At 28.0% G+C, this 72,089-nt stretch overlaps 6 protein-coding genes and 1 long non-coding RNA gene across 15 annotated transcripts; 3 read left to right on the forward strand and 4 right to left on the reverse strand.

The window, feature by feature from the left end:
- Window positions 1-712: 712 nt before the first annotated feature.
- On the reverse strand, window positions 713-8,513 carry LOC132930954 (uncharacterized). 2 transcript variants are annotated; one of them, XR_009662306.1, is made up of 6 exons: window positions 8,389-8,513; window positions 7,796-8,060; window positions 7,535-7,719; window positions 7,025-7,463; window positions 1,344-1,462; window positions 713-1,286 (listed from the first exon to the last, which is right to left on the reverse strand). It is a non-coding gene; the product is annotated as an uncharacterized LOC132930954 (long non-coding RNA). The 2 variants fall into 2 exon arrangements; XR_009662305.1 differs by having other exon boundaries at window positions 7,796-8,513.
- Window positions 8,514-9,134: 621 nt separating this feature from the next.
- On the forward strand, window positions 9,135-29,369 carry LOC132930865 (RING finger protein nhl-1). 5 transcript variants are annotated; one of them, XM_060996957.1, is made up of 14 exons: window positions 9,135-9,298; window positions 20,495-20,670; window positions 20,774-21,052; window positions 21,129-22,355; window positions 22,423-22,588; window positions 22,674-22,907; window positions 24,925-25,192; window positions 25,260-25,330; window positions 26,056-26,304; window positions 26,797-26,969; window positions 27,041-27,181; window positions 27,248-27,388; window positions 28,083-28,300; window positions 28,964-29,369. In XM_060996957.1, the coding sequence occupies exons 2-14, from the start codon at window positions 20,536-20,538 to the stop codon at window positions 29,175-29,177; spliced, it is 3,516 nt and encodes a 1,171-aa protein (XP_060852940.1). In that variant the 5' UTR covers window positions 9,135-9,298; window positions 20,495-20,535; the 3' UTR covers window positions 29,178-29,369. The 5 variants fall into 5 exon arrangements, with proteins under 5 accessions (XP_060852940.1, XP_060852941.1, XP_060852936.1 ...); XM_060996958.1 differs by having other exon boundaries at window positions 26,059-26,304; XM_060996953.1 differs by having other exon boundaries at window positions 9,136-9,298; window positions 25,260-25,648.
- Window positions 29,370-30,513: 1,144 nt separating this feature from the next.
- Window positions 30,514-42,871, reverse strand: LOC132930866 (peroxisomal membrane protein PEX14-like). 2 transcript variants are annotated; one of them, XM_060996960.1, is made up of 8 exons: window positions 42,681-42,871; window positions 32,118-32,272; window positions 31,966-32,022; window positions 31,849-31,896; window positions 31,617-31,778; window positions 31,399-31,539; window positions 31,129-31,340; window positions 30,514-31,055 (listed from the first exon to the last, which is right to left on the reverse strand). In XM_060996960.1, exons 3-8 carry the CDS (start codon window positions 32,020-32,022, stop codon window positions 30,713-30,715), a joined length of 963 nt encoding a protein of 320 aa, XP_060852943.1. In that variant the 5' UTR covers window positions 32,118-32,272; window positions 42,681-42,871; the 3' UTR covers window positions 30,514-30,712. The 2 variants fall into 2 exon arrangements, with proteins under 2 accessions (XP_060852943.1, XP_060852942.1); XM_060996959.1 differs by having other exon boundaries at window positions 32,120-32,272; window positions 42,676-42,870.
- Window positions 33,804-37,463, forward strand: LOC132930867 (testis-specific serine/threonine-protein kinase 3-like). Its single transcript, XM_060996961.1, has 4 exons — window positions 33,804-34,614; window positions 36,157-36,364; window positions 36,808-36,989; window positions 37,222-37,463. The coding sequence occupies exons 1-4, from the start codon at window positions 33,998-34,000 to the stop codon at window positions 37,316-37,318; spliced, it is 1,104 nt and encodes a 367-aa protein (XP_060852944.1). The 5' UTR covers window positions 33,804-33,997; the 3' UTR covers window positions 37,319-37,463.
- A 364-nt stretch (window positions 42,872-43,235) lies between the features above and the next one.
- Window positions 43,236-53,378, forward strand: LOC132930269 (uncharacterized). Of its 2 annotated transcripts, XM_060996044.1 has the most exons (9): window positions 43,236-43,682; window positions 48,900-48,953; window positions 49,022-49,254; window positions 49,870-50,075; window positions 50,141-50,261; window positions 50,318-50,626; window positions 50,692-50,834; window positions 51,305-51,519; window positions 52,588-52,770. In XM_060996044.1, the coding sequence occupies exons 2-9, from the start codon at window positions 48,905-48,907 to the stop codon at window positions 52,626-52,628; spliced, it is 1,317 nt and encodes a 438-aa protein (XP_060852027.1). In that variant the 5' UTR covers window positions 43,236-43,682; window positions 48,900-48,904; the 3' UTR covers window positions 52,629-52,770. The 2 variants fall into 2 exon arrangements, with proteins under 2 accessions (XP_060852027.1, XP_060852026.1); XM_060996043.1 differs by lacking the exon at window positions 51,305-51,519 and having other exon boundaries at window positions 43,298-43,682; window positions 52,588-53,378.
- Window positions 44,453-46,413, reverse strand: LOC132929570 (succinate-semialdehyde dehydrogenase, mitochondrial). 2 transcript variants are annotated; one of them, XM_060995013.1, is made up of 2 exons: window positions 46,249-46,413; window positions 44,453-46,140 (listed from the first exon to the last, which is right to left on the reverse strand). In XM_060995013.1, the coding sequence occupies exon 2, from the start codon at window positions 46,107-46,109 to the stop codon at window positions 44,637-44,639; it is 1,473 nt and encodes a 490-aa protein (XP_060850996.1). In that variant the 5' UTR covers window positions 46,110-46,140; window positions 46,249-46,413; the 3' UTR covers window positions 44,453-44,636. The 2 variants fall into 2 exon arrangements, with proteins under 2 accessions (XP_060850996.1, XP_060850995.1); XM_060995012.1 differs by having other exon boundaries at window positions 44,453-46,413.
- A 747-nt stretch (window positions 53,379-54,125) lies between the features above and the next one.
- LOC132929984 (integral membrane protein 2B-like) lies at window positions 54,126-56,048 on the reverse strand. Its single transcript, XM_060995643.1, has one exon. It carries the CDS (start codon window positions 55,779-55,781, stop codon window positions 54,957-54,959), a length of 825 nt encoding a protein of 274 aa, XP_060851626.1. The 5' UTR covers window positions 55,782-56,048; the 3' UTR covers window positions 54,126-54,956.
- Between the last annotated feature and the right edge of the window lie 16,041 nt (window positions 56,049-72,089).

Genomic DNA, 72,089 nt, shown 5'->3' on the forward strand with positions numbered 1-72,089 from the left:
CAGTTACATTATATTTGTAGCGATATTCAAGTACGTTTTTGCATGGCATGCCGAGCTATAATCATTTGTCTTTATGATTTGGTAATAAAGATATGGCTGATAGCCATTGACGTCAGAACGACCGTACAGATAAAATAATAAAATAATATGATGAACATCTGAGATAAGAATAAAAATGATGTGTGGAAAAAACGAATATAAAATCAAATAAAATGCATGTACGAATAAACATCGCTATGTCATAAACCTATGAAAAATAGATAAATTAGATTTAGCCATGTACAATGCTGCACGCGAAAACATAAGAATTCGTCGAATCAAATTAAACCACATAAAATCACTAACTACTGCGAATAGAAGAATTTAGAACAAAAAGAAAAACTTTTCTAGGATAATAATCTCTATGACTATAAAAGAATATCGAACAATTATAATATACTAAAATTATAAGATCGTTACCGTAGTTGAGTATGTGCACGAAGATTAGAGTTAAATAATCTTATCAAAATAATAAATTAATATAAAATGAATTGAAATAAATCAATGAATACCGTTTTTTGAAGTGGTTTTCGTCAATTGTATAAAACCGCGTTATTTTTGTTTCTCAGCATAACATCTTGGTATATAATATATTTAATGACTTAAAATGTGACGTGTAAATATTAATAACGTGTGATTAAAATCATAGAAGTATTCAACTGTTTAATCCGACTACATACATGATTTTTTGTATTATTCATAATTAATTTTTTTATTATTATTGATCAGAAAAACATCGGTCCCTCGGGCTATTGCTAGGTACATAAACATAATGCAATTCCTATAAGATTGGGTTTTTTTTATATAATTCGTACATACCAATTTATTTAAACTTATATACGTTGCACAGATTTTGGTTGAATTAAATCGAATTGTACACTTTTATTTTGAGAAAATTAATTTTATTTATATTTGAATGGAAATCCAGTCCAGACAGCAGTACTGGTGGTGACTTGTCTGACCTGTTGTGGAATGTTTCTTTTCTGTATCCTCGTATATTTTCGGCATTCGGTGGTGTGTTTCACCATGTTATTTACTCCAAATGGTTCACGTATAGGTATAGTTCGTTTATTACCATAAGGTAGTTGTTTTTTAGGAATGTATGTTCTATTCGTAGTAGACGGTTCATTGTAAATTCATCATTTTTTATTAGAACTGGGCTATACCACATACTTCACGAATTGCTTTTTATCGCATCTATTTTGATATTTGATTTTTTTTTCAGTTTTTTTTTCCATTTGTTGTAACTATAATTGAGTATATTTTGTAAATTTCTGTTTGTTATCTAGTTTATTTATATTTACAGTTTAATAGTAGAGTACCGGAAGAGCAGTCGAGAAGCCCACATTAGACGCTGTATGATAGAATTTTTCATTGCCGTATTATAACCTTGGCCTTTATACCATACTAATTTTCATTTTGACTAGAAAATATAAAAATTATTATTATTTATCATTTTTCTATCTATACTTAAAATATAATTTATTATTATTACCGCTGCTTAGTTTTTAAATGAATTATTTTCTTGATGTAAAAAAAGACAATATTTATTTATATAAACCTACTTGGCTACTTGGTACTACCATAATGTATTCATCAAATTTAATAATACGTATACAATGTATATTAAAGTTGTATATCTAATAAATTGTAAAAGTTGATATATTTGACCGATAGAGATTAAAAGACTCCTATGACGTTAAAATAAAATGTCATACAGACCCAATAAGGTTCTTTAGGTTCGTGTCCCAATACTTTAGTAAATATAGTTGTTATACCAAATTGAAAACGTCGAAAACATTTCTACAGATTCTTTACGTGTTACAAAATATAAAATTAAACACACTTTTCAGTGTAATAAAAATATCATTACTTACTGCATATTTTTTTATTTATAGGGTTTTAAAAAAAAATACACATCAAGTATAAAATATATATACATATTATTCTTTTTTTTTAAAGTTTAATATTATAAAATATTTTGATAATTTTCATGAAATTATAGGATACCCACTAAATAATATAATTAATAGAGACATTTAGTTGTTTGTCATTTTTTTTATACAAAAATAGAAATATTTTATTATTATTATTTAAATTAAATGAACAATTTTGAATTGATAATTTATAATAAGAAAAATTAATTAAGTCATTATCTACAACATATAATTTACATATTATATTATTATATATAGTATAGAAATACCTAATAATATTATTAAATACTTTTATATTTTAAATGTATAAAAAGAAGTCTGAAGAAGATGGTTTTATTATGAGTATTATTAATATTTTTTTTATTTTTTTTTCGCGGGGACAAACCATATTATATTCTATATATTATAAAATGAAAATTATAATAAGGATATAATTTCAATTAAAAAATAATGATTTTATTTAAAGAATTAAAATGGTAGACTTGTTCGTTATTTGTTTTGTGGTATATTTTTAAAATTATTGAATGTAAGTATTTATACAAGAACCTTCTAAGTTTAAAACCCATTTTTATTATTATTTGCATAAAAAATACAGTTATACAAACATAAGATTTAAACACAAAAGTAAATTTAGTTTCAATTTATTTATTTTTTAAATTTAAAGCATAATATTATCTAAAATATTTGATTCAGAATCTTATAAGTATTATATATTTATATGGTATATAAATTATAACACTTAAATATTTAAATATAAAATCATTACCAATCCTATTCTTAAACTTTTAACACTGCACAAACTTACAATCATTTATTAATTAATTTTAATTGAGCAAAATTTATATTTTTTAAATGTAGGTACTATAAACAATTCAAGTACTCATTTTTTTTATCTATACAAACAACTTAAAAGTGAAAAGAAAATTTATACTTTTGATTAATAATCGAATTAAAATGTATGAATATAATATGAGTAAATAGTTTGTAAATAATTTGTATATTATCTTCCAACTTTCTGTGTAGAATATTATTATTTTAAAATTAGAACACACTTACTGACATCTGTAAATTAATACTTTTTAGAGTATTTACCTATATTAGTAATCAGACATAACTGTTAATGTTCCTGGTTTCTAAATACCCAATATGTTTTTTGCTCTCGAACATTTATATCACTTTATAAATATAAACTTTAAAATAACGAATTGGTTACAAAAGAATAATGTTATTGGTTTTTTTTACTATAAATAAATTGAAATTAAAAATTAAATAATATTGTTTTTAATAGTTATCGTACATCAAGTTTCTATGTACCTAATCAAATTCTATTTCTATACACACAATTTTGAATAAATCATATTTCTATGTAAAGTCACACAATATGAAATTGCAGATTCTATTGGGACAGGCGGACAGCAATGAAATAAATGTCAGCTTGTCAAGTTACCCTCTTTCGGGTGCATTCAGTACATTTAAAATTATTTAAACGGGAAAAAATCAATCACTCTATAGAATCTACCAAACACATTATTAGGGTAAAAATATCTGTATAAACAACGAATAAAAAAAAAAGAGACGCTGGACCAAACTTCTGAAGTGTAGTACGCCATTTTTAATTAAATGTATTAGAATTAAATTATATTGTCATGTGCAGGTATAATGTATAGGTATTTTATAAAGTATTAAACGAATTGTCACATCGAAAAGCGATTTTAATATTTTGGTTATTTTATTGATTTTCTAATAGATTTCTTATTAGTTTAAAAACAATACATAAATGCTAGACAAGAATGTACTTAAGCTTATAAAAATAAAATAATGATAACATAATAGATATCTATCTATACATAAATATAAATAAAAGTAAAAAATGAATAATCTGCAATATAATGATTCAAATTTCAAAATAATATTTAGCAATTTATGTTATCTCGATATCAGGTGTGGTGTGTTTAGGTGTGTAGCATCAACATGTATACATTATATTATTTTTGGTTGTTTTAAAATTAATCAATGATATATTAAATATAAATTCAAATAAACAAGTACAATTAATAATTTAGTAGAGTTCTCAGATAATAATCGAAATATTTCAGTACCTACGTGTATATTAGAATTTAGTACCTATGTATCGAATAAATAAAATATTTATTCGATTATTACAACGTGTACTGGCGTAACAACTAGTGATAATTTCACTACTAACAAATTGAATTCAAATATCGTACTAAACCTTATGCATTAGTACGTTACAAAAAAAATAAGAAATAAAAAATATAATTATAAAATCAAATGAATAGCTGTATACCCATATTCAATTTTGTGTCTTATCATAAATATATATGTACTTCAATAAACTATTATCTATTGAATTCATTTGTACGCAGAACTATAAAACTAAATTAGAATAATTTATTAACCACATGGTGATAAAATTCGTTTTAAATTTAGATTATACGTTTGTTATATAAAAACTATAGTAGTAATGTTCAGTTTCAAATCTTAAAAAATATATATAAAAAAAATCACAGTATAGTGTTTGGGATTACTTTCAGGAAAGTGTCTATTCGTTCGACAGCATTTTAAATTTAAAGGTAATCGGATTCTTTCGGCCAGTACGTGATACTTGATAAGACATCTTCAGCAGAGTAGAAACAAAAGTCGATAAATGTATTAAAAATAAAATAAAACATTTCCCAAGTGATTTAAATCACTTTACTGGTGTATTGATATATATTTTGTATATTTTTTTAAAACTTGCTTTATAACAGAGCGTGTGTTTGGTTCAGTATAACAACAACCATAAATATAAATTAAGGTAACTACTATAGAATTTAATACTTCTTACATTATTAGAATATAATATTTGTTATCAATTTATTTAAATATAATTTACCGATATAAATAATAGATGTTTTTCACAATTTATGTCATCATTTATTGACATTTGATCTAAAATTTTGTTTTATTCCTTATGTACTAAAACGTATTTTATCCAGTTTTGCGGTAAATAAGAATAATTAAATATAAAAATTGTAGTTTTTATTGTATAGTGTTGTACTACATGATTTATATAATTTCGTAGGTATTACATTTGTAACAGATTGATATATTTTCTAATTTTTTTTACGAATGAAACTTCTTAATATTATCATCATATTTAATATACACCTATCGTAACAAAAAAGTTTCATACGTAAGTAATACTAGAAAAATTTTTAAAAATGTATAACAGAATATTATAAATTTATACAAAAACATAGGTACTTAGGTACAGAGTTAATGAAAACGTATTTTTATTACAGACATAATAAATGTAAACTAAAATTTAAATTTTATATCTATAGTAGCAAATTTTTTTTATTTTTTATAAGTGGAAAATTCTCAGATTAAATTATTTCTCTGGGATATCTTTCAAGCGTAAAATTAAACATAAACATTCAAGAACAATATCCTTTCATAATAATGATGATGTTAACATGTTATTTGTATTATAATAAAAATTAAAATATATCTTTTAAGGGTATATAGGTACTGGTATACGTAATTTTTTAAGTAGGTATATAGTTATTGCAACGTAGATAAAATAAGATAAATATTACATAAGGTGTTTTATCATTTAAAATATTAAATTTAAAATAATACATTCATATTTTTACTAATTAATAATAAAACTAAAACTGGTGACTATGTGATTTAATTTTAAAAATTACTAATCTTGTTATATTACGTTCTTGGCACAATCAACAACTCTGTGACGTTTCACTTTTCTTTGAACTTTATTTATTTCTATGTGTAGGTTAATTAGAATTTTCTTATAACTTTGGAGATATAAGTGAATAATAAATACTATATATATCTAGGTATAATATGTATTGCAAAAAAATGTATAATATATTTATGGTATTGATAATAAATATTTTCAGGAAATTACATTTCACTAGTACCTCAGTTTTATTTTAAAATTTAATATCAACATATTAACATATTATTTAAATTTGAAGAAGTCGAAAAAATACAATGCATATATAATTGATGACACAAATTTGTTACCTACAAATAGTCAAAAACTCAAAACATTAATATATTATTATGATATGAGTATCTATCACAAGTCACAAAATAATTTTTGGAAATCAATATTATAATAAAATTAAACAATATGTCTAAACGTATATGTATTGCCTACCAACCTTAAATGTTTTTAAAGTATATTATAGAAAGTTATTTAATAGGAATTTAATAACTTAACATTAAATAGTAAATTCTTTATTAAAACTACAAGTATGTCTTACAAATTAAATACTATTGAATGACTTTTTGAGACTTTTAAGAGAAATACTCAGACATTTTTGCTGATGAGAAATTAAAAACACTAACTAAAGAAAACGCAGTTCTTTTGAAGTACCTACTACTACAAGTTACAAGAAAGGGTTAAATGCTGAAAAATTACACCAAAATGCAAGTTTAGATTGAAATATATATGATATATACTTGATATTTTATAATTCAATATAGCCGAGGCCTTACTGAATAACTGAAATATGAACCGAAAAAACTATTTAAATTATGTAACGTACAAAATATTGATTAAGATAATTGTCGACAAAAGCTTTTGAAAACATTATTTTACTATAAATATCAGGGTTTAAATAAAACCAAAACTAAATAGTAATAATGCAAGACGTAAATAAATCATCTAAAGCGAAACTTCAACGAACGCGTGTGTGTGTGTGTGTAAAGAAAGGAAAAATGCCAATAAATATCCAGCTCCTTATACTTGTTTTCAGCGTAATTTTACGGCAGACTCAATGTCGACGACGTTGCCACATCGGGGCGACAGGCGACGAAATCGACATTGATGATGATAATAATAATAATGAAAATCGGTGATAAAATAATAAATCGCACAACAATAACAAAACTTTAAATTGACGCGCAGATGAAAATATTAAAACTTTATTGGTATATACATATCAATGTACCCATGTATATTTACGCGTTTATAGTATTTTAGTTATATATATATATATTCAGCATCAACGTACGTGTATTATATTATATTCATAAATGCCGTGGTACACTGGTACTGCAGCGTGTGCACACCAGCGGCGTAACACGACAGCAAATCTGTAATAGGGTGGGAATGGGTTACAAAATATTTTTTAAAAAAAAAATACCACAACTTGATATCAACTGACTCCTGTCAGGGGACAAACCTACAGCTAGTGATTTATATAATCTATAAATCACTACATGAATATAAGACGCATAATGATAACCGCGTTGAAAATAAAATTACCCACTTTAAAAAAAAAAAAAACGTGTTTGGTCAGCAATTTATGATATTATGTTAGAGCGTTTATCTCGTTTTACTCATCTTGGCACGAGATATAATGTTGTATTAGTATCGTTTTAAAATTGAACGAGACAATAACTCGAATGTTATCGCAACCGGGAAACGATGTTTGTAGTTAGCCAATTCACCTGAAAATGATGAATGTTTTTTATAAGAAACATCATTACATAATATTATTATTAATTGTGATGGTTTTTACATTCTTTCCATATCGGCTAATTGAGTAATATTACATTTTTTTCGACTACAGTTTGGTTTCAATTTCCACTCTATGGAAATGGTATAAGACACTTTTTGGGCTTGCTAAAATCTCAAAATAGAACAGTGTGAACCTGATGATAGGTGATATCGTCTTATCTGACGACGCGGGATAAAGTTGTGATACTAAATTTAAAAGCAATGATAAATCATCGCCGTTAAAAAAAAAAAAAAAAAAACAATTATAATGGTAGTTACATACCTCGGCAATAACCTTAATTCGGCAGTTGAAATTGCTTAAAAAAATGCAGTCAATCATTAGTCATTTGCACGAAAAACGCTGTTGTGAAATCTATATAAGCGACATCTTCAAAGTCAATAGTGTCATATTTTCATGATTTTCAGTTATGTTTACTAATATATTTGTTGAGCACTTTTTCTACGTGTTTGCTCATTATAAAACAAAAAAAAAAATCGCCCATCGCTGTAAAATCGCACACCACAGCTGTTCTCGTTTCGCTCGAAATCTAAAAATCACCAGTAAATTAAACACACAAAACCTTTCTACCTGCTTTGTACTATTTAATCGCACAATATTTCTATAATTATAGTCGACGAATTCAAATCATTTAGCCGATAGTCTTGGAGGTCGCGCGTGCGATATATCACCAGACGCGTATTATAATAATATATAATACAACGTATATGGTACACGTGTTCGCGTGCGCTATTAAACGAACATTGTCCTTTTCGCAATGGGCGTGTAATTCAAAAAAACAACAACAACAACAACAAAAAAACGTGTACGAATTAAGCGTATTTACGTTTATCATAATATTACGTTAACGGTCGTACCTAACGGGGTGGACCCTTTGCGTCTTGCCGTTTTCCCGTGCGGCGTATTACGCACTCGAGGAAACCGAAAAACACCACGTGTGTGTGTTTACCGATGTCACTGCGCACTATGGCTATTGTTTTATTACCTATACATAAATAATAATATGTTTACATGTATAATATATATATATATACAGTGGCGGATCCAGGGGGGGCGCGATCGGGGCAATCGCCCCCCCCCATTCTTTCAAAAAAAATAGCTTGAAGTCCCTGATTTTAGTTTCTGACGTAATTATACTTCAAGGGTAACAAAATTATAGTGATATATTTTTTTATTACTATTATTATAAAAAATATTTTTATTTTTTTTTTTTGATCTGTACGAGACTGAGGAAAGAAACATAATAATATGTATGTACCTAAATAAATACTTTATCAAAATTAATGTGTGCCCTTTAAAAATCGCAACTCCCCCCCCCCGGCCAGTTATCTTGGTCTGGATCCGCCCCTGTATATATATATATATATATATTTATTAATATATTTATACAATATACGAGTGCGGTATACACTCGGGCCCGGCCGAGACGCGCGCGATCGGACGACACGACGGGCGACGGTTCGCATAAATAATAATAATAATCGTTATTGTTGTATTGTCGGGCGCGTCACCTGCGTTCACTATTTACCACCCGTGTGTGTATGTGCGCGTTACGATATTGTGTCTTTCTGTTCGCGGTGTACGCGTGCACCGAGGTGGATATCTGCCAATGATGTCGGGATACAAATAGCCCGGGCCGCCGTCCGGGTTGGCCAAAAATCGCGGTTCCCCGACGCCATGTCGTTCAGTGTTCGCGTTCCATTCGGCCCGTCGTCGACCGACCTGGCCGCCGTCTGAGCAGCAGCCATGGACCCGAAAATCACCTAGGTAAGTCATCGCGCATCCGATCCCGGTCGCATGCCTCTCGGATGCCTATATTATACCTATATATTGTAATACCCGTGTGCGCACGCGACCTGCTGCGTATAATATTATATGATACTGTAACTTGTCGTATCTATTATATCGATGATATTTAAGACTACACTGTGCCCTAGCTATATAGATCGTTGTATTTTATAATAATAATTATTATTATTATTATTATTATAAAAGTCGCGTGGTCGACCGTTAAACACGCCGCTACAGAATAAACTATACGGACCGCGTAGCAGCCGCAGCCGCGTTTAGGACTTTAAGTACCCACTAAATATATAACATGTACAATAATATATATAGATATTATAATATTATACAAAGTACAAACGTACAGAAAAAAAATTATATAGTATCGTATTTTATTCCCTCCGAGAAACACTGCGTATTCTTACGCCTCTTCTTAACGAGTGGGTCGTTATATTATCATCGCCCGTCCCGCAAGACAAACATAATATTATATAAATACACCATAAAATAGTTATTAAAGTTCACAGTTACGTGTCAAACACAAAACAAATTCAAAAACTCATACATGTATATTTATCTGGTATTATTTTATGGTGATACTATTTTTAATTTATATATATTTATTTGGCAAACAGAATGAAATCGTATATTTTTTATTTTTTTTTTAACTTTCGTATATAACACACGCCGAGAACGAAATATACAATAGGAAACGCGATTTACATAATATTCATCAGAAAATATAATTAATATATCTCGCTAATTACATTCTATTCAACGTCAAATATTGACAATAATCATTTTATCAGTCCGTTTAAATTAAATCAAGCTTCGCGTAATCTAATATTGGATTTAACTGTATATATATATGGGTAGACATTACGTCATAGTCTTATGTAATAAATAGATACATAAAGAACAACTATTCTATTATAATTTATGACAGATTTTTCTGTTCTAGAAATAATCACCATTAGGTGTTTTGTTAAAGAAAAAAAATAATAAGAATTGTGTGCACCTGTGTGTTTATTTTTATGTAAGAATAAATTATAATAAAGTCACTTGAAAAGGCTTTTAATGTAAATTTAAAGTATGGTACATTGGATACCAAGAGTACTGTAATTTATATTCATGTACACACATTAAATTGATGAACAGTTTTTAATTTAATTTACAGAGTATTATAATATAGTCAGTTAAAGAGTTAGTGGTTTTATATGCATTAGCATTTGCCAAAATTCCATGTTAAAAAAGGCGTGACTAAATCTTTTTGGCACTTAAATGGTTCAGTTATCACGGCCAGCTTAAGAAAATTGAGTGCAAATAATAAAGTGTTTTTGTATCTAAAATCACAATACACGTTTCATTGTTTCGTGAACGACCATTAGACTTCATTATTAAACGCGCATAACTCATCAGTGTTTTGCAAACGCATCGATCAAAATTGTGATCGTTTGTATGAAATTATAGTGTTTGGTTAATAATTTAACTAAATATATTTTATCCTCAATTATTCATTAATAAATAAAATAAAACTATTCTAAAATTCTAGTGAAAAACCAAGTAGTATAAGGATTTTCATTTTTCGCAATTGAAAAACTTTAAAATTGTTTCTAATGTTTACTTTGAAGTACATACATACTAACTATATATTTTATAAACAATTTAGAAAGTATGTATACTAATTTTGAATAAGAATATAATATTAAATAATATCTTGTCTATAAAAATTCAAAACATTTTTCCTATACTTAAATAAAAATAAATATTGTAAATAATAAATTATTGAAGTAAAAATGTGAATAAAGATTTAAACATTTTATAATAGGTATTCATATTATATTACCCGTATGTTTTACATTTCAAAATAAAGAATTTTTTTTAATATAATTCAAATTGTGAAAGAACGCATTTTTAAACTGTGTTTCAAAAGAAAATAATATTTTATGAAATTTGCATTTTTATAATTATAATCTATATTGATTATTTCATAACATTTCAATAAGTCAATACATATGTACACAGTTCAATTTAATATTTAAAAGAAAATTGAAAAACAATTTATTTAATCCAACTGAACAAAAACTGTTTTGTTGTGAAAAACCTATATAATTTAAATAATGTTTTACACTTTTACATTTAAATATTGCAATGTAATTGAAAAATAAACTACATTAAACTCTTATATACCAACTAAACTCTATAGCAATATCCTTTTTAATAATTTAAACCAAATTATTAAACTTTTTATAAATTTCCTTAATGCTTTAAATGAAAAAATCTTGTTTGTGAAGATATTTCAATTTATATAGTACTTTTACTATTTTTCAATCCATATTATTGAAAAACGTAATAAAGGAAAAAAATTATTCACACATTATTATTACATATTTGATAAAAATATATTTTCATGATTTTATGTTTAATATTTATTGTAATATTTTTTTTCCAGTTTCTCGACAAATTATATAAAGTAATATAATATTAATATTAATGTATAAATCAATCATATGCTACAACCAAATTATAAAAATTCAGGGAATGTAATAAAAATTAATCAACATTTTGCAGTTAAAGTATAGTTACATATAGTTTTAGTGTAATACCTACACGACCGAAACTCTGAATGTTGGAAGCATTGCTTTGTTTTCTTCCACTCCTCTTGATTTCTAAACGTAACTATACGCTACAAGGAGACTGTCTTATGCATTTCGCCGGGTGATGTTTTTCATTATCGGTCCTCGGGAATCCTAGACGAACACCATCACCTTCTATACCGTCTTATTTTTTCACGGTCACAGGATACCATTACACATTTTACACGTCATTAAACGCATCCAACGCAAAAAAGGAAAAAACCCATACCGAGGGTGAAGAGATGAAAAGGATGTCCTTTTACATTAAGTTCGGCCTAATTGAACTGAGTTTTTAATAAGAAAACAGTGTCTTGCCGGTTAGGTAATCCTATAACTACAGTGTAGCCGTAGCGATGACGAAGAACACAAAAAGTTAAGAGGGTAAGAGGGGTTGAACTTCCTATTAAACAGATTTTTAAACCAATATAAAAACAATCATAATTAAAACACGGTATAACGGTGGTGGTTCATCTACATATATATTGAAAACCAGCAGAAAGGGACCGATATCGACTAACGAAAAAAAGGAAGAAAAGAGACGAAACCCTGTAATAGCACAATGGAGGCCAGCGAAATTATTATTGCCAACGACGGGATGTGATCAAACTGTTTTACATTGACGATTACTCTCAAGACTTACCGGCAGTAATATACGTAATTTGGGATTGGTAAAAATGAAGACTAAAATGTTGTACTCGTTTTTGTTGTACTCGTTTTTATTAAAAAATATTATGTCTTTTGTAAACGGCACTTGGTACAAGTTCCAAACATTTTAAAATAATATGAATTAGATACCATTCTAATTATTTTGTTTACTATAATAATAATATCATGACATTATAGATTATATAGGTTATAAATTATGACAGTTAACGCTGCAGTATTTCTATTGTAGAAAGATGACAAATATGTTAATTCTTTAATCATTCGATCATCATTAATATTACTGGTTTCAATAACACAATATGTCAATATCTATTAGGTTAGGCATCAATTGCAAATTCACATGCTGTTTGATAGTAAACTATAATTGAATATAAGCACACATTAAAAATATTTAAAAATATTCAAACTATAATATTCTTGTTATTCAAAAATAAATCAAAACATTTTTTCAAGATATCATTATATAAATATTGTTGTTGACTTAAAAAAATAAACACACACACACCTAATGAAAATGCAATAAATCGTACAGGAATAGCATAATTATACAATTCTCGTTGGTGTGCGCGCGTCAATGAATCGTTGTTTGTCCCAAAAACAAAACAAAACTTGAAATAAAATATATTATGATACGCCACACTTCCGTGTAGTAATAATTTGTTATATAATAGGAATGTATTTATAGCGTAACGATGGGTCAGGGTATCTGCGTGTATTGCATTATGAGACAAAGCCCAATCAGCGGAAACTTATACACACATAATAATCTATAGAAAGTGTGCCATAGTAAAAACCAAAAAGAAAGAAATAAAGAAAGAGACGGCGTGATGGAAACAATTTTCAGCACAATATTTAAAGGGTCGCGCGGTGGACACACAAAGGCGGTTTGTGTCCAAGCCAAATTCGCACAATAAACACTGGCTCCGATCCAGGTCTCAAGCCTCGGTTGCTATCTAAAACTTCCCTAGGCATCTAATTATAAAACACAGACCAGCGCATATTATGTATACGAAAGGGGTGGGTGAACAATTCGAGCCCGAACAGGAGGTGTGGTGAACAGATTTTCTGTGCATTTTTGCATGTAACCTGGGAAAAGGCATTTCTCCAAACCTTTGTAAACTAATTCAAAAGGATCCCGTTAACTAGACACGAAGAACAAAAATAATTTCATTTGGAAGTCCGGGACGTTTTTAATTTTTTTCTTATTAGAAATACATTTAATATAATATTGTTTAGTATTTTAATATTTTGATCAACTTACTTATATTATCTGTGTACGTTTAATCGATTGAAATATGATCAAAAATGTTATTCACGATCCATGTAAAATTCATAATATTTTATCTCATTTTTCAATAATTTAATTGAGCACCGAATATTTAATTAATTAATCAATCAACCAAACGAATTATACAATATGACAAATTATATTACATTTCGATTATTTTTATCGATGAATAAATAAAAATAAAATTTATTGAAGTGTTAATTATTTTTATCTTTATTAGTAGTGTAATATAATTTATATTGTTATATTACACATTCACACACTATGTAATATAATATGTATTGTTTTAAGATGTATAGTAAAACAAGATCTACCTTTACCTTTTTGTTAAGCACTATAAATTGTTTTCGATTTTATAAAATAACAAGATCAACCTTTTTAATAACATTAAATATTTGAGTTAATTATATAATTTAATAATTGATTCAGTAAACATAACTGTATTACTCAAACTATACTTGTATCTTCTACGAATGCCTCGCGGTGTAAAACTTTCATATGAAATAAATTAAATTAAATCGAAGTAACTGTATAAAAGTAAATAAACTTACCGACCTAATAATTTTAACTGTAAATGAACCTAACACCATAGCCTAACCAGTAACCATGCATGGTGCAACTACTGTAAAATCTATAATGCATAGGTCTTACTTTTTTTCTAAAACACTAAAATTCCAAAATAACAATTAATGACTTAATTCACTGGTAGACGAATACCTACGCGTTAAACATACTTTTTTGATCTTAAAAACATTAAAGTGAATCTATGGATTATAATTAAAAATAACAATATACATATATAAATAACTAAAATAACCACAACATCATTGCAATGTAAGATGAAGATCGGTTATATTAAATATTATTGATTATGATAAAATCATTTAATAATAAATAAATGACATAATAACATCAACATTTAGTTTAGTTTGTTTAATTTTTCAAATAATAAAATTAAAACTGTGTTACATTTTTATAATAACTTAATTTCATCTACACAGACACTACTTTAAACAGTATATAATTACTACGTTTAATTAATAAAACCTGTCAGTGAAATTTTTATGTATAGAAATAAACTTAAATGTGCTTCTAAATGTACTAAATGTATTTTTTTTTTTTACAAATCTGATTCAAATACAACCGTTGTAGATGTAGTGTACATTATTGTGATAATAATGTATTATACCATACAAAACACGTCTTGTCAACGATGAACGAATCACAAAATTATTATTGTTGTGCAAGTATTATATTAAAACGTAAATTACAAATGTTCTGGATACATGCCTACTGCCTATATTTGAAGTAAATTCGTCCTATTCTAACGGTTCAATTGCGTAAATAAACTCAATGTTGCATTGAATTGTAAGGGTTTGAATCCCCTCAGTGTAAACAATCACATTTTAAAAGATTAATAACTATATTTGTTGAAATGAGCACTGATTTGTGCAGTAAAACATTGAACTGAAAATTAATTGTGTCTTGTATCGCTATCATCGTTTAGGTCGTATAATAATTAGTTTCAATTCTAAGCGAGCCCGCCCCCGGTTGACAAGATAATTGATACGATTTGTGTATGTTCGTTTCGCGAACATAATATTATACAATATTTATTTATACACTGTATATAATCAAATTGAAATGATCGGTGGCCACATCCCCTATAGGCATAGTCTGAACGGTATCGGACAAAACAATAAATTTATGTACATTAATCAACAATAAATCTTTTTAGAGTAGGTACTTACTATCTTGTGCTTGCATTTAAGAGGAGTACTGACTACCGAGTGTGGCAAAAGTATTTTCAAATGAGCAAATACAAAAAGACTCGACTTATAAGTTAGTTTTCACTTAACTCTGGTGTGCAAAACGTTAACCTAATTACATAAGTATTAAGTATATATATATATATATATGTATGTATATTAAAATACTTAACTTAATTCATTTTAAATATTTGAACCAACATTATTTTATATTAAATTATCAAAAAACATCTATAACGCATGTACCTACTATATACAAAATACAAATTATTATTACAATGCATTTATTTAGTCAAAATGGAATTAACAGGAGAATATAAGTAGATTTCGTTAAGAGAAGCATTAGTGTTTAAGAGGTAGATGTTTATGAATATTTACGTGCCTTACAAATTTTTCCATGCGTCTGGCAAATAATGAATAAGTACTTTAATGGCAGAATAAAACACTCAACTGCAAAAATAATTGATGGAGAAATGTTGATTTATTTATTTTTTTTTTTTTTGAATAATTATTGAAGGTTTTCTTTTACCTCAAGAAATTAACTTTATATTTAAAGTCATTACGTCGTTGCCTGCTCGTTTTTCTTCATAAAAGAATAATTTTCCCTTCTCATTATTAAATGCTTCTTATTTTTTATCTTCTCCTGGAGCCTGGTAATGTAGCACGTGTCTGTCAGAACGTGTCTCCCAATTTATCGTAGGCCCGAGATTGATTGCACTGGGAATACCACGTACCGGTTGTGACGCCAATTTTCTTTGGCCGTCACGGCAGTACCAATACGTACTCTCATGACCCATTTTATTTTGACCACTCGGCACTCATACGCCATTGCACTAAAATCCAACTCTTGTGGCGTATCCGGAATGGAACCCTTCCTACTGCACTGACCCATTGGGAATATGACTGTTAAAATATTATTTAAATGCCATTTGAACTATAGAAATGACAAAATAATTTGAATCCACTTGAAACGGGAAATGGGACTTTTGTATGTGATAATAAAACCGTTTATAAGAGTGATATATGAGTTTCCGTTTTTTTTTTTATACACATATAATTTTAATACGCGTTTTACAGTCATGCATTCAAGTTTTATTCGCTGATCAATTGAAACAAGAAATAAAACCGTTTTTAATGTTTAATCTGTTAAGATAATAAACATGGAGAATGCAGTAATATATTAGGTGGTGTAGGTACCTAGTATAAAAACGTTTATATAATAAATAAAATATAAAAACAGTATATATTCACCAAATCATTACATAATTTTAAATCGATTAGAGTTATCGTAACAGTTATTTATCCGCAATAAAAATTAATATTTAATATTTCAGCACTACATAAACGAACAAAAATATTGATAGGTAGGTACTAATTATTTTGTACATAATTCAATTCTAAATCTTACACCGTTTTTCAATATAGTTTAAAACCAATATATATAGTTATGTTACTTATGTTTTTGCTGTATACTACTCGTATTCTTCCGAATGAAGCCGTGACGTAGATACCTACGTCAACTCAAAATTACATTATATAATATCTTTCGCACTCTAATGTAGTTTTTACAGTTAAGGAATAACAGCTATTTTTCATTACGTGATTAAAATTCTATTATCGCACGTCTGGCATCCCTTATAGTAGGTATACATCATGTAATAATGCAAGATGCGCGTCATGGTGGATACGCTGCGTATATTATATATTTATATTATGAATTATGAATGTATGATAAAAATGTAGATAAGTACACTTTTCCGTGAATGATTTGCAAACGTCGCGACTGCAAAAACGAAAAATTCTGAAAATGCTATATGTACTGTTATATGCATATAGACGCTGAATTTAAATTCGACGCGATTTGAATTCCGCGTGACTGGAACGTTTCGTATTTTGCACCAAATCCAAACAGTGTATCTTATATGTGAGAAATGAACACAGGTGCAGGAGATATTCGGTGTATACTTTACGGAAAACCGAAGTACGACACATGCTTAGAATTAGAGAATAATGTGGATACCGGAGAAAAAGTTTAGATTCGCTAAAAAGGTCGACGGTCGTACACGTGTTTGCGATTCACTTGTTTTCCCAAGAGCACATTTTCACCGTCTTATCGAACGGTATCGTTAAAATGTCATTTTATTTTACAAAATAAAAATAAATGTACGTAGTAGTGTTGCGTGTACATAATATATATTTTGTATTTATTCAATAACTGGATTTATTCGTCAGCGAGAACAAATCGCATTGTATCGAAAATAGTTACTTATTATATTATAATTATTATTACGTTCATGTAAAAAAAAAAAACGTATTCGTATTAATGTTAATTTCGTATTAAAAAGTTCTACACGTCTATGTATATGCTGTAATATATTATTATATGTAGTTCTGTAGACGACCTGCAGTATAATAAGTATCGATACACCCATCTATTCTACGTACATTGTATTAAAGCTAATGAACTATACACATCTTATTTTATATTTTATGCACTGTGCCAGCATATATATATACATATATATATATATATATACTATAAGGCATTGATCCTTCTTTTTATTTTAATATCGCTTTCAAGAATAGGTACTGTTTTTTTTTTTTGTTATAATAAGTAACCGTAAAAATGTTATTGGCTTTAGTACGTATACAGTTCAACAACACTCTAATATTAAAATTCATGAAATGAATAAATATATTTTTCGTGAGTTCTACATTAGTGATGTGTTAACAAAACTTTGAATAATATAATCGTCTCGTGCTAAAAAGAAAATAAAAAACTCTAAACTCCATGATATTAGTATTATTTATTTTCAGGAGATTACTGAACAAATAAAAATCGGTAGATACCTACTCTGAATTTTAAATATTTTAGTATAATTTTGTCCATCTATTTAACAATTTTATTCAGATCATATACATATAAGTTTAACTTTGTTTTGAAACTTCTTAAATCGCCCATAAAGTGCAATGTTTTTTTTAAATCGGTGTTTTCATATACTATGTTAAAAATAAAAAGAGTACACTCGATGAATTTAAAGAGTGCTATTTAAGATCGATATTTTAAATTGGTTTTCTAACTTTTATTCCATGAAATAAAATTTAACAATTTAATTTAATTTAGTACATTTTCTTTGAACAGGAATAAAGGAATTAATTGTATATTTTGAGTAACTAGATAGATAAAATGAAACTACAGACTAGTATAATATATGAATCTATATAATACCTAATGTAGTGTGTTATATTTAAAGCGACTCATAGGTTATTACGTTTTCTTATTACTCTTCAAAATGTACACTCGTTACAAGTAAATTAGTAGCATATCTTTTTCAGTATTAGAAGTAAATAGTAATTTAAGAGATTACGTCTAGAAAAGGGGCGGAATGATACTCAAAAAAGGATAGGAACAACACAGGGTGTGACGTTGTCAATAATAAAACCCCTAGGGTTGGGAGCAAACACAAACAGCTGCAACAGTTCCCACAGACTCATCAACTAAACAAATTATTAAATATTACTAATGCATTCTTCGAGCAAAAACGGTTCTTTTTTTTAATTTCAAATCTTTGTACTGCTTTTTTTATTTTATTTTTTGGTCCATTTGAAATATGGTTTTTTATATCACCATCAATTCCTCTTTATCATTATTATTGCATTATAAACTAATAAATTTGATACGGTGAATACAAAATTATTTAATTTTCATAAATAATACCTTGGTTGTTGCAAATGACACGACAGTATGATTTAAATTCTTCAAATGCAAGTATAAAAAAATAATAATATATATCTAACCCACACGGTTTCACGACACATGGATGCCAAAAATACTGTAATCGGCAGCGTTCACACAGTAGCTAGCGCGTCGTCATCATTAGTCAACATGACCAAGTGCTTCGTGATAGATATACAATTACCAAATAAACTTCAAGTTCATCCGAATTTAATAAATATAAGTTGCGCAAAACATTTTATGCTTTTTCCGTCTTGAAATAAACTCCCACGTAAACGAACTCATACTGAGTAACGACGGGATGCGACAAGGTGAACGCTAGGATCGGATTCACTCGGCAAACATGTCTATTTATAGAGACTTCGTAACCGTATCTACAAAATATTTTATGTTCTTAGTCTCAGTCACTCATTTGCTACTGTACCGTGTGCTACGCTAAAAATACGATGACCAACTGTATCGGAAGCTTTTTATTATAATATTACAAATTGGAAATTGGAATTTTTCGAGGTAATTTGTGACCATTTTGCATACATAACAATTATTATGGTATTGTATACTTTATAAATGTATTTTATTCAATAGCGTGTGAATAATCGGGGAACTAAACTCTGAACAATTATTGAATATATTATTATATATTGAAAACGGTTTAACTACAAATACAATAGTAGGTACTCTGCGTCTTAGTATTAATATGGTTGTTACTCGCGTTAAGGTAGCAAAAGTCATACCAAAACAAAATATATATACATATTATATATATAACATATTAATAAATGTTAACTTATATAATATATACAGTAAAATCCCGTTACAACGAACTCCAGGGGACCGAATTTTTTTTCGTTAAAACGGAAATTTCGTTGTAACGAAAATTCGAATAAGCTCTTTATAAGCGCTGATTTTCGGCAGGGGACTTCTATGACTTTCGTTGTAACGTGATTTTTCGTTGTATTGGTATTCATTGTAACGGGAATTTACTGTATACATATTATTTAATACATAGTTAAAACAAAAAGTTTTGACTATATTATTTAAATTTAATATGTTAAATTCACGTTTAATTTTATATTGTTGTAGTAAACAAGTCAAACAAAACTCAATTAAAAGGATAAGACAAAATGGAACAGTTCGAGCAACTGTTGACATGCGCAATATGTTTGGATAGGTATAGAAATCCGAAATTGCTACCATGCCAGCATTCGTTTTGTATGGAACCATGTATGGACGGTTTAGTGGATTATGTTCGGAGACAAGTAATCACATTATTATATAATTATACCATATTTTTTTTTATAATACAGTCGTTTCAATATCAAATATATTTAACAGTAATAATAATTTAATATTTTATAACAGGTAAAATGTCCGGAATGTCGAGCGGAACATCGAATACCATACAATGGTGTTCAGGGATATCCAACAAATGTAACTTTACAGCGCTTTTTGGAACTCCATATAGAAATTACTGGGGAGTTACCAGATCCAACAAGTGGACAAACAATGAAACGTTGTGGCGTGTGTTCAGAAAAAGCATACGTGACATCATGCGTTCATTGCGAAAAAGATGTATGTTCGGACTGCAAAGGTGCTCATATGGATATTTTAAGAAGAGAAATAGCCCGAATTAACAATCAAGTAAACATTTAATTGTATTTTTATATTTTTATAATTTAAATTGTTGGATTTCAAACATAAATTGATTATTTTACAGGTTAGGCGGGCATTACATAGGTTATCAGATATGCTTGCTGGTGTAGAAAAGAATATGTTGACTTTACAACAAAATTGCACTTCAGTTACCGAAGAAGTAGATGAAATTTATCGCAGATTGGCCAAAGCTTTAAAAGATCGTACTGACCATCTTAGAGGAGAAATTGATCGATATTTGACAACCGAACTAAAAAATTTATGCAATCTTAAAGAGAATTTGGATATTGAAATATCAAATATACAAAGTAATTGTGATCTGGCAGATAAACACATGCAATCGGATGACGTAGAATGGGAAGACAGTGAACTTATGGATGCTAAAGAAATATTTTTGAAAACTGTAGATTTTATTAGAAATTTCGAAACAGAAATTGGTGATTACAGCAGAAGAGCGAAATTTTTAATGGCCCATGACCCAAATCAATTGGTCATGCACGTCGCCAGCTATGGTGAGCTTACTATTCATGCCCCACATCAAGCATTTACTGCCAGTTCAAATTCTCTTCAGGCTCCAAGTCCAGGCCTAATGCGATCCAAAAGTGATCATAGACTTGCTTCGCAATACCGACAGGATGATAGAAATGCATATGAACCAGGTGGTGAAATCGGCGGAAGAGTCTCGCCGCTAGGCGGTAGAAAATTCGGCGAAAGATATCAAAGTCGGTATTCACGTGGTGGAGATAGAAATGATTACGATGCAGACACGACACATGACAACGAAAATAGAAGTTCGGCAAGATCTAGGATTAGATCAAGACTTGGAAGACATGGCTTGAATGAAAACACAGACTCTGATACGGATTCAAGATCAGTGCGTTTCTCCGAAACAAATACTGTACACCGTGAACGAGAACGCGTTTTAGACACCGAAGACGTGGCTAAAGGTCCTTTAAGTGGTATCACTAGACTGTATGATTCACCTAGAGTTATGAAAAGACTGTTAGAAAGCGAGAACAAAGATAAAAAATCTGATGCCGCCCCTAAGCCCCAACCACAACCAGTTCAACAGCCAAAAAAAATTACTCCACAACCAACACCACAGAGACAACTAAGCGAAGACGATGAAATAGCAAGGATAAAACGTCAAAATAAAACTGCATCTACATCGTCCGATACAGAACGAAGAGATAGAGTTAGTACAATTAAAAGAGATGACTCGAGGGATTCTAATAGATCAAATACGCCAGCAGACACCGCTCGAAAGACGCCTGTACCTGAACCGTTACCAGTAAGATAAGAAATAAAAATGAAATAACAATTAACAATTATTTAAAAATATATTATATACTTTACAGGCGGATACCCAGGAATCATCTGAAAGTGAATCTGAAGAAGATTCGGTTGAAGTAGTTGAACCGAGGAAACCTACACCTGCCAGAACTACATTTCCGCCATCCACGTCGGCTGCAACGACAGATTCGAGACGATCTTCCACGACATCGGATAACTTAGCATCAAAAGGTACCTAATATAAATAATAAAAATATAAAATAATTAAAATTTGCTCTAAATCGTCTAATACAGAAAGTATTTTTATTGGTCTTAGTAAATGCTCGACTAAAATCAAATAGATCAGACAGTATTGAAAGTACATGCTCCTCAGAAACTCCCGGAACGCCGGTACGAAAAAACGCCGGAGGTACTTACCCATCTGACGACGTGAAACAATCACCAGTTAGTTCAAGTTCTGGAAGTACAACCCCACGAGCTAGATTTTCTTCGGTTTCTTCAAAAAGAGATTCAGCAACACCAACAAACTCTCGAAGTTACAATGTTACGGGTAATGCATTTAAATATTTTACAATTACGGTAATATGTGTAATTATTTACTTATGGAAATCGCATACATAACATATGTAATCCAAAAAATAATAATGTATCATTTAAAAAAAATGCTTTATTGTCGAGTTCTAATTAATAATTAGAAAACATTAAGCAACTTAGAATACATATATCTAATTTTGCATTACAACAATATTCACAATTATATACCTTATGAACTTACTACCTATTTGAATAATTTTTATATTGTGTATAATTTATGTCTATAATTGTAGAAATAATATCGTGTATAGCTTAGAGTATTATATAACCAGCTTTTTTAATTATTCAATTTACTAATTATAAAAGTTAGATTCATAATGGAAATAAATATTTTATACTTTAATTTAAAATAATAGTAGTTTTAGTTTTAATCTGTTTTTTTTTTAATTTTGAACAGATAAATCTAACACTATGCTCCCTAAATATTTATTACATGGGTATTCATTTTCAAATTAAATACACAGAAAAGGAAACTATTTTTATTTCAAATCACTAAGTTCTCATTTTTATTCCATTTTAAATTATGACTATACAAACGTTTATTTTTATGCTTTCAAATTTTAAAAAAAAATCAGTACACACAGAATCAATTCAATAGCCATATAATTTTTCTAGACGTTAAATATTAAGTTTAAAAAAACTATAAATAATACAACCTACATATAACCGGCTTTCTAATTCTATAGTATTTGTTAATTATTATTATATAATACAGATAAATATTATAAATTAAGCTTTTAAGCGTCAACAATTCCACATATAAAATAATATATTTCATATTTTTGTATATTTTTGTATATTTTAAGTATTTTAGATTCTTAGTGCTATTTTTTAAGTTTCTGATGCTGTTTTTTACTGATATTGGTACAGATTTTTAAATAATTATACGTAATAAGTTACATTTACTTTGTATTTTTCATAAATCTCGTAATTTGTATGAAAATATAAGAAAAAAGGTTATTAATACATTTTTTTTAATTTTATTTAATTTTTAAATTTAATAAATACAGAATAGATAGTACAGTAAATAAAATGATAATTACAATACTTACATTTTTGTTGTATACCTAAATAAACAAAAATAAAATGAAACCCATATTAATTATTATTTCTATTTAATGTAACATTATTAGGTATTTATAAAATCGTACAGTAAAAGAATACAATATAAAGTAATACAATTATTAATAATTAATAAAATAATTCTTTGTTATAGTAATTTAGTAATGCTGTAAACCTGATATTATTATATAACTATATTCTGTTTTTATAGAAACCATAGTGTATTTTTTTAAGAAATATAACACATTTTTTAGTTTTTATACCTTTATAAATTACTATACAAATTTTAATACAAATAAAAAAATATTTTTTAAATTATTTTATTTTTTTATTTTTTTATTTTATGTAAGTATATGTTGTTATAGCACATATTTTAAGAATTTTTAGATCAGACTATAGCACAATTGCTATTACTTTTTAGCACGATAAAATCCAAGCCCCACATTTAACTTATTTAAAAAGTATAGTAGCACACCTAATATATTTGGTTTAAAGTAACACAATATAACATATATTATAATGATAATACAAATTTATATATAATAAATGTTTGTACAAAATAAATACTGTTTAATAATTACATAAAGTTAGGTAAATTATATTAAATTAGGTCACAATCTATTTACAGAGTACCTAAATAGTTATTATATCATATATTTCACAAATATATAAAATATAAATATTTTTTTATTGTCGAACTTAATGGTAATTAGTAACATAATAAATACATATATTATGTTTTTTTAAATAATTATGCATATTATTATTTATAAAAAGTATTTTTTGTTTTAATTTTTAAAAATATACCTATCAGATAAATTTTGACCAGCGTTTTTAAAAGAAGACCAGATAAAATGGTTTGTTTATTATTAAAAAATATTTATTTTATTTCTATACGCACCAAATTATAGGTAACAATGAAAGTACTTCAAAAAAAGAAGAAATCGAAGATGAAGAAGAAGAAGAAGAAGAAGAAACGGAAACTTCGTCAGAATCATCTGAAACTGATACAGACGAAGATTCCGAGGATGCTAAACCAAAAACTCCTGTATCAAAAGGTATGGAAAAAACGGACATCGGTCCATTGTTGGCCAGAAGCGCTCAGGCTAGAGATAATGGCAGCGGCAGTAACAGCAGCTCGAGGCGAACTAGCCAAGATGAATCTTACACTAGATCACGGTTAGTAAATTAAGTGGCTAACAATGTTTATGGTAAAATGTTATCGGTTTGATTTTATATTCTGCAGATACGGTACCAGTGGCTACAAATCACCATCGTATCAGAGCCCCCGAGATGCCGAGCCTTCAGCGAGTGGTAGTAAGTACCTGAACAATTCTCGAACCGAACCTGCCCCGCGGTTCACTAGCAGATTCCTAAAAAATAAAAGTATCCAAGAAGAAAATCCTAGCAAATCGAGTTACAACAGTGACAACAAATACACGTCAGACAAGGGAGGGCTATCGCGGAGTAGAACCAGCGCTAACCTAGAAGAAGACCTTCCGGATGACACTAACACGTCCACATACTCACCGTATTCTAAAAACCATTATGGTTCGGATTTGTCCAGAAGTCGATCCAGTCACGCTTTAAAATCTCGGGAAACCTCACCCGATAGGCCTGTAACAAATGCTTCAGGTATTACTGACCGAACGACAAAAATATACACATAATAAAACACCGTGCGTGATAACTGATAATCATGTTAATCGCAACGTAGTCCTACCATATACATATACCTAATAATATATTATGTATATATATGGTTTAACAATTCTAATACATATGTCATATACACAACGGCTTAGAAAACAAACATAACTCACACCTCAACTAGCACATTATAATATTAGTCTATACCATATTATGGATATTTCAGTAGAACGTTCTACTCGAAAATCGTTAGAGTGCTATAACTGCTATACATATAGAAATTTACGAATTATGATCCCTACAGAAATCGATAACACATATTCACATAAAAATTAACGTAGAGAAAACGGATGCTTATTATTTTTTACGACAAAACGTTTTTACTGTGCTAGCAGGAACAGGAGAAAAAGACGGCGCGGCTTTAAGCTCATGGGCTAGGTATCTGAAAAACAAATACGGAAATCGCGGTAAAGAAAATGCAGCTAAAGATAACGCGGCTGCCAGTTCTGCGTCAAGCTCGTCTTCTCGACGACTTTCGCTAGGATTACCACTACGGTCCAATTCCACTCACGTTGACAGTTCAGATGACGACCAAAAAAACATGCACAGCTCCCCCACCTCCCATACAATTATCGAAGCAGGTGCGTAATAATAACAGTAAATAATATAGCAGTAATAATAATAATTGTAAATAATATAGTTATATTGATCTATATTATGTTATTATTATCGACTATAGCATCCGACTTAAGTCGTATGACGTTCTATTTTTACTAATTTTTACTATTCAAAAATAAATAAATAAACATTTTTTTTACTATTATTATTATTATCATTTTATTTATTTTTAATTTTAAATTGTAGGGTATTATTTTACTGTATCTGTAAAAAATATATCCAATATTTAAAGCTAATATAAGTTGAAATTACATCAAACATATTATAAGTTTAAGTTTTGGTTTACCAAAGTGGTACGTTAGAGTAAAATCCCCCCCCCCTGTGGAACTAATCTAAAGACTCTGTAGCGTCGGAGTAGATATTTTAAAAAACAATATTATTATGTAATAAACTAATAAACCGTCCAAAATTATTTTTTAATAAAATCAAATTTAAAATGTTCGTGTGTATTTTAGGTATGCAGGGCGTAGGTTCTACCCCTAGAGTTCAATACCTACAAAAACGTCAATTGTTATTTAAGATCGGTGGTAGGGGGAGCGAGCCCGGATATTTTACGTGGCCCAGAGGTGTCGCTGTTGGTCCAGACAATCTAATTGTTGTAGCTGATTCTTCGAACCACAGAATCCAAGTACGTACATACCGATAACTTATATTAAAAACGATAAAAACAAAGACATTTTATATATATTACATTTATAGGTATTTGATAACAACGGAAAAATATTAAAAGACTTTGGGTCCTATGGAAATAGTGAAGGCGAATTCGACTGTCTAGCTGGAGTAGCCGTCAACCGTATTGGCCAATATATCATTGCAGATCGGTACAACCACAGAATACAAGTAATTTTCATGATCAAAATCAATGTTTTCATTTTTAAAAACAACTTGATTATTTATTTTTTATAGGTGTTAGACCCGTCTGGGAGATTTTTAAGATCGTTCGGAAGTCAAGGTTCTAGTGACGGTCGGTTCAATTATCCTTGGGGAATTACTACCGATGCTCTAGGGTTCATATACGTTTGTGACAAAGAAAATCACAGAATTCAGGTAAACAAAAAACGACAAAAACTTTAAGTATTGAAAAATCCTAATCGTTCTATGGAATTAATACTTTTACTTTAAGACTAGCCGCATAGGTACAAACCTACGTTTATACACGTTACATTTAAATATTTGCTATTTAATTTTATCCCTTTTATCGTTTACTTTCTAGTTGTTATAGTATTAAATTTAATTAAAGTTTATTTTATATTTACGTAAAATCTATCAAATTACCTCCTTGACTATAGCCGCACCTTAAAAACAGTTTTAAGTATCTACTTACCTATACAAAATTTCAAACCAAAGTATACTGGTATACATAACTTTTAACACATTAGTTTATATAAGTTTAACGTAACATACACGATCTTCACTCCTTTTTTTTAATTCTGTAATTAATAAAAACGTAATTCATTGAGTCTTTAAAAATAACTTAGGTACTTTAGGTACTTACTCAACACTATTTATTAAATAAGTTCCTATAGGTAATACTCAATCTTATAAATAAAACATACCTAAACATAATATCTACGTATTATACCATTTATACCTAATAATTAATAATAGTAGTAATAAATATTATTATAATTTATTTTACTTAAGTAAAACTAAAATAGTTATTATATGTAATCAATTGTAACAGAAATAATTATTTACTCACAAAGTCACAATAATAGCAAAATACAATTTTATTCGACAGGTGTTCCAATCAGACGGAACATTTGTAGGTAAATTTGGATCGAACGGGAATAAAATCGGACAACTGGAACATCCACACTACATAGCGGTGTCGAACACAAACAGAGTAATCGTTTCTGACTGCAATAACCATCGCATTCAGATTTTTGATGTGAACGGAAGAGTAATCAGTTCTTTTGGTACAGAAGGATCAGAAAATGGTCAATTTAAATTCCCCAAGTATGTAATACATATTAATTATTTTACGTATGTACACTAATCTATAAGTATAATGTATATAGATTAATATTTATTTATATAGTTTATAAAAGTGTTGTATAATTAAAATGTATATATCACACTCACTTAGGCATACATTTGACTGTAACAATTACTGCCCATTGGGAAAGGCACTAAAACTTTTCTTTTTGTCCTTGCCAACCAAAACAAACCACAACTTTTTTAGACATGATCATTTATAAGTGCTTATACAAATCATAAATCTGAGTTGGTATTATTAATGTTTGTTTTAAATAAGATATTATTAGAACTAATGTACAATAGATAGGTATGCAATCATATTGATCGTTTATCTCTCTCTCTTAACAAACTTCTGCGGTTTTCCATGAACATAAGATAATTAACTGTTAAAAGTAATTTCAAACAAAATAATTAAAACCACTATTGAACTCATCTAAATACTATTTTGGCATCAAAAGATATATAAGTATAACTAAAAATAACTTAATCTATATTAGTTATATTATAAAAACAAAATGAAAATGTCTAATGTACCTACTCAAACAGAAAATTATACTATACATGATATAGTTTTACAGAATAAAACTGTTTAGTTAATAGTTTATTATTGATTTCATGTCAATAATACAATTAAATTTTCAGAGGTGTAGCTGTAGACGACCAAGGATACATACTGGTAGCAGATTCCGGTAACAATCGTATACAAATTTTTCATCCTGACTCAACGTTCCTGAGAGCTTTCGGTTGCTGGGGATGTGGAGACGGAGAGTTCAAAGGACTTGAAGGCATCGCTGTTATGTCCAATGGAAACATATTAGTCTGCGACCGAGAGAATCATAGGGTTCAAGTTTTCTAATTTTACGCGTTACTGACTTCATAGTAAAAGTAGTGCGAATCATGTATATAATTATAGTATTGACATTAGATCATAACTTCTTCATATGGCTTTAAAAATTAATACTTGAAGAATTGTACTGTTTTTTATTTTATTATGTATTTATCAAAACAAATTTTACAATATAAATATCATGACTTACAAAACCATAAATTGATTATTGTATGAAAAATAATATTAAAAATTAAAAGAATAGGTAACATTAAAAATCCAAACCTATCCAATGGATATAAAATGTGAATTATACTTTATTATGAAATATGTGTATGCCAAATAATAAATCGACCAATTAACAAAATTATTTATACAAATATAGTACTTTTATTTTGAGAAAATGGTAACAAAAATTACCCGGATACCTATTATAATAAAAAAATATTTAAATAAGTTAAATAAAATTATCTGCATACTATTTACCATCTAAATCAATCAGTTTAAGTTTTTAAAATATTATACTACTAATTAGGAACAAAATATTTTTTCGCAACCAAATCAGACTAAAGATATAAAAAAACCCCTTACAAATCCATTTCATCAATTTATACCAATACTTGATTTATAGAGACAGAATAATTAAATTTCAATTGATTGAATCACATTATTTCAATATTTTAATTTTTAGTTGAAACCATTTGTGAGTTAAGATGTTATTCAATTAAAGATTATGTAACAAACAACATTTTATAGTACTTACATTTTTATGATTATATCTATGTTTTCAAGTTATTTTTTAATTATATTTAAAAAAAAAATCAATCGGACTAAAAAATGTTTTCTTAATATAACAATTTTAAGTTTTTGTGTTGAGATCTAATTTGAATTCAATATTTTATATTGATTAATGGAACAATGAAAAATAAAGTTCACATTAAACAATGAATAGTAATAATTTGAAGTTTCAACAAATATTTCAATGAAATTAAAATATTAAATAAATATAATTTCAGAAAAGTAAATTACTATTTACTCATTATAGCAAAACATATTATACTTTTAATATTTCATTTGAATTTAAAAAGGTGTTTATACGTATATAGTTTTACTATTTTACGTATTGTACCCATTCTGTCAGTTTTCTACTTTCGAGTATTTTAAATTTTAATATTTTAATAGGTAATAAAAAATATTTTTAAAAAATTGGCGAATTTTAAAATAATATCTTTAATATGTGTTATTTTTACCATATTGATTATTCAATCATTTAATAGAAAATAAAATCAATCAATTGATTTTATAAATTATAAAAATATAAAGAATAACAAACTAAATTCAGAATTTCAATCACAAAAAAAATATAAAAAAAAAACCCATTTTTATTTAGATCTTAAATACACATAAGCACATAAGCAAGTGATAAACCAATAACAAAACCCAATAAAAAAAAAAAAAAAGTTGAACTTAAAAATATTTTTTAATTATCTGATTTATAATGATGTTCATACTCAAAGGTTGAAAATTAGTTAAAAAATATATTTTTCACATTCATATATTTCTCGTTAATGATGTATACCTTCATTATTCTCAATGTGTTTACTATCATTTTTATTATCCACATCTCTACTTGGGTTAGGACTTGTTGGTAGTGATGTATCGTTAGACATAGAGTTAATTGTCATGCAATCTTTATTGTTATCACTACCTATTGGTAGACCATTTGATTGAGCACCAACTACAAGACTGTTTTGAGTCTCATTTAGTATATTCTTTTCACTTGTTTGTAATGAATTTAGTAAGTCACTGCTATTGGTTTTGTTTTTTTCTTCTACTTTTGGTTTGGTATTTTTTAATAGCTGCCATTCTGGTATACTGGACGATGCGGGAGCAGGAGGAAATTGAAATCTAAACCATAAAATTAATTAAATTAATTATATATATACATATCAAAATAAATTAACAATATTTCAATAAATACCTATTAAGAAGTAAACTTTTAATAGACTTAAGTTCAGCACGAACTTTATTATTGTATTCATTTTGCTGTTCAAAACATTCATTTGATAATTTGTATGAATTGTTTTTTTCTTCTAACATTATTATGCACCTTTGCATCGACAACTCTAAGGCTTCAAAACGTTTTTCCAATGGAGATTTTTGAGCCCCAAAAAGCCAGCTTTCTATATATTTCTATAACAACAAAATATTTGATAATAGGGTTTAAAATATTTGTATGACTTAGACATACTTTATACAACTTATAGCCAACATATACAACAGCAGCAGCAAAAGCTATTGGTCCAAAAAGACGACTATACCAGCTTTGTGATTCAAATGATGTTTGTATAACACCGGAAGCATTTGATGAATTATAATGAACAGGTGGTAACTAGGTATACAAAAATAATTTATTTTAAGTTAATAAAATTATGCATGTTATTAATTATGGTTTACAGAAATTCTTACGTTTTGTTTATTTTGATTATCATTATAGATCACTGCTGCTCTCTGAATTGATGTTTGTATCTCATAGTCAGTTAATCCTTTTTTACGTAAGAAGTTGACTTTTTTATCAACTGGCATTTTTTGTACTGTTTCATCTATCAAAAATTCTGTTGCTTTTGATACCTATATAGCAATATATAATATATTTATTATAAATAACTTTGAAAATTATTGATGAGCTATAGCCTCTTACCATATTTTTTCGGATTTCACAAGATTCGTTCATTTTTGAATTATTCGCCTGGATAAAATAATAAAAGAACAGTCAAGCGCATTACAACTTTGGTATAAAAAATCATATACACCTTACCCAATTGTTAAAAGTACTTTTCGCTGTATTAGCTGTTTTTGTGTTTGGTTTATTCATCTATATTATAATAAATGTATAAAGTAAATATCAAATAACACAATTTAAATGAATACAAAAATATGCATGTATAATAATAATATACATATACACACACCGTGCTGTCGTTGCCGGAGTTTGAAACTGCATTAACAGCAACTGAATTATCGTCACTGTTGACTTTATCATCGTTGCGCGACATCGTGTAGCACGGTCCAACACGCAATGAACTTCTAGATGGTTACTTTGTAAAATTAGTTCCCAGAAAACCCTGAAACAAATAAAATGCATGAGTCTCTTGTAAGTACACATCAAGCCAAAAATTCGTAATCAAATTAAAACGCTTTGTGTTTGACAACGAAGTTCGCAAAATATACTCCGGTGGACTCGCTGCTCACCCCTCAGTGACTAATAATTATTACTCAAAAGTTTTAACGATAAATTACTATCATGACGTAGGTATACTAAGTACCTATTACACCATCATAAACAGGCTAAGATTTACACAAGAGCAATGGATACCACTACACATGCGTCATGCACTTGTCATCGAAAAAGAAGGAGAACCTTATTTCACATATTATTTTCTTATATACAAAAACTGAAAAACATACAATACAGTTATTTTAACATAAATTTTCTTTAATATATTAATTTTTTTTTCTTTTAACCGACAGTATTGATAGCATTGCTGTACAAATCAATAATATTACCAATATAGGCAATAAATAATAATTATTTTATTACCGTTTGTGTTACAACATTTATTACCGCACTAGAAAAAAATCAGTGTGCATAATTACGACGATTTCATTAACGTTTTCAAATAAATGGAAGGGCCCAAAGAACAGTGTTATTGTGAGAATATAAAAATTTAAAAATGATTCCTCTACATTAGCTAAACTTGGAAAAAGTTTGGATCAGAGGCATTGATAAACAAGTACACTAAAATTCGGATCTACCTTTACTTACGAGTACCTAAACCTCGACATATCACTTTTCAGTGAGTAATAGTTGCTTATTTTTCGAGAGTAGAAAAAATGTACAACAAAAACATCGAAAGAAATATAGTAGGTGTACTATATAGGTACACAATATAATGCATTAAAGATATTATAATACCACAGCAAGTTTTTACTCACAGTGATTAAGCCAATAGATTTATAATTGTATACAGACTAATTAAAACGATCTGGCAAACATTTTTTCTAGGAAACGGAAGAAGAATCAGCCTACTTTCAAAATAAAAATGTATATTTATTTGGATTAATAATTATTTTTTGATTTATTTATTTAATTGAAAGGTTAAGTTACCTAACCTAACCTTAGGGAGTGGTGGGAAAAAATAGACTGGATACATAAATTATTTTATTATTTTACATCGGTTGTTTCAAATCTGTGTGGAAAAACAAAAAATTATGCCATCTTTTTTACCACACTAAAAAAAAAAAATCAAATGACACTAACACAAAATCCACATATAAATATTATAAACGGTGCGAGGTGTTCCTTTATGACTTTATAATGTGAACATAGTATTTATGACCATAAAGGTCTTAATCCTCCTTTGGGTACGTAATATCTACAGAAAACACGATATTATAAAAGATAAACGTAGTGTATAATATATATACTGTATAAACACAAACATTAATACTGTAACGTAAAAGTTATGGCAACGCCGACTCGTTTTTCCAAACACAAAAAAGATTTTACAATTGTCGTCCGCGTGTTTTTCAATTTTTTAGTATGATCGGTGAAAATATTTTTAGACATTGAAAAATTGAAAACAAAACTAAAAATTGACGTATATAATAACATTACGTCCGTCACGTCATATTATTTTAACAGAAAATCGCAAACGCGACAAAATCGAAGGAGATAAATCCGCAGGGTACACGATAATAACGTCTGCTGAATATACCGATAAGGCGATAACAAAGGCAAGTACAATAGACATTTAGGCGGATACCGCGGATACCGCCGCGGAAATTCCATGAACGGTCACCACCAGTATCTGCACCAGCAACAGCACCACAACCACCAGCAACACCAGCACCGCCACCAGCACCAGCGTCTCCTGGAGCAGCAACAGCGATGTATCCAGCAACAGTGCAGCCGACGTCCCACTGCCTCCGTCGCAGAGGTGTCGCCTAATCCCGTTGCCTTTCAACCACTGCCGCAGCCGTTGTTGCCGCCGAAACACCGGCCGCGAATCGTGCACCTCGACGACGAGAACGCGCTGACGGCGGCGCTGACCGCGGACGGTTACCGGTTGGGCTCGACCGTCGGCCACGGGTCGTACAGCAAGGTGCGGATAGCGTTCAAGACGGTGCCGGTGACCGCGACCACGTCGTCCACGACCCGGGTGGCGTGCAAGGTGATCAACAAGCGGCGCGACGGCGGCACATCGTCGTACGTGCGGAAGTTCTTGCCCCGAGAACTGGACGTCCTGCGCACGGTCCGGCACCCGAACGTGATAAAAACGCACCGGATATACGTGACGCCCAACACCGTCCACGTGTTCATGGACTACTGCGAGATCGGTGACCTGCTCAGCCACTTGCAGCACGTCAAGACCATACCGCAGTGGCAGGCGCACACGTTTTTCAGGTCAGTGCCGTTGCCGAGAACGTTGGCCCGCTCGTTTGCTTTTTCCGACATACTTCGATTATTTATTTTATTTTTATTTATCCGACGGCCCGCGCGCCCGCTGTTGTTTTTCCGTGTACACGCGCAATATACGACCGCGCTCGATGCATCGAGTGGTAATACCGACTTTTGACTTATAAGTATCGCGAATACTGGACGAAACTGTTCACATTTTTTTTTTAAACGTATCTTTTAATAATAGCACTTTTGAGTTTTTACAAACCGAGTGGCGAGTGTATTGCAATGAATCACATACTTTGAGGCCTATATGTTGCTTGCTTAATTACCCCGTTAACTAACTCCAATCAATACACTTTAAAACCATCTCATCGTAGATGGATATAGATAGATTCGCTTGTTGTTTTTGTTGTTTTGAGCGGTATATTAAGTTTTTAGATTTTCGGTAAAATTTAATTTTACAAGAGTTTGTCGAATAAACATATAGGTTTAAATTAGTACGAAGACAATAACACCAATATCAAAACGTTATAGAATTGCATATGTATACCTTACAAGAAAAATGTAACCAGTGCTTTTCGAATTAATAAGTACTTTGCACGCGTTGTAGTAATAAGAATCGCCCAGCACTTTCAAACGTATAAGTAAATATAGGCGGCAGTGTTGAGTAAAAAAAAACTACGATTAACTAATTATAAAATATTATAAAGACTATATTAATACATTATCTATGTTTTAAAATTCACACATTTATCGAATTTGTTAATACTTAATGGGTCAATATAATATAACGGGCTTAAGGTATCCGATTTCCCTGCTGCACCAAACAGAGCAACAGTACTGCATCATGACTAATATTATAGGTATATCCGGGGATCGGTAGTTGATACTATATAAGACGCCGCGTCCAAATGCGGCAGGGTAATCGTATCTTTACGATTCTCTTAAAGTACAATATACTCATATTTCACAAGGATATTTCCCAAGATGATGTAACGCTACAATAACAAAATAATAATTCAAAATATATTTCATATAATTATAATTTTAATACTTAACTAGTTTTTTCCACAAAGTAAAATTTACATTTTTAAATGTAATCTGTACTAACTTTAAACATTCATTAATCATAGTTATTACTTCCAACGCACTGACTAGTGATTATATAGACCAAGGTAGACGACATCATTACGGTTCATGCCATCAATACAAATGAAAATATTATACGATATAAATTCTAACTAAAAGTTTAGTCGTTCTTCGCTTATCTAAATTACAATAGTATTCATTCTAACCTAAAAAAAAAAAATTATAACGGAATCGAATAAAAAACAACAACGGTCGTATTGCGCAAGGAGAGTTGAGGCCGAGGGATTAAAATTATGATCTGTTATACATACACTATGACATATGTTCGATTGAAACTGAAATTTCACACGAGCGATGGCCAAGGTACCCCTGTTATATACGCCACTGATAAAGATACATTATTATGTTGTGTGCTCTCGATTTTTTTCACGATCGTGCATGCCATGGCCACCGCAGGCAGATATGCGAGGCCGTGGATTATCTACACCGGAAAAACATATCGCACCGGGACATAAAATGCGAAAACGTGTTGTTGGAGAGTATGCGGACCGTCAAATTGACCGATTTTGGGTTTGCCCGGTTGTGCGCGGACGAGCGAGGGCGACGCCTGATGAGCCAGACGTACTGCGGCAGTTCGTCATATGCTGCACCCGAAGTGCTACAAGTTTGTATAATATATACCTCCGAGAAGATTTTATTTTGAATACTGAAAAATCAGAAAAATTTTGATTTTGCACACAAATTTTTTCCGGGACAATGATGGTATAACCTCAATGATGACAATTGGTCAGTTATTGACCACTTGACATTATTAGGCCAGATATTTCATGAGATATTTTATGTATATATTTATAACCATAATATTTTTTTAGTAACTTATAAGATAGGACTAGGTATATACAATAAAAAAATTAATTTAATTATAAAAAAGGTAAGTATACGTAAAAAAAAAAATACCAACTACCTTGAGCAATTACGCTAAACTAGTACCTGTAATTCGTAAAGTGCACATTATGAACTAGACGTGATAACATTAAAATTATTATCACAAAACATACACCCCGCAGACCACAGTCACTAAGTTCAATTTTTTTCTTTGATTTTAAGGGCATACCGTACGACCCGATTTCCTATGATATGTGGGCATTGGGAGTTGTACTTTACGTGATGCTATCAGACGCCATGCCTTTCCCACACTCTAACCGACAGCAGATCGTGGCTAATCAGATTGCCAAAAAGTTCTCCAGACCTAAGAAACCCGTGTCTCGAGAAGCATTGAAACTTATCTCGTAAATATTATGTTGTTATTTTTTGTTCCAAAATATACTTGTGGTTGGCAAGTTTCAAAACCGTGTAAAAGGGAGACACGATGACATTTTTATTTTTTTTTTTTTTTTAATTATTATTATACCGTATATTACATATATACGGCGTATACGGCGTATAACATTATTCACAACATTATCTTTAAAATGTAGTAACATTAATAATCGTATATCCAATAAATTTTTTTTATTACAGGATTATTTTAGAACCAGACGTTAATAAAAGAGCAACTATGATTCAAGTAAAACATCATCCATGGGTTAAACAACAAAACCCATATCATACTCATTAAATGATTAAGAAAATTCATAAATTCTACGCGATATCAATGATAAACCATAGATGCATTGAAAAAGAACTATAAAAGGATAGAACTAAAGAAGTACTTAATTAAATTTTACAGTGAAAACCAAATTCTTTAAAATTAAATATTCAAAATCAAACAACAAGTATAAATATATATATATATATATATATATTTACACATATCCTATATTATCAAATGTCTTGGATGTCCTATTACAATATTTAATGTATAGGTTTCATAAAGTACATTTTTTATAATAAACTTAAATTTTTAAGCCAGTTCTGCCTATTATCTGTACTAGAGTAAAACAATTTAAGCTTTGAATTATTTTTAGATCAAAAAAAGATAATAAATAAATAATACTTAATGCATTTCAATTATAAACAATTTGATTAATTAATATCATTTCAACTTTAATATAAATTTGATTCGAATAGAATAATTAATAAATCATAATATATAATACTAGCTGAATAACCCGGCTTTGCTCGTGTGTTAAATAATAGATTTGTATATAAATTGGTATTTTATTATAATTAAACATTTTAAAGCCTAGCCACATAATATATAATATTTTTTATAATTTAACTTAATTTATGATATTTATAACTAAAATTACAAGTAAAATGAAATTAAAAATAAATTAAAAGTGATTTACTCGTAGGCTCATTTGGTAGGTACACCCTTATGAAAAAAAAAATCGTTAAATTATTTAAATAACACGCTAAAAACCCGTAATTTTTAAATACAAACCCCCTCTACCTCCCATCAGATAAATAATAATAAAAAATCGGGCGACGTGGTGATACTCAGGAGAGTATTTGGAACATATCTGTGAAAAAAAAATGGAAAAAGTTGTCACAAAATTGGAACACAAGAAACGTTTGTTCATCTTTTATATGTATAAGGATGATATCATTTTGACATTACTAAAAATAATTGTAAATTTAATCGTTTTTAAATAAATTTGATCAATATATTATATATGTTACACTTACAAGTAATGTGAATTGTAAATACAATAAAATTACTTAATCAATAATGTATCTATCATTATTAGGGTTCGGGACTTCTTGCATTTGCATGTTTTTTTGTAGTGATCGAAGATTATTCTATAGGTGAATTATAAATTTGTTTTATGATAACTTGTGGTAAAACCTAACATCTAGATTCTAAATTGACTAAATTGTACGACGAAATGAAAAGTAGTACGTGTTTGTTCGTCATGGTTAACTGATCGCATATATCATGTGTTTACGTTATTTCTTAGTTTAGTATATGTGACAATTTTTTTTTTATTAATTATTATAAATTATGATCAATTTGTTTTTTTTTTAATTTTTATTATGTACCTAACTAATTTTTAAGTATATTTCGATAATATTTTATTTTAAGTACAAGTCCTGAACCCTATTAATTATAATTTTATTATTATCTTTTGAATACTTTAAAACAACTATAATTATATACTTAATATTGATGACAAAACACCATCTAAAATAAAAATAAATGAGTTATTATTCATTATTATATTTAAATTATTTAAATTTTCATCATTATCTATTTATTTATAAATGATTTGCTAGAATAGTATAAAAGCACTTAGAATTACAGTCTTCTGATTTCTTATAAATGTTCATTTATTTATTTTGCAGCTGCATACAAGTGCATTTATCATTAATCAATACATATATATATATATATACTTATTAGTTCATCATTATTATAAATAGTAATAATTTAATACAATTTAACAAAATAAACAACCATTATTTAAAAAATATTCAATATATTATAAAATTATAATAAATTATATAATAATTAACTTTTTTTTCATCAGTATTATATAATTATTAGGAACTAGTAATAAAACATTATAAAATATTACACAAAAAAAATTATTTGTTTATTGTATTTGTGATTTAAATTGCCCGAGTAATGTACAGATGTATTGTACATTTCCCACATCATATACATATTTAAAAACCCAAAATTAATATTAGTATTTTATCTTGTAACAAGTTCAATGACATGCAAAACTTTATTTTTACACAGGTAATTAAAACAAATTAAATAATTACTATCTTTACATAATAATATTTTATTTTATTAATTAATAATATGTTTATTTTTATTATTATGTTCAAATATGTTCACTTATTTAAAAAATCGAACTGGATACAGAAATTAAGTTTAATATTTTAAAACAGCATTTATCAACCAGTGTGTTTCCTGATAAGTCCAAATGAGCCAAGAAGTATATTAAATTACACAAAATGTACAAACATTTTTGACTTGGTATACAAAAATCAATGGGCATTTGAGAAAATTTCTTTGATGATTAAAAATAAGTTGTCTGATAAAGACATTTATTGTTATTTTTAATGTTATATTTATTTTTTGTTATTTTTAATCTTACATTATGAATTCAAATTAAATATTACCCAGTATTCTTATTTTTTTATTCTGTCGCAAAGTATGAAATATTTTATGGTATGTTACCATAACGCAAAGGTTGAAAAACACTGCTTTAAAACATATTATAATAATATAATCAACTTCTACAATATTTGTACTTAAATGTTTTAGATTAAGGGGCCACTACACTAACATTTGTTTTCTCTGTCTATCTCGCACATGATATAGGAATAAAAATACTCCGTATTTCCACGATTACGACTCTCTGATTCAGTTTAGGGCAAAAGCATCTATAATATATTTTATAAAGAAGAGTATTTCTTGTGCATTGACCAGATAGATTTTTAGTATTTACAATTTTGAATAAATTATTAATGGTTAAAAATAATCGAAATTATTTTAAATTAAAACATACTTATATTTATAAAAAATGTAAATATTAAAAATCTATCCGGTCAATGCACAAGAAATACTATTCTTTATAAAATATATTATAGATGCTTTTGCCGTAATCTGAACCAGAGAGTCGTAATCTTAGAAAAACGGAATATTTTTATTCCTATATCATGTGGAAGCTAGACAGAGAAAACAAATGTTAGTGTGGCGGCCCCTTAATTAAGTAAATACAAAATATTAAAAATAATAATATTTTCTATTATTAAAATTATTTAGATATTATAAAATATTATTTATACTTTGCTGTTTGTATATACTATTATAGAATTTGTATTATTAGTATTTATTTAAATAAAAATTAGAATAAAAAAATATCTACATTTTTAACTATGGGATTTATAATAAATTTAACTAAAATTAAATTAATTATACAAACAAAATAATTATTAACTTTAAAAAAAAAAATTAAATTCCATAACTTTATAACTAAATAGATAAATAATTTTAATCAAAATATCTTAGATACATTTCTAGAGATCAAATTATAACAAACTATGTGTACTGTATAAATAATATTAATATTTAGATATTGCTGGAGGCAATAAAGAATTTTTAACATGCATGTATAATGTATACTATATAGTTTATAATATGTATAATAAACATACATGCAAGTATAATCAGTTTAAAAATAAACCTAACCATCACAAACAGTTGTAATTTCATGAAATAGCAATGAAACCATTTTCATTATGCAATGAATAATAATTATGGATGAGTACAAAGTAAGAGACAATTCCACAGGCAGAAATGAATGAATGAATGTCGAACACGAAAGTAATTTTTAAATAACATATCAACCAGATCAGAAATGCCAATAGATTAGATTAGAATCAAATGCAAATTATTATAAATATCAAATTTTTGATATTGATAATAATCTATAAAACAATATTTTTGTTAAAAAATTGTATGAATTCTTTCAATACCTACAAAATATTAGTATCATGTAATCATGTCTTGTAGAATATGGTCATATAGCAGAAATAATGTGTGAACAATAACATGGATTATGAAAAATCTATGCCTTATATATGAATTTTAAATTCCATAAATTATATTAACATTTGAAACATTAAAAAGGTAAACTAAGATAATAAACATCTGTTTGGTAAATTATATTAACAAACAGGAAGACATGTCAAAAATTAATACATACTTCTAAGTTTTAATACAGCTAACAATACAAATAATCCCAATAATTTTATTATAATTTATAAATCAATCCATATCATTCCATTTTCATTTTTGTTATTTTTATTTCTTTTGTTTAAAGTCTTTTTAAAATCACTAAATGTCTTTGGTTTTTTTTGTTGTTTAGGTGATTTCGTAGGTTTTACAAAAACAGGATTTGAAACAACATATGTTCTTTGTCTTTCCAGCATTCTGTAAGGATACTTAGTATTGATTGATGGTAATGGTGAATATCTTGGATACGCAACAGTTTTGTTATTTTCAGAAAATGTTACATGTTTTTGATTATTTGACAACTGTTTACTATTGAACTTTTGTGGTACCTTTGGAAGTTTAGTATTACGAGTATTTCGACCATCTCGATTAAACCAAAAGAACATTATTTGTGTTCACATAAATTAAACATTTAAAATGGATATTTTTAAATTTAAAAAGTAGAAAAAAATAAATTAAATTAAATTTTTAAATGTGTGAATTTTATGTATTTTACATACTTATGAATAAATAACTTATTGAACAATGTTAAAGTTATCACCATAGAAACTTAAACTAAATACTTATTGCTGGCACGGCCTTTTGGTATAATCAATAAAAATAATAATAAGTTGATGTAATATTACATGGCATACATAATAAAGATAGGTAAGTTTATCATTTTAAAGTTTAATTTTTTATTGTATGAAATATTTAATTTTTTTTTAATACATTTGTATTAAAGGATCAAATATAAATTATAAATTTAAAAATTTGAATAAAGCTATTAAATGACAATTTCTTACCAAGTAGGTATATACTTTTCAAACATGAAACATGAATCAAAATACCTATACAGTTTATGATTTTGCTATGACCTATCATAAGTATAAAAACTTATAACTTTTTATAGTTATACATATACTATTTTATGAAATTCTATTAAACCTTAGTGTAAAATACTTAAGTCAGTGGCACACACAAAGCTTAAAGTCTGACCTCTCTCCCCTCAAAAAAAAACTAAAAAAATGTATATTAGATTAAATAGTATTTTAGTATATTGTTCTGTATAAGACATGTAAGGAAAATAGAAAAATGTGTAAATTCCCGAACAAAAATCCAGCCTCAATAAAGTAGGTACTAATTTATACAAAAAAACATTTGATAAAATGATTTTTATACACCTACAAATTAAATGAGTATGAATACATTCAAAGAAGATTACAAAATATATAAGCTAGTAACTAATTTTTAACGGTATAAAGTTTAATTTTAAATTAATATAATTCCTTATAAATTACCTTACAATTTATGTCAGACGCCAATCGGTTCGTAGATGTAAAAAATTTAAAATTAATCTATCTTGAAATTATAGTTATTAATACACGACCTGAGTACATAAATACTATGTTATTTCCAAAATTAAAATTTTAACTTTGTTTACAAATACTTGAAATTCCAAATAATTCCACAACCATATTAATATCACATTTTTATGTACTATCATTTATCAATAGTGGTTCTTGTGACAGATAACTCGTTATCATAAAATCTATGATAACATTTTATTGTTCGATCCAAGGTCATGACTAAGGATACTAGTATTACCAGTATTACCACAGAACAGAATATAGCCGTGTCCAAGCTCTAATACGTTTCATTTTTTTGTATTATAGAACTTATAAATAAAAATAAAAAATATGATTATGTCTGTAAAATACTCGGTGAATCATATAATTTGATATTTACAGTTATTACCCACGAATAAAATATTCCATCCAAATCATAGACATAATAACTAATAATTATAAATCTTATAATATTATATCAATGGACAATGATCCGAATGTATGACGGTTTACATTACGCTCGCAAATATATTATTATATGCAGTAAGCATGTAACTGTACTACTTACATTTGGATATAACAAAAAATACGTCTACGACAGTACGACACTACAACGGACGCCGAGTGCTGACGAGTGACGAAGTGACGAATTGATAATTGGTCGCAGTGACGTTACGTGTCGTTCGGCGTTTTTGAATTTGTCAATTTTTTAATTACGAACCATAACCTAAACGAACAGATTACCGATCGTTTTAAAAATGATAACGTCAAAGTCCAAAACTACCGATACGTCCAAAACCGGAATCGTTATTTTATTATACCATTATTATTATTATTCCCTTTTGTTGTTTCGAATACTTGGATTGTTTCATTTTTTACTTAATTACTAGCTGCCGAGAATCGTTAGTATGAATTAATAAGAGTGCATTCACATCAATCATCAACCCATTCAACTTGAGGTATGTAACTATACTATTGTTCAACATAATACTTTAATTAAAGATAACTTATGCAACACGTTCACTTGGTTAAGATTAGTACTTTCGATACTACTAACTTAGTGCATACATTAATATTAAAATCTACTCTGTTTAGTAAATTGGCATCGTCGTTTTAGCAATATTGTGGAGGATTAATTCAATTAATTTCTCAGTTATTATTGACATATAATATTAATAGATATAAATATATATCAATTAAAAATTGTACATAAAAACTATTATTTTTCGGGTACTAACTACATCTCATTTTTTAGATTGGATTATAGACTCGTTAGAAATTGTACAACTAGTAAAAAGCATATTTAGATTAATTTTACTTATCAAATAATTGCCTAGCAAGACATTTAATGTAAATGATAATTGTTTAAAAATGCTAACATTGATTTATTTTAACTATATAACTTAATTTAATCTAGAAATGTAAGTTTTGTAAAGGATAATATCTGATTTGTACTATTTACTATATATATCTTGTATATTATACGAATCTGATCTTGGTACGTAATAAGAATATATTAGGTAAATATATCCCTGTTATTAAATTATTTTATTCTGGACACTTGAGCAAAAAAAACAAATGAATGTAAAAAAATTATATATAACAGTTAATTAAGTAGGTAATACGTGTTCTTTTGTTTTATAAACAAATGCTAGATCATTTAAAATATTGTTAAGTCATTACATACTAAATATTGTATTATATATTCAAAAAAAAAATAATAGGCCTATAACAATGATAATCTGAATCATTTAATTAAAATACATTGAACAATTTAAATAATTTTATTATAAATTACTTTTGGAAGACAATTTTACTTTAATGGAAGACATTAATATTCAGTACCTATTTCACTTACAATATTAAAATATAAGTATAATAAATATTAAAAATTATTATATATGTGATAATAATTAGTATTCTAGGTTTCCAAAACAAATATATTTTATTTCTGTGTATTCATCCATACCATGGCGAGAACCTTCTCTTCCGAGACCAGATTCTTTGACACCTCCAAATGCTGCTTCTGTGGCTGAAATGATACCTTCGTTGACACCAACCATTCCGACTTCTAGAGCCTTTGCTACTCTCCAAACTTGAGACAAATCATTTGAATAAAAATAACCAGCTAACCCTCTGTTTGTACTATTAGCGATGTTCAATCCTTCTTGTTCTGTATCAAACTCGATACATACTGCAACAGGTCCAAAAATCTCTTCTACATAACAGGCCATGTCTTTGGTAACATTTGTGATTAATGTTGGCTCATAAAATCGTTCGCCGAAACTTAATGCTCGTTTTCCACCAGTTATGATTTTTGCTCCTTTGTTTTTAGCATCATTTACTATTCTATCTACCTTATCTGCTTGAGCTAAATTGATCAATGGCCCCAAGTTCACGCCGCAAGTTTTACCATCGCCCATAACTAATTTATCCATTTCTACTTTTAATTTATCAACAAACTCTGAAAATACATTTTTTTGAATAATAAATCTATTAGCACTTACACATGTCTGCCCACAATTCCTGAATTTTGAAGCCATTGCTCCAGCTACCGCTTTATTGATGTCTGCTTCATTGAATACTATAAATGGCGCATTTCCTCCCAGTTCTAAACCAACACGTTTCACTGTGCTACTGCATTGTTTGTATAATAATTTTCCAACCTCCGTAGATCCAGTAAATGATATACCATAAATGTCTGGACTTTCACACAACGCTTTACCAATTTCTGGAGTATTTTCTCTTGATGCAGTGACAATGTTAATTACACCTTTGGGAATGCCGGCGTCTTCGGCAAACTTTGCTAATACTAATGCTGTGATTGGAGTATTTTCTGCTGGTTTTATGACACATGTACATCCTGCTGCTAGAGCAGCTCCAGCTTTTCTAGTTATCATAGCTATTGGAAAATTCCACGGTGTAATAAGACCAACTGGACCTAGTGGCTGACGAATCATTAAAATTTCTTTGGTCTTGTTTGGACTAGGAACATGTTCACCATAAGTTCGTCGTGCCTCTTCTGAAAACCATTCAACAAATGAATTTCCATAAGCTATTTCACCCAATGATTCTGCTAATGGTTTCCCAGCTTCTGATGTTACAATGTCTGCTAAATAATCTTTATTTTCAACTAAAATGTTGTACCAGTTTCTTAATAAATCACTTCTTTCTTTAGCTGTAGTCTTTTTCCATGTATTAAATGCATCATTTGCAGCGTTTATAGCCACTTGTACATCCGAAGCATCCAAATCTGGTACAGTAGCAATTGTTTTTCCTGTAGCCGGATTGACAACATCAAAAGTCTTTCCAGATTTCGCATCATACCATTCGCCATTCACATAAGCTTTGGTAGGCCACTTTGTTGAGTAACGTTGTGCACACATTATTATTGATTTGGTAATGCCTTGTGAAGATCTAAGTAACATGTTGAAATGAAAAGTTTATTTAAATAATTTTGAATATTTAATAGGCTAATTAAATTAAATTATGTATGTGGTATAAAAATCAATTTTCTTTAATTACTTTGATAAATTGATTTTTGAACGTTTTGGAATTCAACAGTTACTAGTTTAACGATAAATGTCAAGTGACAAGTGCTGATATATCGAATATTATAATCGTAATTCGACTAATTCGTAATCCTCAGTCGAGTTGGTCGTCAATCGGCGTTTTGAAGTAGTAGTAGTTTAAAGTTTTATCAATAATTGTAGCGGTATGGGCGGGAAAGTGGATGGTGGTACCCTTTACTTCCTCATCGCTTGATTATGGTGTTACCAACACATGCGCACCGCATTTATTAAACTATTCGAACGCCATTCATTTTCATCTTATTTAATATTTTACATGTTACAATACAATATTATTATCAATGCTATTATGTACCTATAATTATTGTACTATTATATGTTATTAATTTATTATTTATTAGATCCCGAGTTGTATTAATTGTTGTATGAAATTAACTCGATTTCACTGGGTTTAGAATGCTTTGATTTTATTATATATTCATTATTTTATTCTATGAAAATAAAATTGTCAATTCGTATTTCATTTTCGTTGTCGGCGAAATATATAAATACGTTTTACTAGCCCTCGTGTCATTCAATCTGACCCCTTTTTGTTTTTTATTATTATTTATTACACACACTTCCTTATTAAAAATTCAATCGTTTTGAGCTAACTAAGCCCAAGTTTGTTAATATAGACCCCTAAGTATTTTTTACGGTTGGTTTTTAGTTTAATACTTTGATATTTTACTCATTTGAGTCATTTATCGAAAGACATTTATTACCTACTAACTAAGTACTTAATATCTTATAACTATACATATTTATGTGACTTATATATCATATTAGTTTCTATAATTTCTATTAGTTCAAATAACATACTCAACAACACAACGTATATCTATATAGTATAATTTGTTAATATTCTTATTAAGCTTTGAAGTTGTTATATTTGTATAAGTCCACAGAAGAAAATATGAAGTAGAAACTATAGAGCTTTTGACTTGTTTCCCATCTTAGTTCTCAATAATTTGAAAAACTTTCAACTTTGGTAGTGACCAAAAATCCTCATTAGAAGAGAGTAGGGGTATTGTCTCGCTTTTGAGGTCTGCATTCCTTTTTTAAAATTGTTGCACATTTATAAAAATTTAAAGTATTAATTATTTTTATCTTATCAAGGTTGACCTCTTACAATATTCAAACACCAATTATTAAAAATATTTATAAGCTTATAACTAATTAATAAATAATCATGTTGTATAAAAGTAAAATGAATTAACATATTTATTGTATCATAAGCGTTTTATAGTCTGATTATTATATTATAAGTTGTATGAATTATACAATAATTTATATGGTAATATTATTTTAAATACCAAAAGTTTATTACTTAATATAATATATTATCTTATAATAGGTAACTTTAGATTTGATAATGATTAAGCAGGAAAGTTTCATTTATATATTTGATTTGAAGAGAGTCTACTTCCACTTTTTATGGTATCTATGTAATTTCATAACGATTTATTGTATTTTAAATATCTTATTATATATATTAATAAAAAGTAAAAACCTTTCAATTGCTATATTCAAACTATTAAATTGTAATTTTGTTGTTATTTCCTTGTAAATAGGTATTTTACTAATATTAAAATTATAAATGTTAAATATTTTATATTTTAAAGATCTTTCAACAAGTTTTTGTCTACTTGTGTTTTTAGTTTAGTGTTACTATTTATAAGAAATAAAAGATAAATATACATTTAAAAAAATATTAAGCACTTAAATATAATCCATATTTGTTTAATGAAATATCTTATTATCATTGGACAATAGTGTTATATGTTGAAAGATTATTAGCTTTGTATTATGAATATAAACCATTACTTTTGGTAAATTATATGAACGAGACTATTTATAATATTTCCACATAATAATATGTATAGGGTGTCCAATATTGATTGAACTTTCCATTTAATGTTAGTTCAAAACAGTTGTGATATAAAACTTATACCTGCCTCAATGTCTTGAAACCATATAAATCTAAAATATGTCTACTTTTAAGTTAAGAATAACAATTTCTATCTAATTATCTAACTATTTCTAAACCCCAGTCAGCAATAAAAACCTTGTTACTTTTAGAATCTTAATATAATAATACCTATCATGAACTAAATTATACATTATTGAATTTGATATATTTCAATATAATATACTAACTAATGATGTACCTATTGTTCTGTGGTTTATTATGGTAAATGTTATAACTAATAATATAATAAATATGATGAACGTTCTATTTAAAAAATATATAAATAGTTAGGTATTTTAATTAAAATACAAACATATATTAACTTATAATGTGTAGGTGAAGTACAAAGAAAAAATGTCATGTTATCATTAAATTTAATTTAAAAAATAAATATGTTCAAATTTAGGTTTTAATTTTTGCTAAAAAAGTCATATATAATATTATAATTGATAATATACTCCATGACATTAATTTTAAAGTAACACTCTTACTCTTGTATGTTGAAATTGGTATTCTCCAAGTAAGTTTAAATTTCATATAAATAAAAAAATCGTAAAGGAAGAATTTCAGACATAGGTATAAGTAAATATTATACATTTCTTAATTTATCTTTAATTTCATTTTTTTTTTCTTAGATATCATGGACCTGCTCAAGAAGTATTTCAATGACGATTCTTTATTTCCTTTCTGTAAATAGCACTTAATATAAAAACTATAACCTACATAATATATTTATATAATTAATTTATGTTTTTAGTTTCAGATGATAATGTCACAAATTATTTTAATTATGTCAATGAAAAACCAATTCCTTTAGTCCTAACACCTATAACAATTACTCTATTCTGTTACTATGTCTACATTTATGTAAGAAAATTTTATCCAATTTATGTAAACTGTTGGTTCTGCAATGCCAATTTTAAAGTTGCTTTTGAGGACCGGTTTGAATATTCATGCATTGAATGTGGACAGTTTAATGGTTTTAAAGAGGCAAGTAATAAATATTTATATATCCTGTGTGTGTATGTATATATATGTATATATTATATTTAGATATGGAGTGGCTCCTCTGATGAATATATTGATTTTACAATGATGTGTGTTTTTTCTGTCTGTCATCACCTTTTGACACAGTAAAAATGCTTAAAAATTCAATAAAAATTGCCTCACAAGTTGATCATTTACCAGTTAGAATATTTATATTGTCAATATTTTTTTTATAATTATATAATATTAGAATTTTGACAAAATCTCAAATATTTACAAATTATTTTAAAGTAAGAAATTCAAAAAAAAATTTCTTTTATATCCTAGAGTCAAAAAATAAATACAATGATTTTAGAAAAAATAATTTTACCTTTTGTCATACTAATAGTAAAATAAATTACTATAGTAGCAATATTACAAATATATTTAATGGCAAAGGCAGTTTTCTGTATACGTTGATACATTCATTGAATTCAAATTTAATACATCCATTACAGAATCCACTCCACGCCTACTGTACATCAGAGTGGTACCTATTTACCCATCTTTTTTAAAATTATTTGTTAGATCAATTGTTATAATTTATAAACTTATAAAAAAATATTTATTTTATTTCAGGATGGAAGTTATAGCAAATCAATTCCTGAACAACACGATCAAAGGTACAACAAGGCAATTTTTTCTGTAGTCCAAGAAGATGTTAAGGAAAATAAAAATGGTTTATGTAATAAATGCAATATTATTCAAGAAATGAAAGTGAAACAGTTAGCTTGTTTTATCCCTACCAAAGAAAAATACTTTGATAGGGAAATTGAAAAGTTCAAGTAATTTTTAAAAAATATTTCAAAATATAAAATTGTGTGTAATCTTGATGTGTAATAATTTATAGGGAAAACTTAGAAGCAACGTTAAATTTGTGTTCCAAATGCAATCAATATACACAAAAAGTTCTATCATTGCAAGAACAACGTTACAACTTAAAATCAACTAGAATAAATATTAATCATAAAGTAATTTATAGTTAAATTTTATTTTTATTTATAATTAATATTCATTTTTGTTATAGGTTATGCAAGATGCTGATGTTTGGCTTAATATATGTTCACTGTTCTTATCAATTATTGTATTTGTACTGTCTTCTGGAGTTGAGAAGTATTTGGGTGATTGGCCAATCCAAGATTTAAACTTTTTGTATTCTAAAAATATCCCTTTAACACTAACACGCTCAATTGGAATGGTTAGCCTAGTTGGTACATTTTGTCAAGTTTATCACTGTTTGACCACATTTGACAAATTAAGTGCCTTAACTATGTTCCTATGGTCATCATTATGCGCTATCAATAACTTTGAAATTTTTGTACATTTAAAATCTAAAGTAATTTAAAACAAATGCATTTTATAAATAATCATGTTAGTTAACTAATATTTAATATTTTGTAGCTTCTTGTTTCTGCAATTATTGTGCTTCTATCGTCAGTATCTATACTCAGAAATTTGACAAAGAAACAAAAAATTGAACAAACCAGTATTAAACTGGAGAATGAAAAATACAAAATTAATAATACAAATTATTATGATACAAGGTAATATTTATAAGAGTACTGTATTTTAAATTTTATACATAGACAAATCTTTATTTGATGGATTTCTACTACTAATTAAACTTTATATATGTTACAACTTTCTAGGGTGAACCATAAAATTTTCATTTAAAAACATTTTATATATTTAGCAAACTAATTTTTTATCATCATTATAAAATAAATTTCCAAATAGACAAACTCGTCTATCCCATAGAATGTGACTCTATGATGTATATATGTGTATCCGTTAAATCTTACCTCGTAATTATAGTATCATCTTTTATATTAATATTTAATACTAAAAAATAAAAAATGTTTAGTACTTACATAATAGAAACTTTGAGGCTATAGTGAAACAAACCTTGTTAGTATCTATGTACTTATTTAAGTTTCCCATTTAGAAAGAAAAATTAATTAGTAAATAGTATTTAGCTAGTTGCCAGTTTATTATAATTTAATAATCGTTTTAGTAAAAATTGTATGTCACCAAAAATACAATTACGAGAAACTCATTTTCTGCCTGGGTCAAGTAATCAGTTCATCGTACGCCTCCCAAAATTCAAAGTCGCTCGAGTACTTAATGAAAAAATCTTTCTTGAAGCCATTCCCAAATCCATTCAGTATACAACAAGGGACGAGTATGATTACGACATAGACGCACAATATATGACCTCTCGACACAACGGTATGTTATTTACTGCCTGTTAGAAGTCAAATTTCTATATCTTTCCTTACTTATGAGCCTAAAGCTCATATTGACTTACTTTTAGTTCGACCAGTATCAATAATATCTCAAACCATTAATATCTAAGTTATCATTTGCCAACTTTTCAATGACTTTTTTATAAGTTGTGATATAATGCCTCAGCACCTTAGACTGCTTAGAATCAATGTATAAATAAATTTCCTTCAAAATAATTAGCTGAAATCAAAAGTATTATTAATTAGCTAGCATTACATCGAAAACTAGCCTTAAAAATGAATATATTTTGCAAGGAATGTTTCACTATTTTTATTACTATAGTAATAATAAATTCACATAAAAAGATCTTTCGATTTTATTATCTATAAGTACATTTCTTATAGTCATGTGAACTATTATGGCATTGTACATTTTACTTATATATGAAATTAAGTGATATATTAATATAATATGAGGATTTTTAACTTGATTATAAATTATCATCTATGTACAACTAATTTATAGGTTTCTATTTTTTGATAAATATATGTTTTAGTTGATATACTTGTACAATATACTGTTGTCACTAAATGGCATAAATAAATTTTTCATTTTTAATAAGTTTAAATTATTCATTTAAATATATCGATTTTCTGCAGATATATATACTTAGGGTAATATAGGATTTACTGGTCTTTTGGAATATGCATTATATTATATACAATGTAGACAACTACATGTGAGTAAAAATTAATAATAATGTATTCAGCCCATTTTATTGATTCACTCCTACATTGACTATTAATTACTAATAGAATTATTAACACAGCATAGGTTAGTCAATGCTGATATTTATATGCAATTTAGTTATTATAAGTAATTTATCTATTATAAACATGTAAAATAACCCAAATGTAAATAACAACATTTATATTGGTAATGTTAGTGCCAGTCAACCCTAAAACCTATTTATATATAATTATAATTAATAATCTTAAAAAAATTTAAAATATTAATATTAATTTAAAACAACAGGTAGCTTAACAATTAATTTGTGATTTGCTTATTTAGTGCAAACGGATCATATAAAAATAGTGATGAATCAGAAATGATGGACATTGATCATATCGAGGAGTTACCTAAGAGTCGAAAAAAGATGTTGAACAACAAGACTGTTGATAATCTGTTCCAAGGGATGAAACTCAATGAAAACCGTGGTGTCAAAAGTAATATACTTCGACCGCCCAAGTTTTCAATGCCTGTTAAACGGGACAAGGTTGTTGGATATGCCGAGTCTTCTACTGGATATTATCCGTCATATTCTGTGAAAGATGATTATGATTTTGATACACAGAGCATTTATTCTCAACATGGTTATAGACCACAGTGTTCACCATTGTGTCACCAGCCAGTTTCACCGTATACATATTATGCTCTGCCACACCATCAAAATAGTCCTATGAACTTATCGCATTCGTCAAACACTTCAAGTATACAGCACACTTCAGAATGGCCAAAGATGTTGATGTACTTAATTCCTGGAGTTATATTACTTGCTCTGCAATGTTACCTGTTGCACGACATTAAAGACTACATGAAACAAAAGTGAGATTAGATTTAAATTTTTATCTTAATTTAATGAACTAGACATTATTTTGTAAATATTAACTGTAACACTACTATTGTTTGTCTCTTAAACATGTTAACGTATTAGTGTTCTTAATGTATAAAGACTGTTAACATTTATCATTGTTTTTGTTAACATTAATATAAGGAAATTTGTTGTTAGTTTTTTTTTTCTACTATGTAAACTTTTCTGTATAAACTTTGATTTAATTTTTAATAAATTCTTTCAGTCATAATTTTTTAGAATTATTTTCAAATTATTTCATTATAAAGGCGTGAACGTACTAGTTATATTATTTTGGTTTTTTAATGCTAATTATTAGTCATATATTCATATCTATGTCTCAACAGTTGTAGCACTTGTAAATATACACAAAATAAAATACTATTTGACATATTTAATTAAAATATTTTGCCATTCATTGTATGTTGATAAGCAGTTAATGGCATGCAACATGCAAATTATGACTATTGTATTTTATAATATTCTGATTTTATAAAATTGATAACTGACATGATTGTTTATTCTTCCTTTACTATTTGCTTTTTACTTTAAACGTGAACACATTTATTTATGAGATTTCATGGAAATATGAATATAATTAATAGATTAGTCAAAAATAATCTAAGATTTAACTACGAACTACTGTTTATTCTTGACAGTAGCTTTTTCATAATTGTATTATTTAATAATAAATAATATCTGATGTCTTCACTCTTCAGCACAAATTATTCATCAGATCATAATATAATAGTTCCTCAATTTAATATATTTTACTGTTTGAATATCGAAGAAATTCAAAAAAATGTACACTTTTGGCTAAGACCAAATTTTTCACAAATACCTTTTTCTTAAATCTATGTAGAGTTTCATAATTCTTCCATTTTTGATAATTCGAAGAATTAATGTTATAAAACATTTCTTCATTTAGTTTTTTTTTTTTTGATTACACAAAAATTGTCAATTCACAAAATATACAATATTGTTAATTTTTCAATTTTTATTCTTGAAAAAAATTTTAAATTATTATCATAGTTAAAATCCAATATATATTAAAGTAGGTATTCAAATACTACATATTTTTGAATGTCATAGAATATCGGTATTAAGATTAATTTTACCATTGCTAAAGTTAAATAATATAATATTAAGTGCTTAACATAACAGATATTCATAAAAGTTTATGATTAACATATAACTAACATTATAATTATTATTATATGGCAAAAAAACATCTATGATTTGTCACACACCAGTCATGGTAAATACAGATAAAATCATTGTAACTATCATTTTTACTTTAATATTATGTTCATACTCCATTGACAATCGTGATATTGTTTACATTCCTTAACTCAGCAAGAAAATTACAGCCTATAATCATGCAAACAAAAATGTAAATAATGAATCTACAATCTTAATGTATACGTTAAAACACAATTAAACACTATAAATGTTGACAGGATAGTAAAAGTTAAATATTATAGAATAATTGTATCGTTGAATGGATTCTAATAACATGTTAAAATCTCTAAGTATGGATAGCTGAAATTGTATACAAAAAATAAATCATACAATAAATTACATTAATAATGGTGCACTTTGTGAAGATTGAGAAAAGAAAATAATAGGAACTATACAGCTAAGGAACTTAGTCAAAATTGGTAACAGAATTAATGGTCCACAGCTGAGTAGTCAACGCACACAACTGTTTATTATAAATGTAAAAGAAGAATATTTAAGTAATATACCATATTAGGTAATATATTTGGTTGTTAAAGTGCGTCGATGGATGTGGAAGTTAATAAACATCTTATGGGGATTCGGTTACAATGTCTTTTTCCAGTTTGAAAGTAGAAAAGTCAGCACAGTCTTTAGAAATGTACAAGCCATAGTCGGAGAGATCGCTGATCGCCGGCTTGACCATGCGATAGTTACTAAGGATTTTGTTAATGTCCATGGAATAGTATCCTGATGACATTTTAAGCAACATATCGTACAGAGACTCGGGCGGCTCAACAGAATTGCGAAGCAGTGGCATAACATAACAACGTTGGCTTTCAAAGTCGATGATGCCGGTGATGTTGATGCTGAAATCGTGCAAGAAACGGGCCGATTTACTGATGATGATCTGCGGCTCCTTGTTAATGGCTTCTAAAGCCGGGTTGATGTACACAGAAATGACCACGTTTTCGGGACTCGGCTTCGGAGACGACGGCAACGACAGCATATCGCTCTCGGCGGCCGCATACGACGAGTAAGACTTGTAAGGCACGGTGGAGTCGTCCTCGGTGACGGTATCCTGTTGCTTCTGTTGTAATTCTTGGGCGTAAGACTTGCAGAAAGTATCGATGGCGAAATAGAGAATCAGTAAGACCCCAAACAAGATTACAGTGATTTTGACCATCTTTTGAATCCCTCGTCTGTACTCGGGCGAACTATAGTAGCCGGTTTTTACCGACCCGTCGTCATCGTTATCGTTGTTGTTTGTGTTCAGCAAACCACAATCGCCAGTCTCCAAGAACTTTGGGTGATACGACGGCGGTAGCTGTATCTGACCCTGTCGGACTTCTGCGTCGCCGATCAACGGCACTTTGTCCGGCTTGCCACCGACCGGCGGGAACGTTAAAACAGTCATCGCAGGTGACTAACGGCGTAGCGGAGTTGTGTTTTTCGTGAATTGTCAAACCGATCGGAAGCGGGCAAACGGCTAATAGATAAGTAATAGCAACTGGTCGCTGTAAGCCACTGTGGCCGTGCGTCTGACACTTACTAGGTACGACGACTGTCGGACTGCCCGTAAGATAAGCCCAGTTTATGCGTCGCAGCTCCCGGGGCAGGACGTACGACGTACGAAGTATGAATTTAGTACGACTCGATTGATGAACGCATAATCAGATCGTGTTATCATAGTATCATTGTGAATCGCACACGGTTATTGGTCGTAGAGTTATAGGGTGACATGCGCGGGCGCGTTGCCCAAACGCCCCGACGGACGACGACGCAGTGGTGAACGCAACGAATCGCTGAACTACCCGAATATGATAACGGCGGGTAGCGACGTGCTACCATAGATAATGACGTGACTACACGTCCCGCTTTCGAGTTTTGAGTTCCGCTGTCGCCAAAGAATGAAAGAACCTAATAATGTCCCGCTTTGATGCTCTGAAAAAAAGTCAAAACCATAGAGTAATAATACTAGTCAAAACCGAAAACATTATGTCGGTAGGTATACCTACGTAGGTAAACTGTACGTCTGTACACTGATATACATATACATTTTATACTGTAAACTGTGTTAACTCTCATAGGCAAAGGTTTATAGTCTATAGGCAGTCTAGTGGTAAAAATGATACAAAAATAAGCACCCAATTGTCGTAATTGAAGTCGTTATTTCGGATTTATGGATCCAAAACATATAAAAAACTAACCAAATAATTTATATTATCTATTATACAGTACAACTCGTTTAACGTCGAGGTTAGGTTCCTGGAAAACACAACGTTAACACTTTTTACATACACCTATACACTTTATTATACTGGGTTCCTGTCGCCAGGAACTACAATTATATAATTTTCCTACTTTTATTTTTTTTTAGTATTTTCGGCCATTGGTGAACCCGCGAACCTGGTCGTTTTGTTGCTATAATATTAATTTATAAATTAACAAATACTATGTAACAGTATAATAATACGACTTAAATATTACAGACAGCAAAAGTGTCGTTGAACGACTGACAGCGACTAGTCTGAGTGTCTGAGTGTCTGAGTGTCCGACTATCAATAAAATGAAAAAATAAAATAAAAGGTACACAGGTATTACCTATAATATGAATAAAAATAGAACCTACCTACGTATGATAGACATGTCAATCAAAACGATAACAGTATATTATCTGAAAAAGGTCGACGAAATTAAATTACCTATAATACCTGTATGAAATACGTATAAACATAACAAACATTTGATGAATTCATGTACATAATATTATTACAAACGGTGTGTTATATTGAAACCGTTGCGGTGTTAAACGACTTATGACGCAATAGCGAAACAACGCCAAATGAGACGACGTTAAACGAGGATTTACTGTACTACATTTTTCTGTGTTTATGTTTTTTCGTCGTCTCACACGAAAAATATTTTGGTTTTCCTATTAAGATTTACAAGCGTCCCCCCCTCCGAGTACAGAAAAAAAAAAAAAATCATGGTCACGTTAACCACACGGTCCATTGGCCGATCGACCGTCTTACGGCGACGCGGAAAAAATCTCTCAGAAAACTAGTAGTAACAAGTTGTTGTTGTTGTTGTTGTTGTTGTTCGAAAAATCACGCGTCGCTGCCCCGTCGCTACTGCCTCGGGCGCATTCCTTCACCGCTGGAGCGCGTTATCAATACACAATTCGAGGTGTGGACCGCTCTCGGTGTTTACTATTTGTTTTGGTTTTGTTTATGTTTTTAAACGCGCGCCCGCGACTAATGACGTTAGGACTACCGTAGTGGCGTCTCAATTGGCGGCGATGGAACGATCGGCCGTGCGATCTGATACGAACCGAGTCGTTCGAAGAGTCGCAATTATAACGCCGAGACGGTCGACGAATCGTATGTCGTGCAATGTGCAAATGGGACGGTGAAAAAATAATGTTTACGACGTGTTTACATTATGCCACAGTGGCGTGACGAATCGCGACCGACGTGGGCGGGGCGTGTGCGAGCGCCGAGTGTTTCCGGAACATTTTCGAACGCAATAGCAACGCGTTTACACGGGACACGTGTAGCATCTGTTTTTGAGTGGCGACGTAGTGTTTTGCTTACCCGCACCTTACTGGTGTTTTTCAGCTGTCGCTTGGCAGGGGGTGATAGGTGTTCGGCTTGTATCCGTGACACGGTGCGGCGGCTACCTATATATCGGCTATATCATATGGCGAGAGATTCGTCGCTCCGCCTTCGAGTGTTGTTGTGATTCATATTATATACACAAATTGTACATCAATATTATTATATTGCGCCTTATACGATATAGTATAACGTATTGCGCTATCGTTTTCCTGTTCGAACATTATACCGACCAAATCAGCAGACCACATTTCTGTGTTTTGGAATGAACGGATTCCTGCAGAGCGATCTGTTTTTCAAAGAATAACAGTCAATAGAAAATAAAATGAACAAGTGATGAACGTATAGCGAAATCTTTTTCAGGATAAATATCGTCATTTTCCGTTCCTTTTAATTTGCACAGACTGCACGTGTAAATAATGAAATGAAATAAAATATATATTACATTGCTATAGTGCGTGTACCTACCTATTACCGATTGGTATACCTACCCAATCGTATGGCTTCTATACCTAGTTACTAATAGGCCTATAGTCAGGGCCTGATTAACCAATAGGCTGAGTAGGCTACAGCCTAGGGCGCCAATCGGCCAATGTTAAATTGGGGGGCGCCACAAAATATTTTTTTAATTATACTAGGGTGCCAAATCAATCCTAGCCTACTGGCGACCAACTCCTTAATTAGGCCCTGCCTATAGTTTTTCTTATTTGCCGTGCCATCTCGAGGCAAAGACTTCAAGTTAACAAAAATAACATAATTTGAAAATATTATAATTTAGCATTTTTTTTAAACAAATCGGGAACAAAATACATTTCAAATTAGCTTTGTATATAATAATAATGCAATTTGATGAAAATCGAATTTTAAATTTTGAATTCGTACATTGCGATTGTTATTTACAAATAACAGTGGTGCCAAATAAAATTGAAACAGGTAGTTCAAATAATTTGATTGATCCTACCAACCCTTTAATAATTATTTTTTTGGTGATTACCATCTGTAGTAACTAGCAAGGAATGTTATATTTTAAGTTATAAATGTAATTGAAGAAGAGATTAGAAGTATTATGAGCTAGAAACGGTTAAACTGATTACAGATTATTTTTAATAAGTAGGTACCTGCCAAACTTGAACTATTATCAAATTTAGACTTTAAAAATGATAAATATTTTAGAAAACTCAGTGAATGAAAAGCTAAGAAGAAACCATAAACCATTATTTGAATTAATCCTAGGACAAATATTTTTATTTTTATTTTAAGAATTAAATTTATTTTTAAAGTAACAGAGATTCACACAAAAAATGACTTATTAGTTTTCATCAATAAACTATAATATTTAACATCTAATAATAGTATAATACTATATTATGCGTATTAAAAATAATATATATATACATAATCATAATTTAGGTATTTAAAAGCTTTCGAATTATGTTGGACCTTGGGACCACACATAACTCGCTAAGACGACTATACTTATTATTAATAAAAATTGTTGTAAACGTGTCAACAGAAATAGCATGAATTCGTGCATTGGACAATAAAATAATGATGCGGGTTGAGACTTGGGATTTGGGAGTACCTACAGCTACAATTTAAAGAAGCCTTAGTATGGTGTAATATTATTTCAATGATAATCTTCTATCTTCATTAGATAGAATATAAATTATAAATTATAAAAATGAATATTTTTCTGTTTATCCTTTATGGACTTTAAAACTAGGTACTGAATTGTTTTCAATAAAAGTTAAATCATTAAATCCATCAAGACTCGGGGGGGGGGATGTTTAAAGCTCGTTTTTTAACTCTTAAAAGTTACTATAAGGTTCCACATGAATTTATTTTTAGCTCGCAAATTTTTTTTTTTTAATTTAAATGATTACCATCATTGGTAGGTATAATTATACTAAAATATTAAAAAAAATCTTAAAATCAAATACTTATAAATACAATTTTAATGATTATACTTTTATAATTTACTTTCTCTAATTTTTTTTTATGTATTTTAACTTTATATAAAGTTCTTCTCAATTTAACAATTTATTATTTTGAACAAAATACAATTGATAGAAAATAGTAGAACTCGTTAAACTTGCTCGCTACTCAGACCAATAGATATACTATTGATATACTATGATATATACTATGATATCGTGACTCGGCGGCCAACTTGTGCGTATGAGCATGGTACACAGCAGGCGTACAGATAGTTGACTCGGTGGGGTTGACAAACGGGTGTTATCTGACGCTCACTCGACAAAAACTGGTCGCCCCCGAGTCACGATCTCATTTTGAACAAAGTATAGTTAAGCACTTAACAGCTATAATACTCGTATGAATCTAAGGGCGGATACAAGGGGGCAATTACCCCCCACCCCCTTCGTTAACAAAAAAGTATCATATATTCTAACAAAGTTTTTTTTGAAATAGATGATGACCTTTTTTTAGTTGATAACTAAAAAATTGCCCTCCCCCGTATGAATCTCTTGCCAAAGACTTTATCCGGCGGCCGATTCGTTGATGAACTGCGAGCCGTTGCCGCCTAACAACAGTTTGACCAATATGAGAGAATTAACACTCGTAAAGACAAATACTAATCTTACAGCTTACATCGACTTTTAAGCACTAGTTGAATCTGTTTCCATTTTTTTTTATTGTTGAACATTTTCTATTAAAGTAAAATATAGTTCCTAACCTCATTTGCAGTATATAATTGTTTTAACTTAAAATTTTTATATGCTCAATTATTAAAATATAAATTAGAAAAATGTTACTTCCTCATTTTTATATAGTTTTTAAATTAGGCTCACACTTTGCAGCCATTGTCAGATTTTTTATGTAGCATATTTCCTAAATGTAAATACGTATAACTTCATTTCCACGGGAAGTCTTATTTTTATTAGGTATATACAGACTTACCAAGAAGTACCGCTAGCTCTTGTGCTTCATTCCTGCTATATAGGTATATATGAGTGTAAAAAAGTCATGCATGACGGTCTACATTTAACAAGTTTAATAATTTGTCTATAAGGTTTCCAAACCTATATGATAGGTACTTTAGGACCTTCATTTTTTCAAACCAGACTGAATCAAAATGTCTTACGCTTATACATATAGGTAATATATTAGTTGTCACAAGGCATTTTCTTGATTAAAATAAGATTACACTATTTTATAGTATTAAAGTTAAGTCCATATGAGACTGGAATCAGTTGATTGTCCTTCTCGGGGTGTCATCCTGAATGCCTGCAGTTTAATAAAATCCATAGTACGTACCCATGTCAATGTTACCGAACGTTACAATGCATGTATTAATTAATTAACAAAATTAAATTATATAAGGTGTAATATATTCAATCGAGTTGCGATTCAACTCGAAGTTGAAGGGAAATAAAAACTCACTTCGAGATATCTAACTCGAATTTATATTTATTTATATATAATTTATATTTCTAGGAGAGAAAAAAGAATTCGAGTTGCCAAGTTTTTCGAATTATTCAGGTTCGAGTTATCGTGACTCTGCCGTAGTATACCCATCACAATATATTCTATCGATGATAATGAGGTTAGTTCTTGATATAAATTTGAATGTTTGAGGATATTTCTTTGTTCTGGTTTGAATTTTCTGAAATGTGGTTGAAAATTTCACATTTTCTCCTCTCGTTTTTTCCTATATATTCTGTAAAAATTATGTGATAAAATGTAAGGGTACTATACAATTTATATGTACCTATATATATATACATTTATATGAAAAACTCTCTTTTATGTATTAAATATTGGTGACTGGTGATGCGTATAAGATGCATATGACCTATATCCTGGTTAATATAGAGGTCTCAATAGTTCCTTGTTATGTTATTATAGGGAAGGACCGATGATGATGATTCTTTTAACTTCATTAAGTTTGGTTGAGAGCTTAAGTTTAAGACTGGTATAGCGCGTATCCATTTCAATATTTTTTTTTTAATGTCGCCCTATTAAAAAAAAATTTGTTGTCAATTACTAAATAACTTAAAAAGTATAATATATTGATACCAAAATACTTGTATTGTATAATTTTTCATTTTTTCCTGGGCGAAGTCTGGTAATACAGGTAAGTATACATATTATGTATGAAGTATACATTGTACAAATATTAATTTAAAAATAAAAAATGGATGTAAAAAATAATAATCAATATGAACATCAAAATATAATTTATTTTTTTTTTTAAAACAAAAAGTTACACCTTTTACCTACATATTATAAGATAAAAACACAAAAATGCAACACAGAATCAATGCACCATAAAAGAACAAAATAATTATTTGATTGGCAAATGATAAACATTTGTGATTGTGTAGGTTTTAATATAAATAAAATATAAGTATTTATAATATAATATTTAAAATATTTATAATATATTTCAGTATATAAATCAAATATTATATACCCTTACTTTTATTTTACTCTGAATTTATCAAAGTATATTTACTTTTTGTTTATTTTTATAAATTATAGGTTAGGTTAGGTTATGATATATTTTGCGGAAGTACCTAATGCAAAAGCAGTTCCCACGAGGCCGTCGATTTAAAACAGATTTAAAGGGATTATGATTTATTAAAACCTAAAAACCAAAAACCTTTGTTTTATTAGTAAAATAAAATACATTTAAAACTTAATAAAATATGTTAACGAATATTACATGACGTTAATAATTGTTGTGAGCAGTACTCAATCGATTAGCAATAGAAGACAAAATAACATAAACAAATACTTTATTTTAAAATAAATTGAAATTAAATGGTCGTATAGAATGATATAAATTTCCAATAATAAAACTAATATCATAAGTAGGTACCTAGAAATAATATTACTCAAATATATGATACTGATTTGTTATCACCCCATCCGGCGGGCGTCTAAATTATAAATTGTCCACACCGGGTGCGTTAAATTATACATAGCTCCACCTACAGTATATATAGCTAACTGATTTGTAATCATCCGCCCTCCCATAATAATATAGATAATAGTGTTTACAATTCAAATTGTGTGTAAATGTACTGGCTGTGTAAACATTTATAATTTACAAAATAAATAACTCGGATATTTATAAAATATATAAAAAATACTATGTACAATAATTATATCTTGAATAAGTGAATATTTATTGCAAAACACTTCTTTCGTCACTTAAACTAATAGTGACCGTCGATATTCATACCTATAATTCTATATCCAGTTAATTATCTAGTTGATTAGTTATTCTCTCAACACGGAAATGTTTTTTTTTTGTTATTATATCTATAATATAACAATATTAAAATATTATATATTTATATATCAAACACAATATTTAGAGATCACTGTTAATCTCCACTTCCTTATTCAAAACTCAACTGATGGCTATATATTCTACGTTTTTGTGTTCCGTTTAACTAAGCAGATTCACTGAGAGTGATATTTTTGGAATATCCCTCTTCTTATTTTCCCTGCATAATATATCACGGTTATATTATTATAATCATTTAAATTTAAATTATTCGGACCATGTATTGTACCTATATTTTATTATTTTTTAATGAACAAAAATTATGAAATAACTTGTACAATGCATACATTCATACACATACTCTACACATTTTAAGAATTATATTTATCTATACACATTTACATCATATCCAATGAAAAACGCTGTCATAAGCAAAAATTTAATATATATGTTAACAATATTTTCAATTTTGGTGATAAAATTGTCATGCTTTTGCACTTTTTTAAAATGAATTAGACTCATTATAACCACACATATTAAATTATAATTCTCAATAAAATCGTTCCCACATTTATCTGGTTAACCATTATAAAATTCCAGTTTAATGAAAAATAGTTTTGACTTGTTAAAAGTTTCTATTTTTGTGCTTATATTTTTAGTGTCTACTAAATCAATCTATTTTCATACGCGTAAACGCGTTTCAATAGTTTCTTTCTTTTAAAATTAAAGGATTTAGGGAAAAAAATCAGTGTTACTATCGTTATCGTTCTCAATTAGATATGTGTTTAAAGTAGATCTTATAATAGTAGTTGTAATTCTACAGTGAAGCTATTTGATGAACATTTGTTATCAAACAATTCTAATAAGTGTATTAAATCGTCTTTATAGAAAAAAAATAGTAAAGATATAATGTACAGACATAAATCTACCCTCTTCTCTAGAGACTTTTGTGTAAATTTAAAAGTGTAAAGTTCAGTAATTTTTTCAGGTAAATGATATTATTAATTTTATTCTTTACAGTTATAAAAGGCTTAATTGAGTAAGATTCACTGAGTGTGACATATAAACGACGAGTCAGTAATCCGTAAATCGATGCAATACCTATCTATACTTAAATAATGGCTATTATATTGTATAATGAATTATTAATATATCTTTCATAGACTCATAGTTATTACTTATTACAATTTACAATCACATTAAATGTGGTATATTTAATTTATTTACATATATTATAATATTTAGAGTAAATGTTGGAACAAATAACTACTAAATTCTTCAAAATAACAAGTACCAACTATAAGTTGTGAATATTAAATAATACTGCGGTAGTGTAATGAGTGGGAAATGAATAAGTATAAATAATACACGAATATAAATAGGTATCTCTATATGGTTAATATAAATTGAAAAGGCTATAATTATCAATTATTCATGATAATCGTATTAATAACTAATGAATAATGATTATTATGAATATAATTCGTGACCAATATAATGTAATTAATTATTATTATTATTATTATTATAGGTAATTATTAATTAATATGATAAATGAGTTTTATCTATAAAATTTAGGTACATATAATATGTATAATATTTTTTTCTATAATAATATATTCTACGAACTTATAATTATAAATGCCAAATGGTATTAAACAAATATTTTTCTAAATAATATACAAATATTCAAAATGTTATAGTTGGGATTATTAAAAACATTTTAAGTTAATTAAACGTTAATTTGATAAGTTAGTAAATGCTTTGAAATTATTATTAACGCATAAGCTTTCCAGCTGTTAGAAAAATTATTTTTGAACTGAACAGTAGAGTGATTGTGAATTTCGATAAATATATTTTTCTTTATAGATTAATTCCACTAGTACAAGTTTTTTAAAATGTATGTCAACTCCATCCATATTATATTTTGAGCTGCCATTTTTAAATTTATAGTTAAAACAAAATGTTATTACAACGAGATATTTTCTTTCTCAATTTAAGTCTAAAATTAGTTATATGACTCGTCCATTTCGATAAATAGGTACTATCATATTATTATTACTTAAATATTTGACTTTTGATTATATACCATATTACACAAAAAAAAAAAATAATTATTTGATTTTTTAGTTTCCATATTTGACAATATTATAAAAAAATTAAAAAACATTGAATGCATGGACCCACTGTACCACAGTGTCAGCATGATTATTTTATTATAAATAATATTTTTATAAAATTCTAATATTTCCCTAATTCAATTATTTATCTTGACATTGTTAGCATACAAATTATAACTTGTCAAACTATATTGTAGTGTAAGGTATTTTTAATTTTTTAAAACAATAGTATTTCTATGGAAAATTTTTAAAATTACAAAGATATTATGGCAAATTATACTATTTCTTGTATACATAGTGATCACAATTCACTATATACTTAAGTTAATAACAATTTTCTTAAATGATTAATTATATAATATTGTTAATATATTAGTCATTGTTTATTATGATTATTGATTACTAACCTAGTACCTATACTATATAAAAAATATATTAAGTATTTAAAAAAAACCTATAATATATTAATTATTTTCAAATGTCTTATTATTTATTTATTTTTATTCTATAGACTATAGTAGTGATGACAGAGGTGTTGATTTTTTATCAAATAATTTAATTAATAACTACTGGTATAATTATAATAAAATGAAGTTGCAATATTCAATAATATTATTGGGTAGAAATAATAATGAGCATCTTTCTATAATTTTAATTAGTGCTTATGGTTATTTCTATATTACATGTTTATAATAGGTGTATCTATGTTATAAATTTGGCAAAGTAAATAAATTAATAATAAATTGAATCCAATTAATTAATTTTTTATTATAATATCTAGTAGAAGTATTTTTGGTTTAGTTACAATTGTTTTTTTCTTTCTAGGATATGTAAATTGACTGGTAATCAAACCCGAAATATAAACATTTAAGAAAATGTATTAATAATAATATACAAAATATATAAATGTTAGAGAATAATGTAAAACATGTAGGTAAGTACATAGCATTATTAAATTACCTAAGTTAAATATTAATAATAACATTAGTCAAAATGTATCTTTACCTCTATTAATATTTAGTTTTTTAAATATCCAAATTCATGGAAATCTCATTATATTTTTATTTAGTATTATATTTAGATGTATTAATTTCTTTTTAAAAATGATTATGGTTATTTGTATTAAAATTTAAAATATAAAAGAAGCCATAAACAATAATTAAAGGTTCAAATTAAACATTCTATAAAGCAGCAATCCATGTATAGCTGGAAGAAATACTGTTTCTTATTAATTAATATCAATTAATTTAATAGGTACAATTATTGATATGCATTGTTAAAGAATTATAATTTAATTTTTTATATAAAAAGTAAAAACTTATTAGGTACATCATTTTTACACATTTTTACCTAATACCTATAGAAATAATTTTAAGAACTATTTGTACTTTTCTTCAGTTCTTTCATGTGAAATCGTTTTTTTAAAACATGTAATTAATTATTTATTCAACTTGAAAAATGTCAAATGTGTCGATATCATACATTAAATCTGATTTAATTAAAAATATGAAATTCAAGAACACAGATACCTATTTAAATAGATTCATAATATATAATAGTTAAATTTTTTTTTAATGTAACCATAACATTATAAACTATTTTTAATTTTAAATACATATTAACATATTTTTTTGCGGAGGGGACAGAAAAATGTTTTTACTTCGTATACATTTGTATTGTCATTGATTTTTTAGTCAGTACTAACTAACCGTAAATGTTGTGAATTATTGGCCATAATGATATAAATAAGCTTAATATACTTACATAAAATGAATCTAACAAACATTGTATTAATTATTCTTTGTTCAAATATTTAATACATTTAACGTGAATACTCGATTATGATAAAATTATATTATTGCGGTAAATAATATTATTAAAACTAAAAAAACTTTACAAAGCTATAGTAATAATTATATAATTAATATTTATATGATATTATTAGCATTGCATTATTTCCGTGTTATTACGATCAATTTATTTGATCGTTCTCCATGTTATAATATTATATTAAATTGCAGGAGTTTTAACTATATTATATTAATATTATTATATATACCTATTGCAGTAAAAGGGCGGAGAACATAACAATTTAAAAACGATACTATAAAAAAAAAAAAAAATATTCAATGTAATGTGATTTTTATGTCGTACAACAGCCAAGTATAATATACAAAATACCTAAATGTGCCATGTTTATTACTATAGGTACGTTTTTATTACGGTGTAAATAAATCGTCACAGACGACAGCTTGCCTTACCCACATCATGTCTGTGAAATATATCACGTATCTTAGAAATGATATAATATTATATTGTGTTATGCGGGCGTATACAACTAATACAAAACAATTTCTTTTACCTTTCATCACACTGGGCCCGTATGACCGTCCGAGTGAACGTGATGTAGAGCCGGAACCCTTAGAATAGTACCTATCTACCTTACAGTCGTCGAAGTCTGCAAGAGACGAAAACCGTTACATTTGTCGTGTTCAAATATTATCGTCTGAATTCCAAGACATCCGACGGCAAACATTCACTATAATAATATTATACCATTGATTATAAATACTATTTGGGTATAGTCAATGATAATCTACGGATATAACGCGTATAACACGTATAATAGCCAACATTGTTTTATTTGCTATCGCTCATTGTGCGCAGTAGTATTTTTAAAATTCAGAAATATGAATTTGAGCGATTACTGTAATAATCAGCAAATAATCGTAATTGCGTTTTAGTTGTACCATAGTAAATACATCGATATTTTATGGATACAGTTTGTCTGCTATTTTAGCATCGGCATTTTAATATTGAAATAGTTCTAATAAAAATGAATAACTTAAAGAATCCAGAAGGTAAACCAAGTCTCATTATCGCGTGCATTTCTTAAGTATATAGTAATCTTCAATTCATTCGTCTGCAAAGGTGTACGTTAACGTGTAGTTTGTACGTGTGCCGCCGTGTTTTTAATGTTTTTATACATAATTAATCACCCATAATCAATTATCACCGTTTTAATTTTGAAACCACATTTGTTGTTATAAATATCTACAGTTTTACACCAATAGCTGATTATAGTAGTTTGTAATATAATATTATCATAATTCTATCAACGTCATAAATACGTTTCTATAATTATGCGTAATTAAAACTAATAACAAATATTTTTCTTGTCGGACACCGATTTCATATCTCTAATAGAAAAAACAAACTATGCGCAAATGCATTTTATTGTGTTTTTTTTATAAATATGGGTAAAAATGCATGTAGATTCGAATTCATATCATCATATTCGAAAAAAAAATTAATTTAAAACAACTGATACAATTTAAACTTTATAAATACCTTCCTTATTATATACATACGCTTACATTTTAGGATATACATTATATTATAATTGTTCACGATTGTAATTTTTATATACTATATAATATTTAAATATTACTGAACTACTTACTTTATTTTCAAATTAAAGTTAAATGGCCATATGTATCTATAAGTAAACAATATTAAATATATATATATATTAAATGTCATACATTCTATAATTCTTTATCAAATTATAGACAACAAGACGTATCTAAAGTATCTGTGAATAATTGTGATAACTGATAAAATCATGGCAGGAAATAAGCTCTTCGACAATGAAAGAAGTCACTCATTCATAACACTTTCTATTATATTATATTATATTTATTAATAACTATTATACATATTGTAGGAGATCACCGCATCATAATTCAGTGAAATTACTGAAAATACCATCAATTGTTTTAACTGTTTGAATTTTTGTGCTTGGAAGACTAGTTATCATTAAAATTAGGGCTAATTCAAATCATTTTCAAACAGATGTCATATCCATCTTGACCTTTATAGTGTATAGAAGTAGTTTCCACAAATGTTCTTTAACACATAAACAAATAAATTGATAGATACTACCGAACTGCTCCGTCATTTTGATGTCCATTTGGTTCAAAATCAACGTTTAATTCACGCGTGACATTGTAAGATGTATTAAACCTTGACGATTGAAAAGTGGAATTTTCAAATTAGAATCAAGAAAAGCGAATCAAGAATATCTTAGTGAATTTTGACTTGTTATAAAAAATTAAAGATAAGAATATTTTCTGTGTTCTCTAGTTGGTTTTTTATAATAATTTTATTTATTAAGCGAATTATAAGCATTATATTATTATTTTATATAATTTATTAATTTTTAATTATAGTGTTATATTGTTATGTGTTAGTAAGGCGAATACAGCACATGCGGGTATTATGACTCCTATAGTTCACCTATAGGTCACGTGACCAACTCATACAATTTTATTGAGAAAAATGAAAATACAACAATCTTTTATACCTATTATTAAAGGGTGGATGTTATGCATTTCCATATTATATATTTTTCCTTTATGGTGATTGGAAGCGGTGATTTTCTGTCTTTTTCTAACATATATATTGTACGCAATCGTTAACATATAATTATAGACGTGTTCTCCACGTGTTTTCCAACGTACCGATTGATAGAATGAAGCGATAAGAATTCTAAAAACAGATTTGAATTTAGCTATTTGACGTCAAGACTTGTCTTCTCGAGATCGACTTTTCCACATTTTTAATTTTTTTGATTTCAGGTTCTCCAAAAATTGTAATATGTCAATTTTTGAATATAACGTTTTTAGGATTTTGGTGGGATAAAATCAAACATCTGGGAAAGTCGATCTCAAGTAGACTTGACGACAAATTCAAATCTGTGCTCAGAATTCTTCGCTTCATACATCAATCTGTACGTTGGGAATACCTAAAACACGTTAATAATCCTATATATATGTTATATGTGTGTTAGACAAAGACAAAAAAGTTGTAAAAAAGAGAAATTTATTTTGTTATATTTTCAGATAGTTTATGTACTCGTATTAATGGTTTGTATCATATTAATATCATACTTTTGCATAGTTCGATATTTTTATATTTTTTTATTAATAATCTTCCATATATTTCGTCACTTTTAATAACATGCAACTATTAAGTACAAATGTTGAAATGTATAAAGTCTACTAAAGTAATTATGTGCGATACACTTAACATTTATATTATGTAATATTAGGTAAAACTATTTTTTTCCTGAATGTATTGTAATAAGTCCATTTTTTTTATTACACGTTTCTCCTGATGTATATGACGTATTATCAACCTTATCGTATTATCCGAGTTACAAAAATGACTTAATAATATTATTATTTAATGACATATGGTAAATACAAAATTATGATCACATTATTTCTTTTAAACGGATTAAAATATTTCATTTAATGAACTCTTATGCACATAATATTTTTAACGATATGGTTTCTTATGATCTTGTTTTCTGGTATAAAATATATTTTAAAACTTGTGTAAAAACAAATAATTAAATTTATTATAGTTTCGATTTTTATGAATTCATGACTGCTTTCCTCATATTATCTGAATTCCATCTAATCATGCCACACGTATATTAACTATTTTTTATAACTTAGAATTTCTTCGAAATTGCGCATTATTGTTGCTGAACTTCTCAATATTCTATTATTAATTAATTCATTCTTTATTTTCTAAAAGATTTAACAAAAAAATAGTATAATTTATGGAGAAAAATTGTTATACTGCTGAAAAAAATAATATTATAACTTAGAAATTAGTTAAAGCTATTATAAGTTGTTGTAATATTATGTAATATACTATAATATAATACTAAGTAGGTATAATATATTATATTATACTTAATAATATTATGTTTAACATTTTTGTATAAAACGATTGAAATACGCAGAAAAATGCCTCGAAATAATAAAGATAATGCACTATCTACAAAAGACTACCTATAGGTGCAGTAATTGAAGTAGAAATAATATCTTATTTATAACTGGATATGCTAAACATTATATTATGGTATAAATAATAGTATGCTGGCAAACTGTATGGGCGTAGCATGGGAGGGGCTTTAATTCTTTATGAACTACATCAGTCCCTCCGAAAAATACTGCAGCAGGCCCCTCTACTTTTATTTTTATTAAGATTTAACTTATTTAATTTGTTTAAATTTTATTTATACTTAATACTAAAGAGAGATAAATTATGAACCAAATGTTACTGACCTTTGCTATTAATTATTGTGTTATTGGATAGAAGTAGAATGGAGAATGTGTATTGTGAGAAGTAAAGAGAATATTGAATCGTGAACCTGTAGTTAATGTTAGGTTATTATAATATTATAATTGTTTTTGTTTGAGGATGTGTTATCTAAGCAAAATTAATATTCCGAGTACCTAATAATTTACATGATAAAAAAGGTACCCATAGTATAATTTATTTTTTTTTATCTTGTAGGTAATTTACTTATGTTGTGTAATTTTAAATGGGAACGGCATTTAAAATATCTAACAAAGTAACATCTATTCTCTTTTTATTGTTATAATTTATAAATTGTGTGCCAAATGCCAATAGTTAAAAACTATTAAAATAATTTCAATATAATATAATTGTTGATTATAAAAGGTACTATAATAATATGTTTAATGTTTATACCCAAATCTTAATAGATTAAAAGTGGCAATAAGTACATCCACGTGTGCAGAGAGTTGATTTTCTTAAAATAGGTTTACTTTTATGCAATTAACTGAAAACAAGTGTGTTGTACAAGAACATAAGAAATGTTGTTTTTTTTTTAATATTGAAAGACATGC

The sequence above is a fragment of the Rhopalosiphum padi genome, chromosome 4 (genome assembly GCF_020882245.1).
Source record: "Rhopalosiphum padi isolate XX-2018 chromosome 4, ASM2088224v1, whole genome shotgun sequence".
NCBI classification, from domain to species: domain Eukaryota; kingdom Metazoa; phylum Arthropoda; class Insecta; order Hemiptera; family Aphididae; genus Rhopalosiphum; species Rhopalosiphum padi.

What these genes read in the sequence shown, in the direction of transcription:
- LOC132930865 (XM_060996953.1), top strand. Translation starts at nt 20,536, where the DNA reads ATGGAACAGTTCGAGCAACTGTTGACATGCGCAATATGTTTGGATAGG. An exon ending in GAATCTTACACTAGATCACG is followed by an intron (nt 25,193 to 25,259) that starts GTTAGTAAATTA and finishes TATATTCTGCAG; the next exon opens with ATACGGTACCAGTGGCTACA. An exon ending in AAGAAAATCACAGAATTCAG is followed by an intron (nt 27,389 to 28,082) that starts GTAAACAAAAAA and finishes TTTATTCGACAG; the next exon opens with GTGTTCCAATCAGACGGAAC.
- LOC132930866 (XM_060996959.1), bottom strand. Translation starts at nt 32,203, where the DNA reads ATGTCGCGCAACGATGATAAAGTCAACAGTGACGATAATTCAGTTGCT. An exon ending in ACTCCGGCAACGACAGCACG is followed by an intron (nt 32,023 to 32,119) that starts GTGTGTGTATAT and finishes ATTATAATATAG; the next exon opens with ATGAATAAACCAAACACAAA. An exon ending in AAAAGTTTACTTCTTAATAG is followed by an intron (nt 31,056 to 31,128) that starts GTATTTATTGAA and finishes TTTATGGTTTAG; the next exon opens with ATTTCAATTTCCTCCTGCTC.
- LOC132930867 (XM_060996961.1), top strand. Translation starts at nt 33,998, where the DNA reads ATGAACGGTCACCACCAGTATCTGCACCAGCAACAGCACCACAACCAC. An exon ending in CAGGCGCACACGTTTTTCAG is followed by an intron (nt 34,615 to 36,156) that starts GTCAGTGCCGTT and finishes TGGCCACCGCAG; the next exon opens with GCAGATATGCGAGGCCGTGG. An exon ending in GAAGCATTGAAACTTATCTC is followed by an intron (nt 36,990 to 37,221) that starts GTAAATATTATG and finishes TTTTTATTACAG; the next exon opens with GATTATTTTAGAACCAGACG.
- LOC132929570 (XM_060995012.1), bottom strand. Translation starts at nt 46,151, where the DNA reads ATGTTACTTAGATCTTCACAAGGCATTACCAAATCAATAATAATGTGT.
- LOC132930269 (XM_060996043.1), top strand. Translation starts at nt 48,905, where the DNA reads ATGGACCTGCTCAAGAAGTATTTCAATGACGATTCTTTATTTCCTTTC. An exon ending in CGATTCTTTATTTCCTTTCT is followed by an intron (nt 48,954 to 49,021) that starts GTAAATAGCACT and finishes TTATGTTTTTAG; the next exon opens with TTTCAGATGATAATGTCACA. An exon ending in AGTTTAATGGTTTTAAAGAG is followed by an intron (nt 49,255 to 49,869) that starts GCAAGTAATAAA and finishes ATTTTATTTCAG; the next exon opens with GATGGAAGTTATAGCAAATC.
- LOC132929984 (XM_060995643.1), bottom strand. Translation starts at nt 55,781, where the DNA reads ATGACTGTTTTAACGTTCCCGCCGGTCGGTGGCAAGCCGGACAAAGTG.